The sequence below is a fragment of the Kogia breviceps genome, chromosome 2 (assembly GCF_026419965.1).
Source record: "Kogia breviceps isolate mKogBre1 chromosome 2, mKogBre1 haplotype 1, whole genome shotgun sequence".
Taxonomy (NCBI): Eukaryota; Metazoa; Chordata; class Mammalia; order Artiodactyla; family Physeteridae; genus Kogia; species Kogia breviceps.
The window spans coordinates 200,683,049-200,738,189 of NC_081311.1; the positions used below are offsets into that span (position 1 = coordinate 200,683,049).

A 55,141-nucleotide genomic window follows, 5' to 3' on the forward strand; every position below is an offset into this window, starting at 1 on the left:
GGCCGCGGGAGCTCTAACACAGCCACGCCAGAGGGCACCTTCCACGGCGAGGACGCCGTCCCGCCTGCGCCGTCCGGGACGGAAGCCACGGGCCACGCGGCTTCGGAGCACCTGAGCTGCGGCCAGTGCAACTGAGGAGGTGAATTTGACTTCGTTCACATGCTGAACACAGCGGGGCTCCACAGCAGAAAACCCCGTTTAACAGGACTCACAACTTACAGCTTAACTCCGGAAAGAAAACGCGGACCTCAACAACCGGCCTTCCGGAAATCTTACTTTTGTTTTCTAAGTTTCAACAGAGGTGAATAAACAAGTGTGATTTTCTCTCCCGCGACTAATTTTTGATCAACAGCTTCATTTTTAGGTAGTAGAGAGAGTACATTGTCTTGCTTTCGTGTTTTACCCCCACTCGCGTTCTGTGCTTGAGTCTCCCCTCAGGGGAAGGAGTCACGAGACCAGCCCACGGTGGTCCTCACAGGAGACTCTTCCAGAATCTCTTCCACAACAAATACTCTGCTCTATAAAGCTGGGCTAATTGCTTCCCCTTTCTGGTACTTCCTCTGTGCTTTTCTCCTTTTCCTCTAATGTAGCAGTCACATTCTAGAACAGAAAGAAGAAATGCTTCGGAAAAACTCTCCAAACCTAATATATGTCTTGATCAAACCAAACCACGTCAGAGCCAACTGGTGGCTAATGGTAAGTGTGTGTGCGTACACACGTAGGTGACACGTATGCGCGTGTGGGCAGATGCATAGTGGAGAGAAGCGCCACAGAAACAGCTTTATTTCGTGAAGTCTGAACACACAACGTACAGAACCGGCCCGACACAGAGTACGACGGTGACGGAATGAGCGTCTCCAGGTGATACACCCGCTCCTGCACGGCAGCCTGCTTCTCCCCAGTGACCACCGTCCCAGAATAAGGCCGGAGGGCGCCTCTCAACGGGGCTGCCTCCTTCCACTCCCGTAACGACACCGCAGGGCGGACCGCTGCTTGCGGGGCCGTTTCTCCCGCTGTGCGACTTCAGGGCCGTTCACCCCCACCCCCACCCCCGACCTGAGGCTGCGCGGAGTCCAGGGGAGGCGGGCGGCCTGGGCGCCTCTTCATCCTGGCGAGGCAGCTTCCACGGAGGCGGCTGTCACTTCAGCCAGATCCACGTGTCCCCCACGTCCTTGTTGTACCCAGGGCTGTACCTGCGGCCCGGCAGCTGCGGGAGGGAAAGCCGTGGTCAGCAGCAGTTTGCAGCGTATGTCCGTCCCCCCAGCTCACCTAGCGGCCTCCTCCCCTCCACCCTCCCCTCCCCGCGCGGGCGAGGCCTGCTTCTGGTGGTCGGTCCCGCTGCGAGGGTGACGGCTCCCACGGAAGGAAGCTCAACACGCCCCTGCCCTCGGGAGCTTCCGGGCTGCCGGGGGTGCTACGAACGCCAGTGGCCAACCCAAGTGTCCGTGCTGCTGTCGGGAGGGTGGCCGTGGAGCCGCGGGCAGAAGTGGCACTGAGCTGGCGGAGCCGCAGCTTTGGGGGGGGTGGGGGGGGAGGTGTCTCAGCCCCTCTCTCTGCCCCACCTGCCCGTCTCCTGCCAGCACCTCCTGCCACGGACCCCACCACAAATCAGGGGCAGGGGGCCCAGGGCCGCAGGGCACACACAGGGTGGACCTGGAGGGGCACAGAGGCTCCCTCATGTGGCCGGGAGGGCTCCCGGGGGAAGGGAGCCTGCGGCGAGGGCGAGGGGTGCGCAGGCTGGGACCGAGCGTCACGGGGTCGGCCTCCGCCGTGGAGCGCGGAAGCCTGGCTCTGAAGGCCAGGCTAGAAGGAGTCTTGCGTAGGCCGGGCAGGGAACGGGCCAGCACAATGAGATTCATCCAGTTACACGGTGGGGACAAAACACGGAGTTTTCTTTTCCCTACTTTCCAGGTAATGTGGGCCAACAGTAGATAGGTACACACGTACATACCGCACACAGACATCTTCCACACTTTGCCCGCCAGCACGAGTACTAAAGCAGCTGAGAAAAGGAATCAGCCTCTCCTTGACTCTCATCAGCAGAGGGCATTCGTTACCAGCCACCCGAGGTGGAGGCAGAGGCTGCGGCGCAGGGAGGGGGTCACAGTAACAGCCGGGCCAGACACAGCCCTGCCGGGACGCTCCCCAGGCCACACTACCCAGCCCGGCACCGAGCCTGCGTCCCCTCCGGTGGGCGCGCGCAGCTGCAGGGGGCGCGCGCGGCTGCAGGACGCCGCGAGAAGCGGGGACCTGTAACAGGGAGGACGGAGGTGCGGGCTGACCGCGGCCTCCTGCCCCGGGAGCCTCTGTGCATGGGGTTTCAGCCAGGTGCCAGGAGTCATCCTCTTGGGCGGAGACCGGGAAGGGAGCCAGTGGCACAGGACGGCCCAGGGTGCCCGCCAAGGGGGAGCCGGTGGGGAGCGCACGTGGAGCAGCAGAGCCCGGCGGGGGGCGGGGCGTGGGGCGCCCGGCGAGGCCGGCGGGGCGCAGGAGGCGGGAGTGGCAGGAGGGCCCCGGGAGCGAGATCGGCGGCCCTGCTCTCCGACTCCACAGGAGCTCTGGCAGAAGGCGGCCGCTGGGCCAGCAGAGCTGCAGGTGCCACCCTGCGCTGGGCTCTCAGCGGCCTCCACGGGCCTTAAGAGCTCAGGAGAGCCTGGGTAACGCAGCAGGGCAGGAGCAGGGGAGAGGAGGGTGGCTCCCCAGGGTGGCGAGCACCCAGGTGGGCTCCGAAGCAGAGCGGGAGCAGCGCGTGGGCTGCTGCGGGGAGACCGACAACAGGAAGGTGGGGAACCGGGTCGGGGGCCGAGAAGGCAGGGCTGTGCTAGAGACCCAGCGGCACAGCCACCGCCCGGCGGCTCGAGGGAGGGCCCGCCATCCCAGCGAGGACGGCGCGGGGGAGACGCCGAGGAGGGGAGACGCCCCGGAGCCTGTGAGCGGAGACGGGGTGTGCGCAGAGCCTCTGTGTCAAGGGGGTACTGAGATCGCAAAATTCCCCCCCCCAGACTCCCACGCCCTCACCCCTAGACCCTGTGCCTGTGCAGACACGATTAAGCCGGGACCTCGAGGCGGGGAGGCCGCCCCGGATGGACAGGCGGGCCCAGGGTCCTCGTGAGGGTCAGGTCAGGAGATGCGGTGGCAGAAGCAGAGGTCAGCCTGGCCGGGGACGGGAGCCAAAGCACGAGGGGCCTCCAGAAGCTGGAGAGGAAAGAAGCAGAGGCTCCCCAGCGCCCCAGCGGGGGCACAGCCCCACGCCTGGATTTGTGCTCTGACCCCCAGATCTGGAAAATGACACGGGCACCGTCTCACCCGCTCAGCCTGTGGCCGTTCGTTACAGCTGCTACAGAAAACTCACGCAGCGTGTTCTGCATTTTATGACGGAGACACCGGGCGTGTCTGCACAACGAGAGAGGCCGCGCTGAGGCCGTGGGAGAGCGGCTGCCCCCTGGGAACAAGAACCAGGACGCGGGCAGGGTGGCCACAAAGCGGGAGCCGCGGGTGCCTCTCCCCGCGTGGTCTCTCCCTGTCCACAAAGACGTCCCCAGCCAACTGCTATGAATACACAACTGCTGTAGCAAGAAAAGAACGATCTTAATTTTTATCACTCCGTAATTTTTATCACACCAGAAAGTGATTTCTTTTCATCGGAAAGGTTTTCAAGCTTCACCGACACCAGCAAACCGGCACCGGGCCTGCCCCCAGCACCTGCTGAGGAAGGGCCACGGAGGCCACAGTTTGGCTCTGCTGTCTTCTTTGCAAATCAATTTTTTTTTTTTTTTTTTGCAAATCAAATTTTGAACCATAGAGCAGAGCGTAGAAACTCGCAGAACGTGGAACCGCTGAGTGCAGCAGCCAGCGTCCATTAACTGCATCACAACATCTGCTCTCTGGACCTCCTGGGGCAGCACCTAACCGGCCTTTGATACCCAGACAAGGGTCCCCAGACCCTCAGGGTCCCCCCTCAGTGCAGTTAAGCCAACAGAGAACCCCCGGAGGGTTCCCATTTGGGGTGTTTCACAATGAGAATGCGAAACAAAGCTTCTTCCTTTCATCACTCGTCTCTGCATCTGCTTCTCTGAGTCGACCTTCAAACCTCCAACCCCAACCCGCCACGTTCACCACCTGGGAGAACACGCTCTGTGGCCCCGTGAGGACGCAGCGGCCCAGGACCTCCTGGCGCGAGCGTCTCTCAGAAGCCGAGGCGGGCACCTCGTCCGGCTGTCAGCACAGGAGCGTGACTCCTGGACGCGGGCCCGCGCTCAGCTTTGTCCTGGGTCAGGCCAGGGAGCCGCAGGCACAGTCCGCCTGGGCTCAGGGTGGTGCGGCTGAAACAAAGTGGCGCTGCAGAGTCTGACCGTGAGGACGTTTTATACCCTGGGTGAGTTCTGACTTTAGACAAAGGCGCCCACCTCTACGCGCTACAGGCCGGGACGGCAATGGGTGCCGTGAGGTGGCTCAAGGGGTCCGAGCTCACAGAGGCTGCCCCTCCCAGGCGCTGCTGTCACACGCAGCTTAGAGACGCTGGCACCGGCTTAGACTGCCAGCTGCCTGGACAAAGGCCAGTTGAGAAGAGAAATACATATGCACTCATCCTCCTGGAGGAAACTGTGACTTCCTTCTACATTTGATACACTGTGTCCTGGCTGCTTTGAGACATGAATAAAAGTCCCGTCTTCTCTAACCTTATAAAATACACAGAACATATAAACCAGGTGGGAAGTGTGGGATGGCAGCAGGTGGAAAGTGCCGGAGGAGTGGAGGGGACGCAGAAGTCCTCCCTGACCGACCCGGACAGTGGAGAAAGGACACGGTCAGGAGGAAGGGGGAGCAAGGGTGACAGGACGGGGTGGAGCGCGTCCTGCTGGGGCCACCGGGCACGGACAGCTGCTCCCTGACGGCCGTGACTTCAGTCACCTTGGCCTCTAGCGGCGCGCCGGCCGGCCTCCGGTTCCACCACTAGGGATGGCCCACGTGAGAGGCCAACCCATGCCAGGTAATGTCTGCAGCTTCCCGCCACAAGGCAGTAATGGCGCCTGGACTCAACCCCTGGCCACACGCATCTGGAAACTGGACCAACCGAGTGTGCTGGTGGCACTGAGCAGACACAGGCTGAGTGCGAGGGGGAAGGACCTGGGCAGGAAAGAGCCCCGTCAGTCCAGCACGTTTGGTCTCTGGCCGAGCAGCGGGCAGGGTGCGTGGGGCGGTGCCCCCGAGGCGGGTGGAGAGCGCCCCGGGCAAAGGACGCCCCAGGGTGTCTGCGGGTGAGCAGTCCAAGAGCTGCCCTGGGGCTGAGCCAGCCAGAGCAGAGGGGCTGCTCACTGCACACACGGGCACTGAGGCCCCCGGGACACACCGGGGGCCGCGCTAGCCCTTCCCTGGAAGGCAGGCTGCTCCAGACCCACCAAAACGGTTAAACATCAAGCCCCCGAAGCTTAAACTGACTTGCAAGTGTCTTAACTGCCTGCTAGAAAGAATTCTAACACTCTTCAAAAGAATGAAACAAAACCTAGTGCTCATAAACATAAAAATTCATGATCTATGGCAACCGATGAAAAATTTCTAGACACGTGAAAGAGAAAAATGTAACTTGTAACCAGGGGAAAACAATCAAGCAGACTAAGGACGTGAAAAAGACGATGGATTAGAAACAAGGACATTAAAACAGCTATAAAAATATTCAACGTAATCAAGAAATTAAATGGAAAAGGAAAATAATGAAAGAACTGGAAAATATAAAAAGAACTTCTAGAGTTTAAAAAAACCCAGGATTCCCGAAATAAAAATTCCGCTGGGCAGGTGTGGCAGCCACGCAGACGTGCTGCTCAGATGACCTGCTGCGAGGAGGCACAAGTGGCCGAGGGCCCAGGTGCTGACCCTCGGGGCCCGCTACCCTGTTCACGCTGGGGCCACGCTTGCCACGTAAGGGGCTCAGCCCACAACCGGGAGCAGCAGGGGTTCCATGGCAGCCTATCCGTGGGCCGTGGGCCTCTTTCCGCAGGAGCCTTTGGCTCTAGGACACCCCGTCGGCCTGGCCAAACCCTTCCTGGACTCCTCCCCTCCCCTCCCCTGTCACAGGGCCAGACTCCCTCCACCTCAGCTCTGGTCCCTTTATCCTCCACAGGGGCTTCCCTCCAAAACCTCATCAGTGTTGAGTCCCATCTTGGCTTTTGTTTCTCGGAGGACCCAAGCTAACGCAATGAATTAATAACGTATTACATGTAACCGCAGAAGAAAACGGCAGTGAACTTGAAGACTGAACAACAGAATCTATCCCAAACAAAACACAGAGAGAAAAAGGCCAAGGACAAATGGACAGACTCTTAGTGACCTGCGGGACAGGATCAAGTCATCCAGCATATGTGCACTCAGAGTCCTCGATGGGGGAGGAAAACAATCTGAAGAAATAACGACCAAACGTTTTCCAAATGATAGGAAAACTAGAAACCCTCACATTCAAGAAACTCAATAAACCCCAAGCTGGACAAACAGAAAACCACAGAAGCACATAGTAATTAAATTACTGAAAACCAGTGATAAAGAGAGTAAAGGAAAGTCTTAAAAGCAGCCAGAGAAGCAAGTTCCATTAGGTACAAGGGCCGAAGATAAGAGTAACTTCAGATTTCTCATCAGAAACTGTGCAGGCCAGGAACCTATGGAGTATCTTGAGTGTGGGCAGAAAACAACTGTCAACCCAGAATTCTATGATGAATGAAAAATCTATCAAAATGAAATGGAAATAAATATATTTCTAAACAACAGCTAACAGAAGTCATCACTAGCAGGCCTGTACTGTGAGGTCAGCTATCAAAGGGGGCTACTCTGCCAGCTGAAACCCGGACCTACACGAAGGAAGGGAGCACAGCCGAAAAGACAGCGGCAGGAGGAAGGACGGGAAGGAAGACAGACTGAATAAAAAGCTCTAATGAACTGTGTAAAGCCAAAGTAGCAACAGTCTATCCTGAGGTTGGGAACACGTGTGGAAGTGAAATACACACGCGTAACAGCGCAGAGGACAGAAGCCGGGAGAGAAGCCCACTGCGAGCGAGGGGCTCACAATCGTGTGACGTGGCCCGCTGCTGGCTTCTGGGGGACCGTGACAAGGTAAAGGTGTGCACTGCACACCTCACAGCAGTCACTAACGATGAGATAAAGAGGCACGGCTGATAGGTCAACGGAGGGAATAAAGCCAACCACGGAAAACCATCAAGTAGCCCCCAGAAGCCAGGGATAGAGGGAGTCAGACGCTGCTGCAGGGCTGAAATGCGAGCAAGCTGGGAGCAGCAGGTCCCCCAGCTGGCGCGCCTCCCCGGAGGCGGCTGGCCGCACAGACGTCAGGGGCGCGCCCCCTCCGATGGACGACCTGCGCCGGTACCTGGGTTTCTGCTCAGAGAACGCCGCACTCTGCCAGGCCAGCTGCTGCTGCACGCAGTTATTTACCAGTTAGAGAATCACTCTCAGGGAAGAAGTGTCCCTTTATGAAAACTAACAATTCGGTAGGAAAGGACACTCGGTGAGTCTGATGACTCGATGCCCTTGGAAACACCATTCGGGAGAAAGCCGACCAAACCCGCCCTGCTCAGCCCCCATCAGACAAATCGAGGGTCCTCAGGGGCCCACGAGCGAGCCTCCTGGACGTGCAGCTGCCCCGCTATCGCCGGCACTTGCTGCCCGAGCTGGCCGCCCTCCTGAGCATCTATCTCCTCCTCCTGAGCGTCTGCCCTAAACGACGCCCGCTCCTCCACGACACCTCTCCTCAAGCCGAGGGAGCCCGCGCCACTCCTGGGGGCTCCCAAGGCCACCGTCCCCTCCTCTGGGTACCCACCTTGGTGACGCCCGCCACAATCAAGATGGTTGGCAGAGCTTTCCTGGAGGACTAAATATATGTAGCAATTCTAGCATCAAACCCTGTGTTGTATTACTATAAAAAGGTGAATTTGGGGGCTTCCCTGGTGGTGCAGTGGTTGGGAGCCCGCCTGCCGGTGCAGGGGACGCGGGTTCGTGCCCCGGTCCGGGAGGGTCCCACGTGCCGCGGGGCGGCTGGGCCCGTGAGCCATGGCCGCTGAGCCGGTGCGTCTGGAGCCTGTGCTCTGCAACGGGAGAGAACGGGAGAGGCCACAACGGTGAGAGGCCCGCATACCAGAAAAAAAAAAAAAAAAAAAAGGTGAATTTTTTTAAAAAAGGATGGAATAGCGCCTTGCCTCTTCTGGATCTGCTTTGCCCCACTGGAGCAATAGACGGTAATATTAGGTACTGTTGACTCTGCTCTCTCTAGGTGCACGAAGGAGCTGAAAACTACTAAGTAATTGTGGGGTGGCTCGGGGATTCCAATTTCCCACCCCTGTTACTCACTATTATATACAAATGCTGATGAGCCCTGCTAAGAACTTCTCATTAATTTTAAAGAAGAGCACCAGAAAAATTATTTATTAAAGTCACTTCTTTGATACACAATTTTCCCGATTTTCCATTACCGTGAAACATAAATCAAGTATAAAAAAAATGAAATCAACTTCCAAAAAATCTTATTTTATCAAAGTCCATTTTCAAAAACAATCCTTTTTATTTTAAAAATAAGTGCCTCCTGTTTTCAGCACACGAACACCACAGCCTATTAAAAATACATCCACACTGAGGTCCTATCTTCACGCCACAAGCGTCACAACATCATATACTTTAAATGTCTTAATCCCATTTAACTCACATTAACTGTGACAAAGAAAAGCTCCTAACTCAAGCGCTCATTCAAATACCTGAAAGCAGGATGTGTCCTAAAAATTCTAAAACCAAAGTAATGACCGGACACATGCAAAGTCCAGGCACCCCTGGTGGGTCAGGGTGCGTGTGAAATGCTACCCTATCATTTCGCACCAGCAGGTCCCTGTGAAAACCTGCAACTGCACACAACGTCCACCATTTATATCCTAACTTTCTTCTCCAAGGGACATACGTTATTTTCTTTTTTCTTTTTTTTAAGATGCTGGGTGTAGGAGTTTATTAATTTATTTTTGCTGTGTTGGGTCTTCGTTTCTGTGCGAGGGCTTTCTCTAGTTGGGGCAAGTGGGGGCCACTCTTCATCGCGGTGCACGGGTCTCTCACTATCGCAGCCTCTCTTGTCGCGGAGCACAGGCTCCAGACGCGCAGGCTCAGTAACTGTGGCTCACAGGCCCAGCTGCTCCACGGCTGTGGGATCCTCCCAGACCAGGGTTCGAACCCGTGTCCCCTGCATTAGCAGGCAGATTCTCAACCCCTGCGCCACCAGGGAAGCCCAACATACGTTATTTTCTGTACGCAGAAATATAAAAAATGGGACATGGAGACAAACACTGAACTTCAAGCATGAGCTTTCCGTGGAGCACGCGGTGAGGGCAGGGGGGTGCACGCCTCTTCCAGCCACAACTAATGACAGACAGACTGAAGACATTTAGCACCTACTTTCATGTTAAACGACTTCTAAACTGAGAACTGGTAGTTTAACATAAAAGATACCAAATTAAGTTCTAACTAAGGTTTGAACATCGAGAGAAAACATGAAATGACCAAGTCTGTACCTTTCTTCTTCGGCAGGTTTAGATACATTGATCCTAAGGCTTTTCTGTTTATTGCAAGTTTGCCTTTATTAAGGTGAACTTCATAAAGGCAAGAACATACAGTGTTAACACATTATTAAAGTTATTAAACATCTCTATTTTAAAAAATGGTAAAAAGAACTTGATATGGAAAATGAAAATAGTAACCTGAGATTGTAAAGAAATAAAAATAGCAGGAGAGAAAACCGAAGATCCTGTTGTCCTAGCAACTGTCCTGGACAAGATCGGATTCATGGAAGGAACACAGTATCTTAATAGCATCTAGCCTCCTTAAATTGGAAAGAGATGGGATCGGTAAAGCGGAGACCCACCCCCAGTTTGTCTGCCCCAAGGGAGGGCTGCGCAGTGTCTGAAAGATGACTTAAAAAATGAGCAGGCGCTCACGCACACGCTCGGTATTTACATGAGTGTGTCTGTAGGGTCACTTCCAAAGAGAAGACCGGAGGGGCCGTGTGCATGGAAAACGCGTTGACAAATGCTTCTCGGGCTCTGGGTACTCACGACGACCCTCTGAGACCCCCGGGCAGTCCCTGGAGACCATATGGGAGGCTGAAGGCCAGCAGGACCCCAGCCAGTCCAGCCACAGGACTGAGCCAAACGCCCAGGCCACCGGATCAACCAAACAGAACCAAACCGACGTTACAAGTCCTTCTCTTCTATGGAAACCGAGATCCTTACTCTCCTAAAAAGGTCGCTCCGCACCAGTGGAGGCCCCAGGGCCACAACACAGCTGAAGGGGCAGTGCTGACACGTGAACTGTGCCGCGAGCCGCCGGCCGGGTCTGCACAGGTGCTCAAAGCTGGCCGGCGAGGCCGCTTCCTGGTCAGCCTCCTCCCGGCCCCCGCCCGCGCCCTCAGGCCCGCTCCCACCGGGACACTCCGGCCTCCCCCCCCGCCGGCCTCCCTGACTCCCGCGGGCTCCCGCCGCCCCAGCTGCCCCACCCCAGGTGCGCAGCAGCGGGGAGACGCCTTCCTGACCCGGCCTCCACCCCGCCTCTGCCCGCACACCTCCTCCTACCGGTGTCACCCTGAGCCGGGCCCCGAGCCTCAGCCACTTCCCTTGTCTCTCAGGTTCTCCTCAAGGGCTCCTTGCAGTCAGCGATCCTAAACAAAGCCCGCGGCTCATCCAGGGGGCCCACGAAAGCCCTTTCCCCGCAGCGAGATTCAGGATCCCTGAGCAGCCGGGAGCCCCCGGGACCTGCCTCGGTCCTCGGTCCTCACCGCGCCCCTTCCCTTCGTGAACACGCGCCCCGGAGCCAACACACCAGCCCCCCGCCCGCGGCAGCCCCGTCCCGGCGGCCTCCAGCCCCCATGGAGCTGCTGCTCCTCGCGGAGGAGACCCAGGCTCCCAGGCCCCCAACAACTCGGCTCTCAGCCCCTCTCCCTGGAACCCCAGCGCCCGGCCACCACCGCGAAGCCCCCCCACTGCCGGCCCCCAGCGGGAGCCACGTCGCATCCTGTGTCTGCGAGTCTGTCGCTCCCGCTGCCGGTGACTCTCCACAGCTCTGTGTCCTTAGAGCAACGTCGGCACTGGGAGCGCCACAAATGGGCACCGGATGAATACACAGGGCAGGGGAGCCCCCAGGGCCTCCTCCTGGCTCCGCAGCGTGACGAGCGCGGCCGCCACGGAAACACATCACGCTGCACGCCGCGGAGCCAGGAACCAGGCGCCCCGCTCCGGGGCTGCAAGAGCGGAGAGGCCCCATGAAGAAGTTCCCGGAAAAACAGGCCCCTTCCCGGGATACGGGCCACCGGTCGGGGCGTAAGTCATGCGGACCGCATGCCCAAATGTCAGCGTGGACCTCAAACCACACAAGGGCAAAAGCAAAAGAAAGAGTTACAAAAGCCCAAGAAGCAAAATGAGTTGTCTGGACCCTGTGACCTGGACACTTCCCAGCTCAGGCCCCGGTGCCCGAGTCTGTCCAGCCTCTAAAGGAAATATATGCATAAACCAGTGTGCCTGACGGCCTACAACGAAAGGCTACTGTTGCCACAAGCAACGCCCCCTCTTAGGAACCCCCTGCGCCGCCGTATCGCCCCCACTGCCACCAGCATCCAGTGGAGCGCACAGCCGGGTGAGCTCTCCAACGCCGCCCACTCTCTTCCTAGGACCACACACGTGAGTCTGAAAGTCACAAGACCAGCACCCACGTCCATCGCAGGGACCTCAGGTGCCCGCCCTCCCGTCTCGCAGTCACAGCCCTTCCCCTGTGGACCCTCTGTCGTTTGAACCCTTCAACGACAGTTTAGTTTTGAAAACCTAGGGAGTGAGAACAAATCTGGCTGCACAGGGAACGGCGAGGTTGCCCTGGGAGACAGCAGCTGCGGGGAAGGAAGGTGAGCTTGTCCTGGTCACAGCCGTGCCCCCGTCGTCTCTCACCCCCACCCTGAAGCTCTGCTTCCCCACCTCCAGCTGTGTCCCAGTCGACATCCAGCACGGCGCGCAGCGCCATCCTTCTAACACGTGGCTCGGATTCCATCGCTCAGAGCGCGCCAACGGGCCACAGCTTCGCTACGACTTCAGCCCAAGTCCTCGCACCACAGCCCACGGGCCCTTGCCGTGCGTGCCCTGCCACCTTCTCACCTCACCTGCGCCCTGCCCGCCCGTCCGCTTCACCACGTGGACTCCTCCTTTCCCAGAGCGCGCCAAGCCTGCCTCTACCTCCCAACCCCGCCCCCTCCCCGCAAGTGTAGCCGGACACCCACGTCTTCTGGTACCCAAGGCCTCTCTCCACAAAACAGCCCCCACCCGAGACGGCTTTACTTCGCCCCACGGCACTCAGAGGCCCCCTGCGTATTGGGTGATCGCTTTTGCCTACCCCTTCCCCAACTCTGTCTTATTCCCCAATATCCCCAGTGCTCAGAACAGTGCCTGCAACAGAAGGTAAATATTTGCTGAGTGGTAAGTGACTCGATGTAGAACACGGCCTGAGAGGACCCCGCCGGGGCATGTCTGCAACGTCAGGCTCAGCAGCACGTGCGCGGGGTGAGCCGCCAGCCCTCACACCACTCAGCGCTCTGGTGATGCCCGAATAGCTCTCCTGGACAGAATCCTCCCATCACCGCACAAGCCTTTTATCCTCTGCGTTTCCCTCCTACACCTTCAACGCTGGGGACTGGAAGATTTCTCCACCCCGGGGGTTCGCTGAGCAAATACATACTGAGCAAAGGGAGACACAGAGCTCCCCACTTGGACCCTCTGTGGAAGGGACATGGGAAGAACCAGCACCAAATCAGCTTTCAGATCATACAGAGAAACAGACGCCTTCCATTTCCAGCAAAACAACAGCCCGATACCCTGAAAAACCTCTTGATATAAAACCTCTAGACATGCTTTTAAATGCGCCGATGGGCTCTGCGAGAAATCACAAGGGGCTGAAATGAAGAGCGAGCTGGAAACCAGAGGGAGCGTTGCAGCCTCCGCCAGCCCGGGGCACCTGCAGAGGCGCTGGCAGGCAAAGCACAGTGGCGCCCGTGCAGGTGGACACCTGTGATGCACCTCTGCACGTATGCGTGGCTCCGAGGGCGCCCTCAGGGCAAGGTGGGCGGGAAGACAGCGCACTGACGGCAGGGGGGTCTGGCGGGCAGCTTAAGAATTCACAGCCTCAGCCTGTCCTCACACAAGGGTGGCGTTCTGGTCCTCACCGTCCAGAGCCTGGAATCCCACAAGCAGCAAAGGAAGCTTAAATCCCGTTCCTCCCGAATCTCAGGGCCTGGAGGCGGCAACAGCGCTTCCAGGAGCAGGGCTGTCAGCGTTAGCAAACAACACAGGATGCCCCGTGAACGAAGTATGTGGGGCGTGCTCACACCGAGAGAGTCTGGGTTCCCCTGAAATCAAACGTCCCTGGGCATCCTGTACTGAGGAGGGGCCCAGGGATAAATACCCACAAAGCATGAACTCAGTGTCCAAAGTCTCCAAAATGCAGAAGGAAATAAGCCACCACGGGTAAGAATCAGAGGAAACGAAAAACGACAGAGTCAGACAGGCCTCCAAACCCGAGATCACACACAGAAGACAGTGACTACATTTGAGATGTTTAAAGCAAGAGAAGAAACTGGAAACAGAAGCAAAGCAATAAGATCCTAGCAACAAATCACAAAGTGTCCACGTAACGAAAAAGAAATTTAAATCTAGACCCATCTTGGTTAAACTCTAAAACACCAAAGACAGAAAGAGTAGAAAGTTCCTGAAAGAGAAAAGGAGACCATAATATTTCATTAAAAAAAACAAAAGGAAGCAGACACTTCTGGGGAAGAAACTGTCATAAAGGGACTCTCCTGGCGGCGCAGTGGTTAAGAACCCACCTGCCAATGCACGGGACACAGGTTCGAGCCCTGGTCCAGGAGGATCCCACATGCCGCGGAGCAACTAAGCCCGTGTGCCACAACTACTGAGCTTGCACTCTAGGGCCCACAAGCCACAACTACCGAGCCCGAGTGCTGCAGCTGCCGAAGCCCGCACACCTAGCGCCTGTGCTCCACAACAAGAAGCCCAGGCACCGCGACGAAGAGTAGCCCCCGCCCGCCACTACTAGAGAAAGCCCGCGCGCAGCAACAAAGACCCAACACGGCCATAAATTAATTAATTGATTAATTTTTTAAAGAAAGAAGAAACTGTCATCAATTCCTATTGCTGGGGTGTTTATGGCCGTGAACACATGGAAAATACCACTTGCACCCGCATAAACAATTAGTATCACAAATTTTCTTACCTCCCGTTTGTTCCCCTAGAAACAAAATTGTTCTTCTGATGCAAGCTTCTTGTTGCCCCTCCCTTTCCCTTCTGAAGTTAACTATGTGAGCATCTAATTTTAGCCATTTACCACCTACTTATTTTGTGATTCCCCATATGCATACGAATAAATTTTGGTTTACTTTTTCTGTGTTTAAAGAAAAAAAAAAACACAAAAGGACATTGCATGACTTCTTTTTCCAAGAATTAGAAGTGTTAGCCAATAATTTCCAGCCACAAAGTATCAACCAGTTCTATATCCACTATAAAATATGCATACGATATAATGGATGTATTATGAGCACACCACCCTCCTGATGCTTCCCAAGTGTCTCCATAAGCACAGTGCAAGTGCACTTCAGGCTTCTTATGAAATCATGAAGTGTGCTTCTACTAAGTTTATTACCCTTATTATATTGATCAGGATGATACAGTTGACCCCTGAACAGACATACCTCAGCCAGGTGTCAACGTCAACACCAGCAGTGATGTGTCACGTCGATGGTACTTCAACCCTGTGGTCTTTCTCCCCCAAACACACACATCCAGGCTAATTGTACGAAAAACACCAGACAAACTCCAATTGATGGACACTCTATAAAACACCTGACCGGTACTCCGCAAAACTGTCAGAATCACTAAAAACAAGGAAAGTCTGTGAAGTCATCACAGCCAGGAGGGGCCGATGGAGACGTGACAATTGAAAGTCACGTGCTGTTCTGCATGGGATCCTGGGACAGAAAAAGGACATTAGGGAAAAACGATGGAAATCTGAATAAGGTATGGACTTTAGTTAGTCATACGTATCAATATTGTTCAGTATTGGTAACAAATATACCACACTAATATAAGATGTTAATATGGGAAACTGGGGTATATGAGAACTCTCCAGTACCTTCATTTTTCTGTAACTCTAAAACTGTTCTAAAAAATGATGTTATTTTTTAAAAACACTTGAGCATTTTAAAAATTAGATTTCTCCAATCATTTAAATATTGATTAAAAATTTCAACATTTCTAAACATTAAAATTGTAAGTCCAATATAGTATTAATAGATTCCCTTTAATGCTCACAGATTAAAAATAAGACAACGGGAGAGGCCACAGCAGTGAGAGGCCCACGTACCACCAAAAAAATAAAAAATAAAAAAAAATAAAGACAAAACTTAACAATGAGGAAAAACTGCCAAATAGCCTCCCCGTGTCACTGGGTAAAATGACGAATATGTCCAGCTTCTGGTGGACTAGTGCAGATCAAGCCCCCCTCCCAAGCCACCAAGAAAAACGGACAACATATGAAAAAAAATCTGCGCCCAGACTTCAAAGGCAGGGCGGTTCCAAGGCCCCAGGAAAGGAAAGCAAAAAGGGTGGCTGCAAGATGACTGCTTCCCCCCAGGGCCCCGCCCACTCTCACTGGCAGGAGCCTGAGGGGCTGAGCCAGCCCTCAGCAGGGAGGGGACCACGGGGACAAAGCTGCAGGTCAGGACCCACCAAAGAGAAGGGATTCCGGTAAAAGTGCTCCATCAGGAAGGTCAAACAGGAAATACACCAGACCTCACAAACCTAAGTGCAGTGTCCCCTGGCTTGGTTTCTGACAGACTCCGGAGTCTGCCCAACGAAAACGCTGCCAGAAGACAGTCAGGACAGCAACAGCGGCCTCACGCTATCTTTACAGTTCTTCCAAAATAATGACTGGCATTTTAAAAAATACCAGCATACCAAAAAAGATTAAATGTCCCCAAAGGGAAAGGACAGAGGGAGAATCAGTTTAAACAGATGGAAAAGAGGTCCAGATATTACAGTTACCAGATAACTTTGTAATTAATATGTCAAAGAATTTAGATAACAAAATAATTCCAACAGACAACTCAAATTTATTAAAAAAAATGGAAATTCTAAAATCAAAAAGGACTACAATTCAAGTTAAAACTTCAAATACAGAAAATACATGTCTAGGAGCAGATTGGGAAGAGCTGAAAGAGTAGTTACTTAGACGACAGAGTGGAGAACATATCTGGGCTGAAGGTCACAGAGAAAACAGAATGAAAGATACAGAAAAGAGGGACACGGAACATGGTAAAAAGGTCCAACATGCGGTCAAGCGGAGCCCAAGGAGAGCAGAGAAAACAGGGTGCAAAAGCAATACTGAAGAGGTACTAGCAAGACTCTTCTAAAACTGACAACGAATATCAGCCAAAGAATGTTCTGAACTACAAACAAATTACACACAAAAGTACAGATGCACACACCCCAAGACAGTGTAAATGCTCAAAACCAAGTCAGAAACACCACCTAAAAACAAAACAAAACAAAACCTTGCCAGAAACACAGGAGAATGATCTTCAAGAGGTTTGCACCTACATGGGTGGGGGCAGCAGGACACAGCAGAGGCTGAGAAACACCAGTGGAAACTGTGGAAGGGAGAGCAGTGGTAGCAGTGGTGGGAACCCGGTGATACACTGGGGGGGACCGATGCAGGAAGGAGATGCACTGACCTGAGCAAAGCCAAGTTTCTCACTGTCTGAGAAGGACGCGGGCTGGGGGACAATGAGAACGAGCCTTGTTGTGTCACTCTGGAACTGAGGTACTGATGTGAATTCATAGCTGTCAGTATACTGAGAGACAGAAATGAATATAGATGTACATGGACAAAACAGAAATCTGTGAGTCCATAGTGATATAAATAAATAAACGAGGGCTTCCCTGGTGGTGCAGTGGTTGAGAGTCCGCCTGCCGATGCAGGGGACGCGGGTTCGTGCCCTGGTCCGGGAAGATCCCACATGCCGCGGAGCAGCTGGGTCCGTGAGCCATGGCCGCTGAGCCTGCGCGTCCGGAGCCTGTGCTCCGCAACGGGAGAGGCCACGACGGTGAGAGGCCCGCATACCACAAAAATAAATAAATAAATAAATAAATAAATAAATGAATAAACAGAGAAGAGAGAGCATTTCTTTATAGTAGAAGAGTAACTAATAATGTAGAAGGAATGACAGAATTAGGAAAATTACATAATCATTAATTTAGCCAAGAAAATCAACAGATGCTAACTATTGGGTCAAGCTTTGAGGAGAAAATGGATATTTACCTAGTTTCAAAGTACTTCCCCTGAAAATACTTATTACAAGGAGTAAAAGAATAACTTTACAGCGAGGACACTATCTCAGTCAAGTGATCAAAGTTAATAGAAACAGTGATGGGACAAATAGGAATCACTGCTACCTGATAAGATATAACGAGTTCTGTGACCTTCCTACAAAAAACACATGAAACCTAAATCTAATCATGGGAAAACATCAAACAAAACCAAATTGAGGGATATTAAAAAGTAACCATCCTGTAATCTTCAGAAGTGTCAAGGTCTTGAATATCAAGGAAAGCCTAAAGAACTGATCAGATTCAGAGATTCTAAAGAGACAAGATAATTAAATGCAATCCATTATCCTGGATTAGACCTTTTTGCTCTGAAGAACATTACTGGGACAACTGATTAGCCTTGAACAAGGTCTGTAGATTAGAGGTAGCAACGTATGAATGTTAATTTCCTGATTTTGATAGCTATATTGTGGTCATGTAGGAGAATGTCCTTGTTTGTAAGAATTACACATTAAAGCAGTGGTTCCCAAACCTTTGTGCATATCAGAATTGGCTGGAGGACTCCTTAAAATAGATTCCTGGGCCCCATCCCCAGAGAATCTCATCCAGTAGGCCCGGGCTGGGGCCTGAGAACTTGCATTCCTCATGAGTGCCCAGGTGCTGCCGATATGGGGACCACACTCTGAGAATCTGTGCATTAAGCTGTTTGAAGATAATGGGGTATAATGATGACCACTTTACAAGGGTTCAGAAGTTATTTTTCTACTCTTGCTGTTTTTCTAGGTTTGAAAAATTCCAAAATAAAAACTAGAACAAATTAAAGACCATTTTAAACAATAAGCGTGAGAATTTGTTGTCAGCAAAGCTTCCTCAGTCAGAAGAACTATGATCCTAGGTGAAGGTATGGAGACCAGGAAGGGTAAGAGCAGCAGCAGGGCAGCCATGGGTCAATCTGCACGAACTGACCACATAAACAATAACCACAATGTCCCGAGGGCTTAAAATACACAAAGAATTACGATCTATGACAAAAACAACACAAAACACAAGAGTTGGGTAAATGGAGTTAGAAGTGTTATGAGGTCCTTACAGTGTTCTGGAACTAGAGAGCTACTAACTTATAACAGAAGTTAATAAATCAAGGATGAATATTGTAATTACCAGGTTAGCCACTAATAACTATTAAAAGAATGATAACTAGTAAGCAAATAGAGGGGGAAATGGAATAAAACTGTTAAAAAAAAAAACCTCTTAATCCAAAAGAAGGCGAGAAAAAAAATACAACAAATACAAAGAATAGATAAGAAAAATATAAAACATATATAGTAGGATAAGCTATTTAAACACAAATGTATCAGTAATTACACTAAATGTGAATGGACAAATATTCCCAATATTTAGACTGGACAAAAACTAAAGACATAACTGTTTTCAGGTTAAAAGGTGTCCACTGGAAATACAAAGATACAGAATGAATGAAATTAAAAGATGTAGAAAAAGCAATACCATGTAAATGCTAACTAAAGGAAAGCTGTAGACGCTACATAACTTTCAAATAAAGTAACCTTTAAGGTAAGAACCATGACTAAAGTTAACAGGGAAAATTTCATAACATATAAAAGGGTGACTCTATTAGGAATGTAGAGCAAGTCTAAATTTGTGTATGTCTAATAATACGACCTCAAGATACACACAAAGCAGAACTTGACAGAAATAAAGGAGGCAGAAACCCACACAGAGTGACAGATTTCCAGACGCCTCTCACAGCAAACTGACAGAAGAAGGAAACAAAAATCAGTGAGGATAGAGACAATGTGAAGAATGTGATCAAGAGACTTCCTTTCAATGACACTACAAGAACCTTGCACACAACGGGGCAGAGTAGGCCTTCTTCTCAAGGACCATGAAACATCACCAAAATGACCAATGCTCAGCCGAAAAGTCAGTCTCAGCCACGTTCCAAGAACAGAAATCATAAGACTGTTTCTAACTAGAGTGGAATTAAGCAAGAAATCAGTAACAAAAAGACAACTGGAAAGATTCCAACTGCTTTTAAATGATCCAATATAATTTGAATTCACACACTGGTCAAAAAAGAAATCAGGGCTTCCCTGGTGGCGCAGTGGTTGAGAATCTGCCTGCCAGTGCAGGGGACACGGGTTTGAGCCCTGGTCTGGGGGGATTCCACATGCCACGGAGCAACTGGGCCCGTGAGCCACAACCACTGAGCATGCGCGTCTAGAGCTTGTGCTCCACAACAAGAGAGACCGCGACGGTGAGAGGCCTGCGCACCGCAATGAGGAGTGGTCCCCACTCACCACAACTAGAGAAAGCCCTTGCATAGAAACGAAGACCCAACACAGCCAAAAATAAATAAATAAATAAAGTGACATGTCATTTAAAAAAAAAAAAAGAAATCAGATTAAAATTAGAAAATATTTTGAATTGAAGGATAAGGAAAACATAACATCAAGAATTATGAGATCAGGACTCCCTTGGTGGCACAGTGGTTAAGAATCCACCTGCCAATGCAGGGGACACGGGTTCGAGCCCTGATCTGGGAAGATCTCACATGCTGTGGAGCAACTAAGCCCGTGCACCACAACCACTGAGCCTGCACTCTGGGGCCTGCGAGCCACAACTACTGAGCTCATGTGCCACGACTACCAAAGCCCGCGCACCTAGAGCCTGTGCTCCACAACAAGAGAAGCCACCGCCATCAGAAGCCCACGCACTGCAACGAAGAGTAGCCCTGCTCAACGCAACTAGAGAAAGCCCGCGGGCAGCAACAAAGACCCGATGTGGCCAAAAATAAATAAAATTTTTTAAAAATTTTTAAAAAAAGAAAGAATTATGAGATCAAGTTAATTAAGACAAATGTGGAGGGCAATGCGACCAGCTTTACACGCATATATTCAAAAGCAAGACAGGCTGAAAATCAATGATCCACCCACTCATACTAAGAAGACAGAAAAACAGCAAGTGAAAAGGAAAAAATAAGGAGCAATAATCAGTGAATTCGAATGTACAACAAACAATACCAAGCAAGAAGCTAGTTCCCTAAATGACAAACTTCTTTCAAGAGTATAGAAGGAAGGGACACACCAGGACCAACAACAGGGATGGAGAAGGGGACGGCAGTCACCATCAGATGTGATCTAATTAAAAACATTAAAAAAGGACACTTTAAACAACTTAGTGAAAGAAATTAGAAAATTACAAATGAGGGCAACTTCCTCAACAAACACAACTTTCAAAACCTAAGAAGTAACAGAATATTGACCATTCCGCATCTATTAAACAAATTTATCATTTAAAATATTTCAACATGGCTCCATCAGTCAGTCCTTCCAAACACTGGAAGAAGCAGTAATAACAATCTCAGGCAAACTCTTCCAGAGAATAAAATGTGGGGGTCCCATCTCAACTTAGTGTTTGATAGCAGCATGATCCTGATAATAAATCTGACAAGGATATTATAAGAAAGGAAAATTACCATCCAATATAAATACAAAACTCCTAAACTAAATATGTGAATTAGGTTCAGCTACACGTGAAGAGGATAAAGCACACACAAGTGGAACTGATCCAGGAAATCAAGGTTGGCCTCACATTAGAAAATCAATCACTATAATTTTTATGACCATATTAACATAAAGAAGAGAAAAATCACCCGTGACAGACAAATGTGATAAAACTCAACACCCGTACTCGATAGAAGGTCCTTGGAAACTACTACAATAACATGGAACTTCCCTAATCCGAGAAAGAGTATCTACACCTAACCCAGAGCAAACATAATATTTGGTGAATTATTGAAGACTTTCTCCACGAGCTCAGAAACAAGAGAAGGACGACCACTGTTACGATTTCTATCCAACCGTGAACTAGAGACACACCCAGTGTATTAGGGCAAGGAAGAAACACAGGTATAAAGATTAGAAAGAAACAAAACTGTCATTATTTGCTGGCATGCATTTTCCTTTCTACATGGGACTTTCAAATGCCCATTTTCCATACAGATTTAATTTTTGAAACTTGTAGTGTTTCCTGTAATTGTCGTGACGATAGCCTGGGCCGCTGGTTCGCTGGAATTTATTTGCTCTGAGAAGCGTCTCCTCCCAGCAGTGAGCAGGGCTACCTGGGGCCCTCACCCACTCCACGAGGGACAACGTTGGTGCAACTGGGTCTCCTCCATGACACGTCAGGCCACTCCGTCCCCAGGAGCCCTGCTGGACCTCCTGAGCCCCTCGTCTGCCCAGCCATGCTCGACCACGGTGCACGCCCCCCTACCTGGCTACCACGAGGGTCCTGCCTGTTCTGGGTACCATTCAACTTCTCTGGGGTCATTTGGCTCAATCTTCCTTGCTTACAGAGATAGAGATAAACACACCCTGTTTATAAAGAGACATACATTAACAGAAAAGACAAAATTCCTATGAACAGTCCCCCACTTGTAAAGATAACTGATGAAGTCATAAACACACTAAAGCTTAAGCTCCCTGAAGACAGAGACTTGGGCCCCCTGCCACCTCCCGCCCCTCTGAACCTCGTGCTCCCCTTCTCTCCTCACCGCAAAGCCACCTCAACCAGGACCCCAGCTTCACACAACAGTCACGCGCTGACGACTTCCAGACCCCAAACCCATTGCAGGCAGACCTCAGAAGCAGGTTCAGGTCCAAAGAGCACAACAAAGTCACGTGAATGTCTGGCTTCCCAGCGCGTATAAATGTTTCTGCTATACTGTAGTCTATTGGGTGTGCAGTAGCATTACGTCTGAAAAACCCACTGTGTGTGCCTTAACACAAACCTTCAACCGGTGAGAAACACGCTATCCACATGGCACGATGAGACGAGGGCGACCACCCACTCAGCACCTCCTCTGGGGAATAACGAGCACCTCGAACTTGCCATGCGGCCAATGAAAAATTCTCGAGCTTCCCTGGAAACCTGTACCTCTGCGCCTTCCCAAAGTCTGCCGGTTCCGACTCCAGAGTTCTAGTTCCTGAGGCCAGAAACCTAGAAATCGGCTTCCTTTTCTCACTTCCCAACACAAAAGCTCAACAGCCTCTGGCGGTTCTATCCGCAACCTGAGCACCGTGAAAACGCCCACAAGGGCCACCCTGGTCCCAGCCGACGCAGCCCTCGGCCCGTAAGCCGTTACCAGCCCCCTAGCTAATCGCTGTGCTTCTGCCTGCGCCCCTACCTAACCCATCCTTTAATCAGAAACCAGAACGCCCCACTACCACGCGCGTCACACAAATCCTCCTTCCCTGCATCCTGCAGAGGACAAGCCAGAGCCCTCACACCGGCCCGGGGGCCTCCGCAGCCTCTTACTGCTTGGCCCCGCGCGCCCACCCGCCCCCTCCACGCTCCAGCCACAGTGGCCTCCTGCCTGTGGCTCTGATGTCCCAGACACGCGGAGCTGCGCCGCTGCCTCGGTTCCCCTCCCCGTGGGGCCACCTCCCCCAGCACCCCCACCCCCTCCCCTCGCCCTGCAGCCTCTGCTCACCCATCAGCTTCTCGGTGAGGCCTTCCTGGACCACGACCGGGACTTCAAATCCAACCCCCCAGGCCCACGACAGCTCGGCCCCGCCCTCCTCTGGGAATTTAATTTTCCCCACAGCACTTGCCACTGTCACTTAATGAATTCTTTGCTTCACCTTCTGTTTATTTTCTGTTTCCTCCCACTCTGGTGTAAGTGCCTGGGAGGTCGGGGGGGTCTCCTCCGGGTCACGCGCTGCTTTGTTCCCAGGGCCCAGGACAGCTGTCCGGCGTCTAGTACGCACTCAATAAATATTTAGTGGAATAAATAACTGAACTAATGAACAAACGGACTAAATGCATGAAAGAACAAGATGAAAGCGCCTGATGCCTGGAGAGCCTGAAACGAGCGGAGGCGGCCCCTCGGGCCATCCGAGGGCACCTCGCCCATCAGGTCACAGCTGCCTCTACCAAGGGCACTGCCGCTTACACCAAAAATGGCAATGCCCTTTTTTATTACATAAATTCATTTTAAAAGGAAACTTTATATCAGTAATACAAGTGAAAAGCCAGTACCACTCAACACAAACAGTAGCAAAGCATAAGAAAAACTACCGAAGCAAAGCCACGTCCCCAAATCCCACTCACGTGTGGGTGACCGCACAATCTCTGAACCCGCCGCCCGTTGCTTCCTTGTTTAAAAGTGAGGTCACAGAATGTGACATAGGCGTCAAAGACACATTATCAGTAAATCACTACTCTGGTGTAATCAGAAGAATTTACAAGCTAAAAGGGCAACTTATTTATCTGTTTCAAAATTCTCTGTGCACCACCCCCAAGCCCCCAGGGCCCATATATGGACTAACGGACACCACCAGTGAGACCACGGGTGCGCTCGCAGGGCTGTGATGAGGGGGGGGACTCCGCAGGGGCCAGGGCACCCACCCTGCAGGACCAGATTCATCAGAGGTCACGGAAGGGCTGCAGGCAGGGGACAGACGCTGCCGCTTTGGCATTTCAGCTCAGGCGCTTCTGCATTGCGGAGGAGGGCTCTGCAGGGAGAGACCCGACGCCGAGGAGCTCAGACCGGAAGCTGCAGGACAAATTTAAGTAGGACGGCGGAGGCCGGCACAAGGTAGCAGCCCTGATGACAGGACACAGCCGCCTGTAAGACGGCCTCATCAAGGCCCAGTGGGTCATTACATGTAGGGTGGGGACAGCGACAGGGTGGGTCTCCCGGCCTCGGCAGGAGCGGCATCAGGGCACCAGCGGCCGAGAGGAGCCAGGTCCCCGCAAAACGAGAGAGAGACACCACGCACGCACTCACATCCCTGCGGACATCAGGAAGAAAGAAACGGGCCAAAATACTAACTGTAGGTCCCTCCGAGTGACACCTTTACAGTTTTACGTACTTCCCCAAATGTCTACATTTAATAAAACCTCTTCCAAGGCCACCAACAGAACTTACTTTAAAAAAAAGAAAAGGCCAAGTATCTCAGGTAAGCAAGAGAGCAACGGGGTATCCCTGGACATTCGATCAGCACAGCTGCAAGCAATGTGCAAAAAGCATCAAATCAGAGAATCACAGTCATGCAAAAATATCTAACCAAGATTTCACCTCACCTAAGTACTGACTGCTCAGCTTGCAGTTCTGATCTAAGTACAATCATTTCGTGCCTTTGCCGATAACCAAACACAACCACCACTGACGGGGAAGCGGGTCACGTTCTCACTACCCCACTGACACCACGATTCTCAGAGGAGGTGCTCACTCACCGGCCACGTTCCAAGGCAGAACTTACAACGTTCTCTACGTTCACCATTCACCACGCTGAAAACAGGTCATTCACTGAAAAGCTGCGGAAATTAGAAAGGAGACCAACGAACACTCGGCCCGCCCAGCGCCCGCCTCACGCCTGCCCCTCGCCCTCCCGAGGGCGCCCGGCCAACCGAGGACCCTCTGCAGAAACACACACCTTCCCTCCTTACGGAGGATGCGCCGTGAAGAGGAAGGCGACGCCAGAAGTGAAATCTGACGTGAAAGGACGTAAAGGCAAGCTGAGGAAGAGAGAAGGTTCTGGCGTCAAGACGACACACTGACCGGGAAGGCTGCCCGCGGCACACACGGCCCAGGGGGGCAGCGCCCCGCGCGCGGCCCTGCCTTTCGAGGAGCTGCGCCAACACAGTGACGAAGGGGGAAGGAGAATTACTGCCGTGGAAACGCAGCTCTCTCGCCAAAACAAGCCAGCAGAAAGCACTCTTCAGAGAAGTGCCTACGCGCCAGTCGTCCGAGACCCGGCGCTCGAGGGCCTCACCTCCATGAACTCATGGAAGACCCGGTCACTCTGGTGAGCGCCGACGGTGACCTCCGGGAGATACACAGGGATGGTTGTGTAGTTCAGCACCTCCAGCTTGTTCTGAACCCTAGAAGATAAGGCAAATATAGTCACACTAAACATCAAAGTATATATAAGAAAATAAGCTACCAGCCTGACTTTTTACAACGTCCATATTAAAGCATGCATCCATGCATCCTGAGCGGTCATCTCAGAAGCCAAACTTTCCCCCAAAGACCATCTGGGATGTGGGAGCTGCTCTTCTGAAACCACTTCCAGAGCCGGAGACGGGGTCTTTCAAGAGTCTCATGGCCACAGGTGACTCCCTTTGGGGACAGACACAGTTTTGAAAAATAAAAAAGGAGCCGCAGTGTGTTTTAGGCATAGGACTACCAGGAATACAAAGCTAAACACAGACACCATGTGTCACAGCGCCGCGCGCGGGGTCTGCTCTCATGAAAAATGTGCACATTGAATGACTCTTGGGGGAAAGAGAGATGAGCAACCCTCCTGCATCCCCCCCGCACCCCCCGGCCCCGCCGCCACCGCCCCACGCGATGCCCACGCCGCCTGGGGGCCGACTGCAGGAGCAGAGGCTGACGAGGCCTCGGGGAGCCGGAGGGCGGGGCTGGGGTGAACTGCCCCACAGGACGGCCTGCTGCACCCCTGCTTATAAACGTCTTCTTCCCTGCTTTTCTTGGCACCAAGAAACACACGTGAGAGGACACGCTCCTTGCTTCACCATTTTATTTTGAATGCTAAAATATTTATACTTTGTTATAACTTGCTTATTTTAAATTAAATTTAGTCTGAATATAACCACTATACTTGAAGATAAAAAGCATTTTGCGTGCTTTTAGGAAACAATGTTAAAATAAAGCTTCCTTTCTTAAGGGCTCAAAACAAAGAAAATGATTATTTTAAATGGCCCCTTTCCCATTAATGACTTATAATGGCAGAAGACGTTTCTGTCTGTAACGGCCCAAAGGGAAGCTCTTTAAATGGATCTGGCTCTCAGCTGCTTTGTGAGGACAAGCCCAGGCCTGTCCCCTGCACCCAGGGCAGACTCAGCTGCAGTCAGAACCGCCTGGTCCCAGCCCAAGCCCAGGCGACGCTCGGCCCCTCTCCCATAGAGGACCCCGGAGCGCTGCGAACCTGTGGCAGGCTGAATGTGACCCAACAGGAGGCACAGGCACGCCCCAGGGTCACCGTAAACACTGTGTCTGTGTCACTCGTATGACAACTAGTAATCCAATAACCAAACATCACCCCAAGCAAGCACTGCTGCGGCACCTTGCACGTGGCTGTAACGTACACACTCTAACATGAGGATTTTTTCTCAGTTTTAACAGTAAGTTGGTTATAGAAGACCTTTCGTCAGCGTGTATCAATAAAGTACATATTTATTTTTAACACAAATAGAATTATTCTATACTTATTACAGCAAGGATAATTTTTAAAGTGATCTCACCATAAACAATTTCAACTAAAAATGAAGTTTATATTTTTTAATGTTAATAAATATCAAAGTGGGGTATGATTTGATTTTCTCTGTGGTTTGAAAAACCTAAAACAACCCTGAAGAGCTGGAAACAACAGACTGGCCTAGGGGACTGTGTGTAATGTACAGAGCAACAGCGCCATCTATGCTTAATTTGGCAGAATTACAGTTTACACACAACCCTCCTTTCAAAATGGGTGTATCTTTGAACAAATATCTTCAAACTGCTTTTGAAGATTAAAAAAATAATCTACAGTGACTGTTCTACCACTTACTCAAACTTGGATAAACTGCTCCTTCACATGCTGACTACCAGCTTAAACGATGACCAAGAAGAATCCGTGTGTCCCGTCTCCAGTAAACCCCAAATCTCAGCCTCCAAAAACTACAGACACATTCCAGATTGAAGATAAGCGAGGAACGGAAGACAACAGGAAGCCTTTTATGACTCAGGAGCAAAAAGCGGTGAAAGGAAACATTCTGCTCACAGAGCACTTAGTTTAATTAAGGAGATTCAAAACCTAAGCAAACGCTCTTCACATCACAGGCCAAAGTGCCCCCCACCCCCAGGAAGACAGAGCATCCTACAGTGTGGTTCACAAAACCAGGTGCTCTGCCACATAATTCCAAAACAAGAGTGAGGCCAAGAGGAGAAAGAAAGAAAAAAATATTAAACTATGACTTACGACTCAAACTGTTTCCCAATTAACAGGATGCTTATACTTTCTCCTAAAACATGTCCAAAGCATATTCTTTAGTTTCTCCTGAATTGCAAAGTTCTGCTTGAAACCCTATACTTCTGATACCAAACTCATACCCTGCAGTTTTTGTAGCACTGGAATTTCCTGTTAGAAAGCCATCCTCCAGGAGTCTTAGAAAAGGGCGAGAGGGGCGCCCAGGCGCTGGAGGGCGGGGGGAAGGTGGGGTGGGGGGGGATGTGGGCGCGGTGCAGGCCTCCCTGGTAACAAGTCTCCAGGACGAGGATGAAACCACCAGGGCGGCGCCGGTCAGTTGTGGATTACGGATACGAACACAAAATGCCATCAAGGCTGGCAAATAAGCACTCACACGCACATAATTATACACCACACACGTTCGGAGATGGTACAAAAATGTCCTAAACCAATAATTTGGTCAGGTTCTAGACAAAACGAGTATAACTGGTAAATAATTATCTTAGAAAATGGCCATAATTTTCACTTGAGTCTCCCAAATAAAGAAATGGTACTTAAATGAAAATAAACACAATTACCATTGTAAACCATTATGAAAGATCCTTGGGAGGCAGAGGAGCAAAAAACTGGGAGAAGGAAAGAACAACACCATTTATTTCAAAAATAATTAAAACAATTGAATGCTGTAATTTGTAAACTGTGAGGGAATGACAGGCTCCCTCTCCACGCTCTGATATCAACATAACTGAATAACTAATAAGATTATGATCTTAAGACGTGAACTTTGGACACGGTCTAGCATCTAACTGATACACATCCCGGAGTGCCTTCGGAAATCACACTGTGCTTCTTACTACCTGTGCGAGGAGTGGGAAAGGCATCCATCCCCTCGTTGCCCAGCCTCAGCAAGATGTCAGGGTGCCAGGACAGTCCCCTTGTTGTACGTCTTTCACGTACTCTGCCCCGCAGTAGCTAATACTAACAAGAATCACATATAAATCCACATAAAACGACAACCGGAGAAGTAAAGAGAAGGGTTCAGGTAGAAAAGAAGGTGGAGAGAGCGCGGCCTAGGAGAGCGCTCAGACCTCTGGGTAATTACCGGGCAGAGGGGAGGTAATGGAGTCAGGAGACTGTCTGTGTCCTGATGCAAGAGGCAGAACCAGACGATGCGGACTCTGAATTAGTTGAAGGAAATGAAACTTGGATTTATGCCTAAACCAAGACATGCCACTGAAGTATTCTGAGTAAAGAAAGCACAGGGTCACTGCAACATTTTATGAAAATTAACCTGGCGGGCGTATGCACAGGGCATGGGTGGGACGAAGACATAACTAACCGAGGAGCGGAGATCAAACCCCAAAGAAGAAGAGTCACCGGAGACCAGCACCACCCTGGGGCTGGGGCCCAGGGCAAGGTGAGGGGTCCGCAGGGAAAAGGGGGGCTCAAGCAGATGACCCCAGGGGAGGAAGCAACGACCCCACCCGGACTCCAGCCGAGGCCGAGATAGGAGGGAGGGCACGACAGAGAGCGCAGGAGGGCGCGGCGAGCTGCGAGCCGCGGGGTCCACCGCAGCTCCGGGACCTCAGCGGGGCAGCGCTCTTGGAGGCCCGGTCCCCCACCTGCAAGAGGACGGGAGCCTCCACCGGGCAGAGTGCTGTGGACTCAGGAAACGTTTCTCAGACACGGGGTCGACACTGACCGTGTGCCTGTGATCAAGCTGACACCTCGAGCTCTCAGCCGAGGGAGAGCAGCACGCAGCAGTTCAGGCAGACCCCATCTCACGTGCTCTGCTCTGCTGCACCGCGCAGACGCTGCGTCTCTCACAAGTTGCAGGTTTGTGGCAACCCTGCGTTGTCAGATGGTGGTTACGATTTTTTAGCAATGAAGTATTTTTTAATTAAGGTATGTACATGTTTTTAGACATAATGCTACTGCACACCTAACAGACTACGGTTTGGTGTAAACATAACTTTTATATGCGCTGGGAAACCAAAAAGTTCACGTGACTTGCTTTAGTGCGAGACTTGCTTTACTGTGGTGGTCTGGAACCAACCCGCATTATCCCTCAAGTCTGCCTGTAAAGACTTTTTTTTTAAACAAGGTTCAGAATGAAACATTACATAATATCGTTTAGGTAAATTTACAAACACATATACATATGTAAGTATCTGACAAAAAAGAAAGTCAACCACTAAGCTTTAAAAAACAAAGAGGGACTCCAGCTTCAGCTCCAACAGGGAAATAGCCTGGAAACCATCTCTCTAGTCCTCACAACAAAGGAAGCTGAGAAAAATGAAAATCAGTTGCTTGTCCTGGAATAACAGGAACAACAACATATGGGTGATCAGAGCACACAGAGCGTGGAATGAATGACAGCAACGCCATAAGGGATGTGGAGGGAGGATTCCGCCCCAGCCGTGAAGTGGTATCGCCACCTGAAGGCGGGCAGACGTGACCTGGAAACTACAACAACGATAACACAGTTTTACAGAGTACAACAGATGTGCTAAGAGAAAAGATAAAATGGAATCAAACAGAACGCCCAGTTAAAACCAGAAAAGGTAGAAAACAGGGGCAGGGGAAGAAAACAAAGAACAAATGCAACAAACAGAAAACGATGACAAACATGGTAAAAATTAATCCAAATATATCGACAGTCACTTTAAATGTGAACCATCCAAATACACCAATTAAAAGATGGAGACTGACAGAGTTGATTAAAAAAATAAGACCAACTATATGCCCTCTATGAGACACCCACCTGAAATCAATCCAGAGATTCAGGCTAAAAGTAAAGGGATGGAAAAGGATACACCATTCCTAGACTAAGTGAAAGCTGGAACAGGTACATTAATTTCAGACACAGCCGACTTCAGAACAAGGAAAGGATCAGGAATAGAGAGGGGGACTGTGTAAGGATAAGGAGGTCAGGTGTCCAGGACGATTTAACAATCCCAAACACGTACGCAACTTACGGAGCACCAAAATGCAAGGAGGCAAAACCGAATACAACTCAAAGGAGAAACAGACAAATCTGCCACTGCGGTTAAAGATTTCGGCACTCTCCTTCAGACAGACCCAGCAAACAGAAAAGCAGCAAGGACATGGAGGACCTGAACATCACCCGCAATCGGCTCAATCTCACTGACCCTTGTAGAACACGCGCCACTTGACGACAGCAGAGTACACACTCTTCTCCCGTTCAGCCGGAACATTATCCAAGACGGAAAGCACTGCTGACCGTATGAAACGTCTTAACAGAGGTAAAAGAGCAGAAATCATACAAAGTATGTTCTAAGACCACAATGGAATTAAACTAGAGGGAAATTTATATCATCGAAGGCATTTTTAGAAAAGAAGAAAGATCCAAAATCAATCATCTAAGCTTCTACCTTAGGAAACGAGAGCAAGAAGAGCAATTGAAGCCTAAAGCAAACAGGTCAAAAAAATAGCAATAAAATTGGAGTAGGGCTTCCCCGGTGGCGCAGTGGTTGAGAGTCCGCCTGCCGATGGAGGGGACACGGGTTCGTGCCCTGGTCCGGGAAGATCCCACATGCCGCAGAGCAGCTGGGCCCGTGAGCCATGGCCGCTGCGCCTGCGCTTCTGGAGCCTGTGCTCCGCAACGGGAGGGGCCACGACAGTGAGAGGCCCACGTACCACCAAAAAAAAAAAAAAAAAAAAAAATTGGAGTAGATGTCAATGAAACTGAAAATAAGAAAACAACAGAGAAAATCAATAAAACAAAGAGCTGGTGCTTTAAAAAGATCAATAAACATGAAGAAAAAAATCACAAAGGACAAATAAATAGCCAATAAAAATGCACCTCTTTGAAGTTCGGTGTTTATGAAATGCAAAAATAAAGCAAATGCTTTTCTTTGATATCAAAATCATAAGTTTTTGTTTGCTTCTTATTTTAACTATTCTGTCTTAATAAGGGCTTTCAGAAGACTGGTTCCAGCGTGCAAGCTGGTACTCATCTTCTGGAGAACCATTTCACAACGCACCAACAGTTGCAAAATGTGCTCATATAATCTGACCCGGTAACTCCACTTTTATACCTTAAGAAAGTAACCTGAAATGGAACAAAAATAAGTACACTATGCCCATTACTGTTATTACGATTACGAAGAAATGGAAATAACCCAAAAGACTGATATTAAAGAAACAGTAAATGGATTATGCCTGTATCTCCAAGGTCAGCAACCCTTTCTGTAAAGGGCCAGATGGTAAATATTTCAGCCTGAGAGGGCTACGTACGGCTTCACATCTGTACTTTTTCCTAGTCTTTCAAAAATGTAAGGACCGTTCTTGGCAGCTGAGGCCTGGGTGGGCCCACGGACCACGGTTTGCCACCCGCCGACGGGCACCAGTCAGTGGATTTATGCAGCACGAGCAGCCATTAAAAAATCGAGTTTTTTCCAACATTTAACAAGATAGGGACACGCTCGTATCAGAAGTTACAACACAAAGACATAAGGCAAGGTAATTTTTATTTAGAAACACATGAATACAGCAACGCTTTACAAAAGACGGGAAGAGGCTGCACTAAACGCTGACGCTGGCTCCTGCGGGGGCAGAACTGCGGGAGGCCTGGCTCCGTCTTGGACTCTGTCTGCGAACTCTCTCCGACGAGGGGGCGTGACCCTGAGCCCCAGCCCCGGGGCCCAGCCTTTGCTCCGCTCTCCGCCCCAGGCTAGATTCTTCAGCATCACGCTCACTCTCGGCCCTCCTGCTCGCTCACACACACTGGGCAAACCCCGACCTCGCTCGCATCCGGAGCTCTGCCTCACCCCACCGTACCTCCATGACCGTGTCCCCCGGCCCCTGGCAGCCGACCACAGCTCTTTCCCCACCCGGTCCTCCCCACGGGCCTGGGTGGCACTCTGGACCTTCTCCTCCCTCCTCAAACCGCAACACGGTCCCTCCCGCCCTCAAGGCCTCTCGGGGCTGATGACCCGTCTCTCATTTCACTACGAAGACAGAAGCCAGCTGAAGAGAAGCTCCAGGCGCGCCTGGCACAGACCCACTTCCCTAAGCCCCGCCCTGTCCCCCCCCTGCCCAGCGCCGGCGTGGAAAGCAGGGACTGCCCACCAGTGCACCGGCCCACGCCCTCCTCCGGGGCCTCTCCTGTCCTCTCGGCACCCATACGCCCAGCCCAGCCACAGGACCTCTCTCACTGGTACAAGACATGCGATTTCTTCCACCTTAAAACACACAACAAAAACCGTGAAAAATGAACAAAATTTTAAGTCTTAGTTTTAACAACTAAACCAATAGGTTCAAAAGGAAAAATTATTCAACTTCCAAGCACAGGATATGGAAAACTAACGGCAGTCCATTCTCCATACACGCTCATATGAGGATGCAGCCAAGTGGGAAAAAACAAGTGCGTTCGCTGCTGAGAGAAAAACTGACCTAGCGAAGTGCCTGCACCGCGGAAGGCCAGCTCCACGGCGCTCACCCGATGGGCTGACGGCAGAGCGGTCGCCCAGGCAGAAGGCCACGCGTGGGTCACACAGACGTGTGTTCCCCAACACTGACCCAGCCCCGCCACCGCCTGCCCGGGTGCCAGCAGCGCAGGCCGATGCGAGCCTCCGCCAGGCCCCCGCCCCGGGGCACAACGGGGGTCGGCTCCCCGGGTCCCTCCAGCACAGGCGCAGTCACCTACGCTCCCAGGAAAGTGACGTTTCCTGGGTTGGAGCTGTCTCCTCTGCCTGGAACGCTTCTGCAGAGGCACAGAACTTGCCCACCGCTGCGAGCAGAGCAGGCCTGCACCGCCGTCTCCCTGGGCCGGAGCACCAAGCCCCACGCGCCAGGGACAGCGTGACCGCGGTGAGTACCTGCCTCCCTGCCGGGAGGCTGGGACCCAAGTAGGTACTAAAGCAGAGGGTGCTGTGTGACCGGCACCCAGCACAAGTTCTGCACACTGTCTGATGGGCTTTCTGGGCAAAATACTGCCCACGTGTTACTGTATCTCTCATGAACAAAGTAGCTCGCTCAGCATGTCCCCTTCTGCCGTGGCCTCCCCCACCTCCACGTTCACCACGGCCTCCCCGCCCCTCCTCTCCCGGCTCCAGCCCCAGCGGCTCCTGTCTCAGGACCTCTCCCTGCCGGCATCCCCGCCCCGCGCTCAGCCCAGACACTGCGGGGCCCAGTCCTCGCACACTTGGGTCTCCTCAGAAGAGGGGCCTTCACGCCTTCCCCAGAGCGCCCTCCGTCACTCACCCCAGCCACTCGCTGCCCCACTACCCAGGGTTACCTCTCTCCCCGGCCTTTAGCACCGTATGGCTCTACTGATTCGGTGACAGCAGGACTTTTATTTGACACTATATTTCCTAAATCTGGAACACTGCCTGGCACAGGGTGCAAGCAACATATTTGTTGAATTAATAATGGCAATCAATCAAGTCATTGTCAGATCAGAGAAAGCAAGAGCCTGTTTGGAAGGGAATAGGAAGTACTACGCCTCAGTATCTGGCAACCTGCAACACAGTTACCGCAGACTTCTGTAAGCCCCCACAGCGGGCAGCGGGCAGCACCGGAAGCCAGCCCCGCCCCATCCCGGCAAACGCCCGGCAAACGCCCGGCAAACGCCCGGCAATGCCCGGCCGCGGCGGACTCACCGCATCCTCAGGCTGTGGAAAGTGCGGTCGTCCTGCTCCGGCCACGGGCCTTTCTCGCACTTCAGATACTCAATATCCTCGATCACCTGGACAGAGGAATTTAATAAGACAACATTCAGTGCACGACAAACCACAAACACCTGGCAGGGAGAATCGCACCATGAAAGTCAAAGTGAAAGCAAGTTGGGCAGACGGCCTCCTGGGAAGTGGGGGCCGAGTGACGACGCCCCGCGTGGGCGCCTGGCCCAGCCGACGCCGGGGCACTGTGGCGACCCATGGCAGGCTGGGAGAGAAGCAGCGGGCGCAGGAAGAACCAAGATGAGGGAGGAAAATTAGCATTCCTCACGGGCTCCTCATTTCCTCCCATGTGACTTTATTCCGGAAGGCAAGATTCAGCCACTCAAAACAACAACAGGACAAGAAAATAAATACATTTCCTAGAGAGCTCCGACAATCCAAGTTCCTCAGCCCCAAAGCCTGCGGTCCGTACAGCCTGACCTCCCAGTGGGGCGGCCTTTCCAGACGCATTCTCCCCCACAACACACCGAACTTGGGGAGCTCTCCTTAGCTTTCTAGAATTGGAGAACATTCAGTTATGAACACAAATAATCACCCAGTCTCAGAGAAAATGTATTACTCCTCTGCTCAGGCACATGCCATGGGAACAGTCTGTCAAAGGAATAAAAATTACCCAAAGACAAACAAAAATCAACATCACAGAAAAGGAAGGCTGGAAGGAAATGAAATGCAGCTTAATTGGTCCAGGTAGAAAGAACCAAGCCTAAAAGAACTGCCAGGGCTGGACCCAGAGCCAGACTTGACTGCGGGTCTCCCGTCCTGGAGGACAGAGGCCTATCGCTCCAACTCTCGTCTCCCCTCTCCCCAAGCCAGGAGGCAGCTGAGGGCTGTGCTATCATTGAAGCAGCCAACGGCTTGGCAAAGCTTTCTGTTTGCTGTCACCACCTACACCCCAACCCCAGATCATAAAACCTGTATTTTCTTCTAGATTTTTTTACACCTTTTGTTTTGTGTTTTTAGTAATTTATCCTTAAGATATAACATAAAATACAGGCCTTTTTTCTTTAACGTAATGGATGGTCATTTGCCTCAATACCATTTAAGAAATAATCTATTTTCCTCTATGTTTTTTATCAACCTTTAAGGCACTGACTTTTCCAAGCTAAAGTCACAAACACACATGAGCATACACAGGCACCTGTTTCTGGACTCTGTTCTGTCCCATTAAGCTATTTATTTATTTATTTTTTGCGGTACGCGGGCCTCTCACTGCTGTGGCCTCTCCCGTTGCGGAGCACAGGCTCCGGACGCGCAGGCCCAGCGGCCACGGCTCACGGGCCCAGCCGCTCCGCGGCACGTGGGATCTTCCCGGACCGGGGCACGAACCCGCGTCCCCCGCATCGGCAGGCGGACTCTCAACCCCTGCGCCACCAGGGAAGCCCTAAGCTATTTATTAATCCCTGTATTACTACCACAGTGCTTAACTAACATAATTTTGTAATATGTTTTCATACTTGGGCAGGAAAATGTTATTCCTTCTCAAAATTTTTGGCTATTACTCACTAAGTTCTCCTGAAAACTGCAGAGGCCGACTAGAAGTTCTGAATGTCAGAGACGCCTCTAGGAATCTGGGGGAAAAGCTGGTAACTTGACACAGTTGGCTGCCGAACAACACACTCCACGCAGCCAGGAACCCGAGCGCTACCTGGAGGCGGCCCTCCTTGCGCGTGGATAGTGGTGCCTGTACATCCGCAGTGCCGTGTAGCACCAGGATGTTTATTGCTGAAAACTGAAGACCGTGCAGTGCTGTAGGATTTACTACTGAAAAAAATCCACGTATGAGTGGACACTCACGGTTCAAACCCATGTAGTTCAAGGGTCCACAGTCTTAATAAGTCTTTCCTGTTAACAAATCCAACTTTCAGTTTTACCATCTGCTTAACAAAAATGTGGGTGCAGATAACCTAAGGTTCTTTGTATCTTCACCGTTCCATAATTTTAAGATACTAGAAGCTGAATAATGTAAAAGAAAATCAAAATCTCATGACCAGGGGAATGTGATGGGTTGGCTCAGTACTTCTTTTACATTATAATACACAGACGCCTCTAAGACCAGTAGGAGCTGAACTCATTACCTGATTCGTAAAAACCTTATACATGAATTAAATTTAAGAATGATTCACTTTGTTATAAAGGAGAAACTAACACACCATTGTAAAGCAATTATACTCCAATAAAGATGTTAAAAAAATAAAAATAAAAATAAATAAATAAATAAGTAAAAGCACAGACTTGGGGGAAAAAAGAATAATTATACATTTTTCAGCCATTTTCTTACCTTTTCTGCGTCTTGAGCTTCCCTTGCACTGTACTGTAAAACCTCACATTTTTCACTGTAAGAGAAAACAAGATGACATTCATGTAAATCTTCCATGTGGATGTTACTGTACAAATGAATACATGTCATCAAGGCTCCCACTCTAAATATCAACACTCTACATTCTCTGAACTGGCTCACAGGGCATGACCAGCTAAGGAGGGCAAGTCAGAAGCAGGGACATGCTCGAGGCTGGACAGTGACACCTGCAGGTCTGTTTCCTGACTTCCCCTCTGACTGGACCGCACCCCGCTACATAGGCGTGAGGCCAGCGGCTACAGGGGGCAGAGACACGAGTCTTCTGTGCTGCCACACAAACCATCTCCAGCTGCAGCACTCGCTATAGGAAGGTACAGGGGAGCCCGGGGCCTGAGTGGGATGGACGCACAGAGAGCAGCTAAGTGGTGTTTGGGGGGTGGGGGTTGAGGAGCCAGAGGGGGGATGGGAGGAGCACGTTACTTGAGCTGCTGGAATTTCGGAGACAAATGCAACCCTCAAAATAACCTGTTTCAACCCAACTATGCAACAGGACAGCAGCAACTCGGTTTCCTTAGTCCAGGTCCTTAGTCTGGACACTGAAAAGTCACACTGGGTCCCAAAAAGGGGGACAGTGGAGTGAGCTTCCTGCACTTCTACCCACTCACCACATCTACTGCTGTCTGCAGACCTGGCTGCCCCATCAGGTGAAGACTGAAACCGCCTCCTAGTCGGTGTGCCCTTGCCTCCACCACCACCTCCAGACCAACCCGAGGGACGCTTCAGAGAGGCCCACCGGAGAGCCTGTCTCTGCAGAAATGTTTGACACCCCCCACCCCCGCTTCCAGGAGGGTACAGCAGAAAGGCAAGGCTGGACCACTGCTCTCATGAACAGTGGGTATCTTCTCATTTAGGTGTCTTTACACCAGAGTGCCCCCTACTGACGGGAGGTACGTCTACACCAGGGTCAGTACTCCAAGAACACACGGCCCCCATGCATACGCCCACATACAGCTCCTACGATACAAACTACTGGAAGGAGGGCTCCACCCAAGCTTCCTGCAAAGCGGTTCCGGGTGGGAAGCCCGGCCCCTGTGCAGTGTCGGGCAGCAGCGCACAGGATGGCCTGTAACGCCGTCGTAAACAGAGTTGAGTTTCCTCCTTTCAGGTGAATAAATGCATCATCTTAAAATAAACATATTCTGTAGTCAGTCCCGTGCTACATGTGTCGCGTGAAAAGCCAACAAACATCAACAAAAAACCCCTCTTTTTTATTTAATCTGGTTTGCTCACTGCTTATCAAAGTAGAAGCCAGCGTTTGGGCCCGAGGTGCCCGACTGGTGGTGAGTCTGCAGGGAGAGAGACGGAAACAAAAGGACAGCAGCGCAGCCTCTCGGAGTGGAAGTCTGACTCCATGCCCCAAGAGGTTCGGCTCCACAGACAGAGCCAGACCCCTGGCTGCACTTTCCCCTTTCGGGTGGCTGAGGCTGGGGACAAAGAAAGACACCAAGCTGGGAATGTGGGAAGTCCACACGGCAGAAACAGAGGTCCGTTTCACAACGCACAGTAGGTCTAACACTCCTGAGCGACTCTGACCCAACTAAGCCCGCGGCACTTAAAAACGTCCAGACTCAGCCGAACCTGCGAAGGTGCCAGAGAAGCCTCTCCCTCCGAAGTGCAACCTGCTTCTTAGGAGAGTGAGGGGCCCTGGCACGAGGAACCGGCAGAGGGCGCAAAGGCCCCGGCGTAAAGGACCAGCGCACCTCCCGTCCTCAGGGGCGCCTCCCGACGAGAACCCTGCACACCACAACGCAGGAAGCTCACCCCACCGGCGAGGTTTCTCAGAATGCGGTGCGGGTCATGACGCTGCAGAGAAAGCTGCCGTGTCAAGCCCGGGACTCAGCTGGAAGGCACAACGTCTGCGCTGTTACGGTGAAACCACCGAGCTCCCCAGACTGACCCCGGTGGGGTGACCAGCGTGTGGCGCCACTGTCCAGCAGAGACCAAGAGCCAGTAAAAGCCCATCCTTAGGGACTTCCAGTGCATCACCAGCGAGCCAGGGCTTCCAGATCGTGCGGCGACCCACAGGCCCGCACCCGACCAACCGAGGCAGGGAAGTGAAAACAGAGCTGAACGTCGGATCGTCCGCCCTGATCGGCGAGGATGTGAAAAGCCGTCCGCTCCACGCCGGGATTCACCGGTCACCAGAGGGCAACGTGCTGGGCTGGGTTCAGCAGCTGAGGAGGAGGCTGTCTGATCTCCAGCACGACGGAAAGTGCCCCTCGGGAGCGCGGAACCTTGGAGAGGCCACGGGCTGACTCCCAACACAGCTCAAGGACGGAGCGCCCAATGAAGCAATGGATACTTAGAATCGCTGCTAAACATTCCATGATCAGGAAGCCCTGAGGGTAAGTTCTGGAAAATAACTGCCAGGTACAAAAAAATCCCACCCCATCTGCAAGTTCAATCTAGGCTTTACTTTCCTGATGTTACAGCTGCAAGTCCTATTTGAGAACTTGCTGGGCAGCCTTCTCGCGGTGGTGATTTTGTAGCCAGAAATCTCCAAGAGGGATCTTTGGAACTGAAATCCTAGGGTCAACCATCTCTCTTTATTCTCATAGCTCTATATATTCCCCTTGACAAGATTTACAAAACGGACTGTTTTTCTGCACTTCTGGCCTTGAAAGTAGAGCAGCACGACCTACAGTCCACCCTGTTGTTTCTACTGCCTGTGAGAGAAAAGCTTGTCACAAGCAAGCAGGGATACTATAAGCCTCAATGCTCACAGCTAAAACAACTACATCCCAATTTAAAATCAAACTTTTCTTCCAAAACTGCTAGACAGTACTTTGTTTTTATTCACAATTTTACAGTTACTTTGACATTCTAAACAACAAGAGCATAGTATTTTAAGGTATCAAGAGAGGCGTCCATTTTCCAAAAGCCTGAGAACTATGACCGGAGACCTTCAGTAACAGCATATTATATCCAAACCCCCTAATTTTACTAGGACTTGAGTGACGGTAGGAGATGACCCCTTCCACATGGCACACACGCAGACCACAGAATGACCATCTAGAGAGCGTGGATGAAACCACGAATCCCTCGGTGCTTTCAATAAAGAAAGAGGGAGGCAGAGAAGAAACCAAATGGAAGAAAGGTCTGGTGCTGTTTCCATTTAACCCAGACCCCACTTAAGAACATCTTTCAAAAGTACGCACAGACGTTGCTGACCTTTCACAAATTTGGGGTGGACTCACTTAGCACCTTCAGGCAAGCCTTCCAGGTGATAAACATGACCCTTCAGGTGCACCTAGAGTGAATGCATGAGTCCTCTAACCGTAAACCTGCCACAGAATACAGCTTCAGCTCACTTCTAGCAACAAAATATTCTAAAAACACAACAAAAAAATGTCTTGGCAAAATAACCAAATCAAAAAACAAAAATCAACCCCAAACCTACTAACTCAAACTGAAATATCTGCTGTCATTGCTGCTTATAAACGGCAGATTAAAACTCCCCAGACCACAGCCACTGAAATCAAGAGTGCACCCCTGGGCTGGTGGGGCCTAAGGAACTCCATGTGTGGAGTTCTGTCGGATAAATCCTTGCGCCTTCCCTGGCAGCCCAGTGGTTAAGACCTCCTCTACCAATGCAGGGGGTGCAGGTTTGACTCCTGGTCAGGGAGCTAAGGTCCCACATGCCTTGAGGCCATAAAACAGAAGCAACACTGTTAACGAATTTAATAAAGACTTTAAAAATGGTCCACATTCAAAAACATCTAAAAAATTAAGTTAAAGTAAATTAAACAAATAAATAAATCCACCGTGCCCTGGGCTCACCTCATCTCAGGAAGGAAGGTCCTCTTGTAGGCATTCTCGATGCCCTGAAGGTAGGCGGAGGTGATCTTCATCTCATGTGGCTAAACAAAAGCAGAGAAGTGCGATAGGTTTGGACTTTTCTTTTTCCCGTGCTTACGGAAGAATGTGAGACAATCAACAAACAGCTTTCCTAGACCGAGTCACGCTGGGCACTCTAAGATCTGTGGGGTGATGGGAGGGGCTTCGGTCCCGGTTAGAACAGTTCTCATTCCGCCGCAGGGCGCACGGAAGCTTGCCCCGGGGAACGTATGGCATGACCTTTCTTTCACAGACTCCAAGAGGTGGACTTAGAACAGGAGCAGGAAGAACCCCCTTTACAGTTACGGCCCCACCTCCCGTTCTGGGCCGCGCCCGAGTGCAGGCGATGCAAGACGACACGCCGCACAAGGGGACTGGGAGGGGGACCGGCCCACGTCCCCCCCGCCGACCCGCAGAACCCGCCTCCGCTGCCAACTCTCTGCCCGCCCCACTCTTCTACCACTCACCCCCACCTCTCCCACTTTTTCCATCTCCACTTCCCTTTCATTCGTTTGCCAGTTTCAGAAACATAAAACTCCAACTATGAGTGGCAGATTTCCATACTGAAAACCTCTCACGGTTTAGCGACGCTAAAGGCTAAGTTATCTGTCACCCCGTGTGATTTTCTGCATGGCATTTGCCTTTACTTCCCGTACTTATTTATTTCCTTGTTTACTATTAGTCTCCCTGCTAGAATATAAGAACACACATCTATTAATGACATAATGTTTCTTTGATAAAATGTCTCCTTTACTGAGACACAGTGGTAATTTTAGCTGGTGACAGTATTCATCGAATACTGGAAAAGTAAAAATGTTCACACCTCTAAGTTGTTCCTCAAGATGGTTTCTAAAATACTGCTATCCAGATATCAAGAATTATCTAGAGAATTCTAAACATATATCTTCATATTTCTCAATAAACGTCACTCTAATACCAAAAGTGTTCAAAATTATTCCGCTGAGTGATAAGTAAATACTTTTGACTTGTAGTTCCCTCCTTCCACCGCTTGATGGAACATTCTCCAAAGTCTACATTACACATCCCACTTAGGAGTAAACTCTGACACAGGTGCAGCCTGGTAATCAACAGGGAGACACGGGGGTCACGTGTGTTCACTGCCAAATGAGCGAGGAGGGTGACCCACAGCCTCTTTCAGTTGCAGCGAAGACGCCCGGAGGGTCTCCGCCGCCTGGCAAGGACCTGCCATCAGAGAGGCACTCACGGAGCACCCACAGGACTCCCGGCGCCGAGGACGGGCCCTGAGATGACAGCTGCACACGCAAGCCTACCTGTTCATCGCAACGTCAAAGAGAGCATTTCCTCCCAGGAAAAAATACGCTAAGTGGGAGGGATCTCTGCAAATAAAAACGAGTCAAAAGGGCAAAGACGGGCCTTGTTAACCTGCATCCGGCAGCACGCCTGCAGAGCCAACTTCAGATCGCAGGGTTTCCAGGCACCTGACTGCCTCAACGCCCCTAAGAGTAAATGAACGTGTGTGGCGATCACTGCTCTACTGTTTTAGGGTCAGTGAGTAGGAAAAAGGGGATGACAGGCCCAACGTGTGGGAGTGGTAAACCGAAAGGGTATCAGAAATTATTTCCCACTTGTAGGAAACAACAGGGCACGAAAAGCCTGTTAGAAAACAGAAAGGGAAGTCCTGTCAGGAGACGCGCCCATCCTCAGAGTGGTTCGGGTGACCCAGGGCAGGGGACAACGGCAGGACGGCGCCAGGGACGGAGGGCGCTGGAGGAGGGCAGTGAGTGACCGGGGCCCCCTTCAGTCACATCCATCGCACAAGTGCCCTCCCTCCCGGCGGGGCCCACGCGCGCGCCCCCGTCCCTGGAGGGGCCATCAGGAATTCGCGGCACCCCACTCTAAGTATCAGTGTGAAGCGCCGATCTACAGTAAACACAACGAGGACGCATAAAGAGACAGCGGCCTCGGACTTAAAGGCTGAGTTACGTTTCCCTTCTTCTGGATCCGGCTCTGGACCTCGGGGACGGGCACGTCGATGTAGACGACCACGTGAGGGGGCAGGTACTCGCAGACGGTGACCTTCTTCACCTCGTTGTAGTGGTCCACACCTGGCACAAGAGAGGCACCATCTGTCAGCCGACGGTCCACGGACAGCCCTCAGATACACACTTCTCTCCAAATAAAAGGGCAAAGGTACACGCGGTTCTCAGAGCCACGTGTCAGCCTGCGAACCACGTAACAGTCACGGCCGTTACCGCCAGCTGCACACACGTAAGGCTGGCACTCGGCGACCGCAGCACTCACAGCCACCCTGCAGGGCAGTGCTTCTCATCTCTACAGGCCAAAGGAGTCAGGCCAGAGAAATCAGGCACCTTATACCAACACTGGCCTGAGAGCTTTCTAAAGGCCAGATCTGAAGTGGGCCTGGCCACACGTGAGGGTGCACCTTCGCCTCTTCTCAGCCTGCCGCCCCTCCGGGCCCTCCTCGCCGGTGGCCCCATCGGCCCAGTTGGGCCACTCTCCCTCTCCCACGGCGCTGGCCAGCGGCTTGCCGAGCGCACGCCCCGCGTCCAGGCCCGCCCAGGCCAGCAGGCTGCTCGGCCGCCCGCCTGCCACAGGCCTCCGACCCTCGGTGCGCTCCCTCCAACCCGACTTCCTCCCAAGGGTCTCCTTTTCCTTGACCTGCCTTCCCCGAACACATCCTTCAGATAAACAAATTCACACCTAACCACATGCCTCCTGTACCTAAAACCCCACAGGGGCTCCTCAGGACTTGCAGGAGAAGCCTAAGTGTCCCAGCCAAGGCGCCCGGCCTGCTGGTGCGGCCCTGCCTGCCCCTCCGCCAGCACCCGGCCCCCTCCACGCCACGCCGGCGCCTGCTGCCCACAAAGCTCCTGTACCGGCACCACCAACGGCTGGTGGCCAGGGTGGTGGCCAGGGCCCACTCCTCAGGAACGCTGCCCACACCCCCCCGTCTCCCGACTGGTCAGACACTCTCGCCACGCTTCCTCCGCACCCGGGGACCACGCTCGCCGCAGCTACGCGTCGAGGCTGCTTCCCCACCCCTCCCCCCAGGGTGGCGGGGGCCTGTCTCACCATATTCCTCACATCCCTCTCACTAAGGCGGAGCCCGGCACACGGCGCACACCCCGGAAAGGCTGGCTGGCTGGCCTTGAGGCTGCCGGAGGGTCGGTGTGACGCAGCGCCTGGCTCAGAAGCACGGGCTCTGGCTGCTCTCCGCACAGGCACCAGGACTGCGCACACGGCAGGATGCGCCCACAGACCAAGGGCGGCCCCCTCGCCGGTCAGCCTTGGCTGGCTTCGGTCTCCCCACTCAGGAACCGGCCGCTCGTGCTCTGCGCGCCAGATCTAGCCGCCTGCTGGATCCAGGTGACCAAGCTCGCCGTGAAAACGCCCACAGGCTGAACGACCACACGGCCCTTCCACAGCCCTGTCCAGCACACGCCTAGCTCCAGACACCCCAGCCCCAACCAGCCGAGTTCCCTCACTCCTCGTGGCCAGGCTGCTTTAGCCAAGAGCCTCTACTCTTGTCACTGGCCACTTGCCAGACTTTCAACAATCCCCCAACCCAGTGCTAGTGTCCCTAAAAGCACTAGACCAGCACGTGTAGGAGAGAAGGAAGGATAAGAATGCTGCAGTTACAGGGGCCAGCAAAGAGGAGTGAGGGAGGCACGGAACAGGACCGCTCAGCGAAGCCAGCCACAGGTCACAGAGCCACGTAGCTGTGCCACAAGGTGGCTGGAGAGCCAGGGAAGTTTCCTGGGAGGCTGTGTGGAGACTTGGCTTAAGCTGTGCGTTCAGGATCCAGTACACCACTGTGCTTTCACAGGGAGAGACAAATTTAGGAGGGAAAGAGGATGGAAGCAATTGGTTTTTCCTGTGGAATGGCATTATTCATCTATTTAACAGATGTTCACGAAACGCATACTAACTGCAGGGTGAGTCTAGCAGGGCCTTTAGCAAGTTACCCCACACACCCGGGAAGGCCAGCCTGCCGGCCGGACTCACACTGCTTCCGGATGAAGCCCTGTCGGTACATCGCCTCCAAGAAGACAAAGTCACTGTAGATGGAGCGTTCCAACACCACACCTTGCCCTGTTTAAAAACATGGAAACAAAAATCAAAACTCAGGGCTTCCCTGGTGGCGCAGTGGTTGTCAGTCCGCCTGCCGATGCAGGGGACACGGGTTCGTGCCCTGGTCTGGGAAGATCCCACATGCCGCGGAGCGGCTGGGCCCGTGAGCCATGGCCGCTGAGCCTGCGCGTCCGGAGCCTGTGCTCCGCAACGGGAGAGGCTACAACAGTGAGAGGCCCGTGTACTGCAAAAAAAAAAAATCAAAACTCAGATAGTAATTAAAGCAATGAAAACTTGCCCTTTCATTTTAGAAAGGGAAAAGATTATTTACAATTCCTTTTCCAAACCAAATATTTTCAAAAGAACATACTTGCACTTCTAAGTGGGAAATAATTTTCAAAACTACAATGCTTTTTTGGTTTCAGCGATACAATGTTCTGTTTCATTCTTTCAGCCCTGATGAAAGCATCCGGCTACTAGAGAAAGGGATTTCGTTTTGGAACCATAGGTCCTGCCCCGCGCCCCCCCCCGATGTCCACTGCCACCCTGCCCCCATCCCAGCTGCTCAGCAAGACCCCCGGGGTGTCCGCCCCACGCCCACCACCATGGATCTCAGAGAATCCATGATCTTATTGGAAAGCCAGAGCTTGCCTCATCAAATACCCTTTAAAAAAAGCTCTAATGAGCAGCAACCTAAAACGGCTGCATTTCAGAAAAGGGCCCAAGTGCAGCACATGCCCGACAGCTACCCGAGCACAGATAGTGCACCTGTGCTCAGCACGTGCTCCAGGGCGTCCGCGTACTGCAGGAGGCGACTGGAGTACAGCCAGGACTGCAGGCGGTAGCTGTTGCCGTCGTTACTTGTCGGGTCATCGTAAAACTTCTCCAAACTGCAGTTGCTGCTGAGATGTATATCCAGGGGTCTCCCATCCCCAGTGGTGCTGGCTGCGTAATGGATCCCTGCCTCGGGGAAGTGCTTCAGGCCTGAGGAGAGAAACCACCGGGCAAAACATGCTGTGGGCACAGCGCGTGCCACCAGCGAGCGGCGGAGATGCATCTGAACACCATCGCTGAGGCCGGTCGGCGAAGACCTGGGGAAAGTTGCCCTGACCCCTGCGTTCCGGTGCGTGAAAGGGAGCACGCGAGACACGGAAGACGACATGTCTGAAGCACGTGTGCAAGGGCAGCATTTCCCTCTGTTCCGCTGTACGAACTCCCCGAGGAGAGCTGCCCCTGAGCGTGGGTGCCCGCTGCACGCAACCGGGCTTCGGCTTGTCAAATGCTAGAGAAAGGCGTGGGGACGACACCGGCTCCAGAGTCGGGAAACGGGGTGGACGCCCGGCCCCACACAAAGCAGCCTGTGACCCAGCTTCTTACTGAGGCTGCCCGTCTGTAAGCGAGAGCAGAACGTCAGCCCTGTTTCACGGGCTGTTACACAGTTCAAATGAGACTGCTCCTGCGAAAGTGCTCTGCTTACAAAGTCAAGATGAAATCCCCATTCAAACAGACAACAAGCATGGCCTTCTCAAGTTTTCCAAATCTGAAAGACTAAAAACAGCTTTTTCAGTAAATATTTCTAAGGTGTAAAATACCTACCTTAGGTGCAATTCTACCTACTCAATATTAAAATAAAATCCAACTCAGACAAGTAACTGTATATCTGAGAAAACTGCGTTACGCTGCAGGACGCGAGTTCATACCTAGCTTCTCTGCTATCTCCTTCGCAAGCTCGCCTTTCCCCGAACATATGTTGCCGTCTACAGTTATTACTTTGCTCTTTTCTGTCAGCTTTCTGGTTGTTCTTTCACCAAGCAGGTATGCCAGCGGGCCGTACTGCAGCTTGCACTGGACACTCGTATGAATTCCTCCCTGAAACACACACATCACACCACAGCCCAACGTGAGCATTCGGGTCAGCGCAGGCATCAGCAGCTATTACGTAAATATAAATGCCAAGGAGACCCTTGGTGACAAAACAGCCAACATCGACACCTGTATAGCCTGTTTGTTGAATTGCTGCCTCTCAGCCCCGCCCCCAACGTAAGCTCATAAACCGCCTGTTTTGATCACTGCTAAATCCTCAGGGCCTGGAACGGGACACACTTACCACGGTCAATGAAAATTGGATGGACGGATGGATGGATGGATGGATGGATGGATGGATGACAGAAAGGCAGGAAGGAGGGGGAGGGGGCGACAGGGCAGAAGGGGATAAAGAACATTTCTCTAGTGCAGGCTCCTGTCCTGAGCTCTGGAACGGGTTACCTCATGCCTTTAAACAGCTCCTGATGTCCTAGATGTCCTGAAAGTACCTGAAAGCTAACAGACCTAAAACTGAAATTCAGCACCCACACCCCAATCTGCTCCCCTCACAAGCTCCCCATCCACCATCCACCAAGCAGAACAGAGCAAAGGCAAGAGTCACCTTTGATACCCTCCTCCTTCCTCCAACTCCATAATCACTCCCCAAACCCTACTGATCCTAATCTCACGTCTCTCTGGCCAGCGGCCCCTCCCTACCCCCAGTGCACCGATTCTGCGGACATCCTCACATCTCTGTCTGCAATGCAAATGCCTGCTCATCTCCGGTCTCCAGCGTCCCAATCTACTCTCCACACTAAAACTCAAACAACCCCTTTCCCTGAAAAACAAAACAAAACCCCACGCGTCAGCAAGGGGAAGAGCTGGAGCGACCCACGCGGTGCGGCTGGACCAGAGCTGCAGGCGTCAGTATGAACTCGTGTTTAGTTGGCTGCAGACGCAGACAGTCACACAAAGAGACACTTACAGATATGGGTATATACACAGGTTAGTACAATGCATTTCCTTGCTCTGTCTGCTGAGAGGACCTAGAAGCAACAACACTCCAAGATCAATTACACGGAGTACCTAGGTCTTGGTTTCTGTGCCATTCTCCAGTAAAAGGAACAAGGGCTCCTCAGAGAAATGGCTGATTCTATGACTACCATCTTGCCAGGCCAGGTAGTACGGAAATGCTCCAACACACAGCATGAGGGGCAGGGGACAGGGATACAGGAGCCACCTGAAAGAGCTCCCAGAGTCTGAGCAACAACGTAGAGCTGTACTGAATTTTACCCCAAAATCTAAGATAAATATACACAAGTGCATACTGGTATAAATAAACAAATGTGGAGCAGAGACAAGCCTCCCATAAAGAAGAATTCCCAACAGTTCATGTGGCTACTCTGCCTTCGAGGAAGGGAGCATACTCCCCCACTCCCTGCGGGCACGCAGTGACTCCCCTCCAAAGAGGACACGATGGAAAGGGGGAGAAAGAGTAACTTTACAGCAGAGACACCACCGCTACCTCAGCCAGGTGATTAAGGGCATCAGTGATAAGTCATGCTCACAGCACACCTTTCATATTATGTGATGAGAACAGCACTTTACCTCTGTGCTCTTCCTCCTGAGAACACACAGCCCCAGTCAAGTCACGAGAAAATATCAGACGAGTCCCGCTGAGGGACAAACTACCCACCCAGTACTGCTCAAAACTGCCAAGGTCATCAGAAACAAGGAGAATCTGAGAAACCACCGCAACCAAGAGAAGCAAACAGGGGGAATGATACATATCAAAATGCTCATAGAAGTAACACCTGCAACAACAAACAACTGGGACCAACCAAAGGTCCACGACAGGAGACCAGGATAGTAAATGGCAGGATATTCTCTATATATTCCCAGACTCTCAAATCCCAACGACGGTGAATACCTAATTTACTCAGTTGCAACTGTGTGTCCTTCACTCATTCATTTATTCATTCGGCAACTGTTTATTAGATCCCCATACTATGCAGTCTTTTCTCTAGACAATGGGGATACAGCAGGGAGCCAAAAAATTCCATAGGATAACAAAACAAGTAATTATACAGCATATTAAGTAAGTGCTGTGAAGGGGAGAATGGTTTACGGGATGGGACGTACGTTAAAACGGGTGGTCACGGAACCCTCGCAGAAAGAGTGACATCTGAACGAAGACTGGACGGCAGTGAGGGAACTGGCCACGTGGCTATCTGGAAGAGGGTCTCCCTCTCCGGCAGGGCGAACAGTAAGCGCCAACGCCCTGAGGCAAGAGCGCTGCAAAGATCAGCAAGGCCAGTGGAGCTGGTGCCAAGTGGACTGGATGGGGAAAGTGTAGCAGATAAGCCACGGGCTGTTAATCATACTGGTACCTTGCACCCCAGAAATTAATCACTCTCTCCTCCGGGCTACCTCTGAGCCACGTGCAAACAGTTTCCCATCTGTGTCCCCAACTTGAACATACCTCAAATGTGGCACACAGCAGGTGCACAGTGACATGTGAATAAAGCAATCAACTATTCCCTGACTTCAAATCTTTAGAAAGTGCTTTTTTACGGTTATGATAGTCTTTCTATTATTTCCCATCCTCAGTCCCATTTTTCTGCTCTCTGGAATCACAAGGAATAAGTGATCTTTCACAACACATTTCCAATTCCTTCGATTATTCCAAGTAACAAGCTGTATACCCTTTTCGTCTTATTCATTTTTCTGTGGACCTACTGAAGTCCATCTACATCCCCTGCAGGGAGTAGCATCCAGAGTTGAACACAGTTACAGGTGGCTCCATCTAGTGTGTGCCCAGCAGCGCCCTCTACTCTGGGGCCCTCACTTTCACTAATGCAGGGAAGTACGCTGGGTGTTATAAAGACAATCACCTTTCCCTCTTTCATTCTTTCTCTCTTCTATTTTACAGCCCGAGTTATCTCCTGAAAACATTTATATGACTTTTAAGTAAGGCTATTGTACTGTTCTGTTCAAAATCCTTTGCTCATCAAAATCCTGAGCACAGAGGTCAAGTCCCTTTACAGTTCGACACCAACGTTACTCCAGCCACTAGTATCCAAAGGAGCTATGATACAGTCACTGTCATAAAATAGTTTTCCTAAGGTTTCCAGCCACTGTTCATTTGCTTGTCTTGCTGAATCCGCGTACAATGTCATCCCACTGTCTCTACCATAGCAAGTTCTCCTAATCCAGATCGAACCTGAATGCCTTCTTGTCGTTTCTGCTCAACGTCACATCGTCCCTTACCTGGCCCTTGACAGCGCTGCCACGTGACTTAATGAATGAATGAGCGCCCCCAAGCTCTCGGGGCTCGCCCACACCAGCTCATTCGTCTATCGCACAATCGCACTGGGTAATGATATCTGCAACCTGGCCTCCCCAAGCAGGGCGGCCAGGCCGCCCATTCCCCTCCGGGCCCCACGTTCTGCTCGGAGCTGAGAGAAAACGGCCTGGAGAAGCTCGCGGCGGCCCTTCCGAGGCCTGCCCTCGCGACTCAGGACCGAACACTCCAGGGGACACTGGGATGCCCCCGAGAATGACGCCGGGAGGTCCGGGGAGGTGAGGAAGGGGCGGCGCCAGGAGGACAAGCCAGGTCCCACCCGCGGCCCCCGCCCGCCGCCGCCTCACCACGCGCTGGACGACCGCCGCGAGGCCCCGAGAGGTCGCGGACACGGGGACCAGGCTCAGCAGCCTCAAGGCCATGGCTCGCGGTCAGCACCGGCTCAAGGACCCGAGGGGACGCAGTCGCGACGGAGCCTCTCCCGCGACCGGCGCGCCACAGTGACGTCACGGCCGGGATGCCCGCGCCGCGCCTGTCGGGAACTTCCGGGCGGCGGACGCAGGCGCGCAGAGCGCAGTCGGGGGCTGATTTATTTCGGGTCTCCCTTGGCGTTCGCCTCCTCTGGACCTTGTAGTGCCCGCCCGCCGCCCGGTCTCCAAGGGGAGGGCCTCCCGCCGCCCAGGCTCTAAGGGGAGGCCTGCCCACTGCCAGGTTTTGAGGGCGCGCAGTGCGGGGAACCGAGGCCGCCCCCGACCTCGTAGTTACTGCTGCAGCACATCCCGCGTCCAGGACGCTCTCCACCCTCCCAGACTCCCTAGACCGGCAGGTGCGGACTTCAAAACCACCTCCTTGAAAGTGTCTCCATAGCTCACAAACCACCCGAGGCGAGGAAGGCGGCCTGGGGCTGGGGCGGGGGGTGAAAGGAGAGCCGGTATGAGAGCGACCCAGGACGAGCGCGGGCTTCCGAGAGGCTCTGAAGAAGGACCGTAGACTGACCTTCCCGACCCACGGCGCTTGTCCAGCAGGGCCGGCCTGGCTGAGGTCCGCGCATCCCCCACCTCCCCAGGGCCCATCTCCCCGCCTGGCTCACGACTTCAGGTCTAAGAGGCCTCTTACCCCTTGGCAGGCCTGGTGGTGTTGAGTAACATGCAAACAAAAGCTGTCCTTATTCCCCTGTTAAAACCGCAATCGATCCAATGACCTGGGGCCTCAGTTCCTTTCAGGTTAGTAGAGGTGACTTTAATGTGAGATTTCTTACCTACTAGCCTGCCATTTGAAAAGGTTTTATAATCTTCACTCTCCTCCTCGGGCTTATTGTTTTTAACACCTTAACTTTTCTTTTGTTTAAATTTCATTTGGTTTTCAACTTTTCAGAATGATCATGGAGTTGTAAAAAGAAGGTCCTTTCAATGGATGTTTCTCTAATAAGAGAATCCCTGCTTGTCCAGCATACAGATTCCTAGTCCCCAATGCCAGAGGGTCTGATTTAGAAGATCTGGGATGGGCCCTAAAATGTGTTTAAGGAGCTTCCATTTAATTCTGATGTAAATGAGCCACATTGAGAGAATAGTGTTCTACACCCTGCATTGTCTGAGAGCATGGGCCACTTCCAGATCCTACACCACTGTGCCCCCAGCCCCAAGCAAAGCTCCTAAACACGTCACAGGTGCACCTCAAATACAGTTGGATGAGCAGGTGTGACCAGGTAGCCCTAAGTCATCCAGCCCTGTGGAGTCACCGCCAAGCCAAGGCTTGGCTCTACATTCTGATATGTCTGAGCAGCTCCATGTCCTTGCCAGCGCGTCTAAGAAGTCCGGGTCGGGGGGGGGGGTGAGAGTGGGGACACCTCCCTGTCAGATTCTCTGGCCTTGTGCCACCGTCCACCCCATTCACATCTTCCCTCCAGCACTCCGGTTGTCTTTCCTCCTTCACCCCAAGCAAACACACATCCTTTATCTCACTTCCCAAGACAAAGTTCTGTGTTTAACAACTTTTACTGATGGCCTAGCAAAAAAGGGAGAGTGATCCCAGTAGGAAACAAAATAACCTTAAATTAAATGTCGGACATCACTGTCCTAGGACTAGGGAAAGAATTCTTCGGCTTGACACCAAGTGTATAATACAAAAAAGGAAAAATTGGTAAATTGGACTTCATCACAATTTTTAAAAAGTGTTGCTGTGTGAGAAACCCTTAGAGGATGAAAAGGCAACTGTGGGGATGGGGGTGGGCGTGGACACCTGCAAACCACAGGTGTGGCCAGGCACTCGCATCTAGAACACATAAAGAAATCTCAAAACTGAACAGTAAGAAACAATCCATTTAAAAAGTGGGCAAAACACATGAACAGACATTTCATTGAAGAGGTTATGCAGATAGCCAATAAGCACATGAAAAGATGTTCAACGTCATCAGCCATTAGAAACATGTAAATTAAATCTACAATGAGATACCACTTCACACTTATCAGAAAGGCCAAATTTAAAAAATAGTGATAACACCAAATGGTGGAGAAGATGAAGAGAAGCTAGTTCACTCATACACTGCGAGTAAGAATGTAAAAAGGTACAGCTGCTCTGCTAAAGAGCAGTTTGGCAGTTTCCAAATTGGAAAAGGTGTAAAACTAAAAATGAACTGTAAGGGCTTCCCTGGTGGCGCAGTGGTTGACAGTCCGTCTGCCGATGCAGGGGACGCGGGTTCGTGCCCCGGTCCGGGAGGATCCCACATGCCACGGGGCAGCTGGGCCCGTGAGCCATGGCTGCTGAGCCTGCGCGTCCGGAGCCTGTGCTCCGCAATGGGAGAGGCCACAACAGTGAGAGGCCCGCGTACCGCAAAAAAAAGAAAACTGTTATACAAAAATTATAGTCTTAAACATTAACCCCAGAGAAATGAAAATTGAGGTTCACAGAGAAACTCGAATGAATGTTCGTAGCAGCTTCATTCTTAGCAGCTAAAAACTGGGAACCACCCACCTGTTCTTCAAAGGTGAACAGCTAAACAAAGTGTGGTACGTCCATACCATGGAGCACTGCTCGGCTAGGAAAACCAACGGACTGTTGATACAGGCAACAGCCTGGACCCCTGGAGAGAATTATGTTGAGTGAAGAAAGTCCATCTCAGAAGATTACTTACAATATAATTCTGCTTAAATAACATCCCTGAAATAACAAAATTATATAGATGGAGAACAGATTAGTGGTCACCAGAGGCTAGGAAATGGGGGGTTGTGAAGGAAACGTTCCATATCTTGATGGTGGTGGTCCACGAAGCTACACAGCTGACAAAATAGCATAGAGCTACAAGCGTATCTGCGTATGCATGTGCACGCGCGCGCACACACACACACGGGTGCACGCACATAGGTGAATGCATGTGTAACTGGTAGAATCTAAGTTCCATGGATTGCATCAAAGTCAGTGTCCCAATGTGGAGGCTACCATCATGTAGGACAGTGTCATCAGGGAAGACAGGGTGAAGGGTGCACAGAACCTCCCTCCATCTTTCTTTGAAACTTCCTGTAAATCTGTAATTGTTTCAAGAAGAAAGTTTAAAAAATTGTGTTCTATGTACCAGCAACGAGGAAAGAGAGATAAAAATTTAAAATTTTAACTTTAAAAATTTAAAAGAAAGGATGCCATTTGTGTTAGAATTTTTTTTAAAAAAACCAAAAAACTCAAGTCCCCAGAAACATGTGAGAGAGCCCTACACTGAAAACCACAAAAGTGTATCGAGAATTTGAAGGACTTGTAAATGAAGAGAGGATTTGCCTTATTCTTGGGTTAAAAGTCTCAAAATTGTAAAGAGGACAGTTACTTCCAAATTGATCTATAGATTTAATACAATCCCAATAAAAAGCCCCCCACGTTTTCTTTTGCTGAAATTGACAAGCTGATTCTAAAATGTATCTCCCCCAACCCCCATTTGGGAAGTACTAAGAATAACCAAGGCGATCTTGAAGAAAAAGAACAAGGACAGAGGATTTACTACCAGGTATCAAGATATATGAAAAAGCTGTAGTAATTACAACAGCGTGGTATTAGTGCAGGAATAGACAAAGAGCCATTAATAGGACAGAATGAGGAGTACAGAAAGAGATAAGTGTAGATAGATAGATAGATAGATAGATAGATAGATAGATAGATAGATAGATAGATGGAGATAGGTATTTGGTTTATGAAAAGGGTGACATTGCAGAGGGGAAAGCACTGTCTTTTCAATAAATAGTGGGTTCTTGTCAATTTCATATCCCTATAGAAAAGAGTTAATGTTGACCCAGATCTCATACCATAAATAAAAATCAGTTTCAGATGGACTGAATCTAAACATGAAAGGTAAAACAAAAAAGCTTCTGGAAGGGCTTCCCTGGTGGCGCAGCGGTTGAGAATCCGCCTGCCGATGCAGGGGTCACGGGTTCGTGCCCTGGTCCGGGAAGATCCCACGTGCCGCGGAGCGGCTAAGCCCGTGAGCCATGGCCGCTAGGCCTGCGCGTCCGGAGCCTGTGCTCCGCAACGGGAGAGGCCACAGCAGTGAGAGGCCCGCATACCGGAAAAAAAAAAAAAAAAAAAAAAAAGCTTCTGGAATTAAACAGGAGAATATCTTCATGATCTTGGAATAGGCCAACAAATGGAAAATAAAGAACTAACTCTAAACGGGGAAAATGAACAAATTGAACATCAAAATAAAGAACTTCTCTTCATCCAAAGACACCATTAAGAGAATGAAAGGCAAGCCCAGACACTAGGGCAATTTTGCAGTAAATATAACCAACAGAGGGCATGGACCCAGAATATGTAAGAACTCCTGCAGGTTAAAAAGAAAAAGTGACTCAATATAAAAATAGGCAAAAGACCTGATTGCAAGGACCCTTCAGAAAGGGCACATACAGAAGGACATTAAACCACTAAACTTACAAAAGTGCCCAGAGCCTTGGTCATTGGAAATGTGAGTTAAGGTTGCAGTGAGAACTTCTTCTGCAACCCCAGAAGAACGACAAACAGAGAATGCTTAGAATACCAAGTGTTGCTAAGGATATGGAGCTACTGGGATTCTCATGCACCCACTTGGGAAAACAGTCTTGCTGTTTCTGTGAAGCCTGATCATACGTGAACCTTTTGTTGCAGGAACTGTAGGCACCCACTTGGGAAAACAGTCTTGCTGTTTCTGTGAAGCCTGATCATACGTGAACCTTTTGTTGCAGGAATTGTAGGCATAGCCTTTATGTACGTAGGTCTGGCCTAGCACACGGCTCACAAAACTGTATGTACATTCATGAAAAGACACAAACCAGTTATTTATCGCAGCACTATCCATAATAGGCAGTATCCATAATTCTATCCCCAACAGTAAAATGCATAAATGTATTGTGAAGTATTTGTACTGTGGGATATTACACATTATATGCATGTATTATTGCTACATGCAGAAACATTGAGGAGTCACTCAACCATCATAATGAATGCAAGAAGTCAAACCTAAAATCATCCTTCATGGTTTTATTCATAAAAACCTCAAAAACGTCAAAAGTAGTATCTGGTGTTAGAAGCCCGGATAGTGGAAATCTTGGGGACGGGGCTGTGAGGGTAGCTTCTGACTCTTGATCTGGATGCTGGTGACATAATTGTGGTTCTTTTGTGAAAACAAATCCAGATGAAGACTTATTATTCAC

The 55,141-nt window shown here is 51.2% G+C and overlaps 1 protein-coding gene across 1 annotated transcript; it reads right to left on the minus strand.

Annotated features, from left to right (window-relative positions):
• Nucleotides 1-766: 766 nt before the first annotated feature.
• Nucleotides 767-50,005, minus strand: NDUFA10 (NADH:ubiquinone oxidoreductase subunit A10). The gene is made up of 10 exons (XM_059051983.2): nucleotides 49,826-50,005; nucleotides 46,072-46,240; nucleotides 45,140-45,355; nucleotides 44,306-44,392; nucleotides 42,263-42,384; nucleotides 40,241-40,320; nucleotides 36,383-36,437; nucleotides 34,027-34,112; nucleotides 25,205-25,313; nucleotides 767-1,207 (listed from the first exon to the last, which is right to left on the minus strand). Exons 1-10 carry the CDS (start codon nucleotides 49,898-49,900, stop codon nucleotides 1,139-1,141), a joined length of 1,068 nt encoding a protein of 355 aa, XP_058907966.1. The 5' UTR covers nucleotides 49,901-50,005; the 3' UTR covers nucleotides 767-1,138.
• Nucleotides 50,006-55,141: the final 5,136 nt, after the last annotated feature.

Excerpts from the sequence above, each read along its gene's own strand:
- NDUFA10 (XM_059051983.2), bottom strand. The coding sequence starts at position 49,900 with ATGGCCTTGAGGCTGCTGAGCCTGGTCCCCGTGTCCGCGACCTCTCGG. Across the intron at positions 36,438-40,240 it reads ACCTTCCTTCCTGAGATGAG|TGAAAAATGTGAGGTTTTAC; the intron begins GTGAGCCCAGGG and ends TTTCTCTTACAG. Across the intron at positions 1,208-25,204 it reads TCTTCCATGAGTTCATGGAG|CTGCCGGGCCGCAGGTACAG; the intron begins GTGAGGCCCTCG and ends TCCCTCCCGCAG.